The following is a 70,335-nucleotide window of genomic DNA, read 5'->3' on the forward strand; positions in this document are numbered from 1 at the left end:
TCAGACCGTGACACAGCAAAACGCACCGTGACACAGCAAAACGCAGCAACCCGGTTTGCACCCGGAAAGCTGACTCAGTAACCACGACTTGCTGTGTAATGGCGAAAAAAAAAAAAGTTGCGATAAGGGCTTAAAATGACCTGCTGAAGAAGGGAGTCAGCGCTGGATACTCTCTGGGTTAATTTGTGTTTACCAAAAGGGAGATTGCCTGGCCCAGCCCGGCCCTGGCAGAACTGGCTGTGCTTGCTGCCACCAGCATCGAACAATCCAAGTCTAGATCAAAGATACAGATGGAAAAAGGGAGGTCGGGAGTGCAACGCACTAGAAATCCCCATGGGGAGCGCAGGCGCTGCAGCTGTCCTCCGGGCTGGCGTTGCCCGTACCTTTGGGAGGGTCCCACAGACGGACACAGCTGTGCTGGGCAAACCCCGCACACGGGAACCCCAGAGACCGACATGGTGGGAGAGGGAGGTGCGGGCAGGTTTCTCGGGCATAAATGAACCAGTGTGACAAAAATAGGAAGCGCAGATTACAATACATATTTTTGCAGATGTATGGATATATACGTGCTGCAGCGCATGGGTGTCTCCAGCACATGGCTATGAGCAAGGAGAGAGCTCTGGGCCAGCTGGGAACAGAGCAGGGAGGAGGAGGGAGAACAGAGCAAGCACCCTGCAAGGCACGTGCCTGCTTTGCAACCAGAGACCCAGGGGCAGGCAGCGACCTAATGCGTGAAGCAGGTTTCCAGGTTATGGGTACAGTGGGCTGAAATTTTGGGGGGGGGTGCATAGAGCCCACCACACTCCTCAGAGTCTAGGTGCTGGTGGATACAGACCCCGTGCCCTGCTGGGGATTTGCTTTGGGAGCAAAAGGGGTTGCGGAAGGGAGCAGGGCAGAGTTAGCAAATAAAAATCCCATTTGTGCAAATGTTTCAGACCGTGCCGCTTCCTTTGTTTCAGTGCTACAACCGTGTAAAACGAAGTGTGCCCTGACTGGGAGACGGGGCAAACTGCTAAAATCTGGATTTGAAAATCACACATATGCAACAAGGAGGACTTTGTGCCACAGCTCACACCCCTTTCTCAGAGGAGGGGAGGAGATGGAGCTGGAAACCACGTTCTACAAAGAGCATAAGACCCAGACACCCCCCTGCCCCGCCAAGGATTCCAAACCACCCCTGCATGGTTCCCTGCCCCTGGGGTACGGGAGACGCGTGTCCTCCTCCTGCGCGGGGCCATGCAGCCGACGGGCCGTGGGCAGCCAGGGCTGTTTCTGGAGATTTCTCCAGTTGTCCCGAGAGTGGGACTGGGGCCAAGAGCAGCAGCTGCAATCTCAGGGCGGCGCGCAGGAAACCGCCCCTTAATAAACAGCCTCACGTGGACCCTGCTCCACCGTGACTCAGCAAAAGAGCCCCTCCGCCACAGCCCAAAACCTTTACTCAGCAATACGGGGCGGCCCGGCATGACCCTGGCTCAGCAGGACGTCCACGCGGGGGAATGGGCAAGTCAGCATTAGTGGGAGGCAGGCTGCGGGGTTTTGGGGCTCACGCAAGAGTGGGGAGTCCCGGTGGGACATGTGGCATCACTGGCAGCAGCAAAGTACTCCCCCTCCAGCTGTGCTTCCCAGTGCTCTGCAGCTGCACTGCGGGGGGCCGGGAAAGGTCAGAAAAGCTGGTGTCCCACGCTGGGAAAGCTGCCCACCTTGCTGACCCGGGGACATGGAAGATGTTGTGGCCGTCTACCCCGGGACTGGGACAGTCCCCGCTCCATACGGGGGGAATCAAGGCACGGGAACACTGCTCTCTGGGGTGCTGGATGGGTGCCTAGTTTCACCTGTTCTGGGGGAAAAACACCAAACCCAGGAGATATGGGGTGTGAGAAGGAGTTTATTTTAGAGGCTGGCATGCGGGGCGTGCTGAATTTAAGTGACTTACCCAAGGCCATATAGGGTGTCTGTGGCATAGCCTGTGTCCTCCCCCTTCCCCCTTCCTTTTTCTTCACTCATTACAAAAGATCACTCCAGGGCAGGCAGGCAAGACTGAATTTACCTGACCGAGCTGCTATTTGGAAAAGCTTTATTTTGAAAGTATGACACTACATGCTAATGAGAAGGAATGAGAGAAGAGGGGTTATCATGGGCAGATACTTCTTCAAAGCCCTTCATTTAGGGGCAGGGTGGGCTCAGTGTTAGAGAGCCCCGTGCACCGTGGTGCTTACGGACCGCAGCTGCTAGTGTAAAGGAGTGTAAAAGAGCAAGAACATCCCCCTTTTTGGGGAGGTCTTCCCTAGCATCCTGGGCACTGGGGAGCCGGGGCTGTCGGCTCTGTGTGGCCGAGACCCCCTTTCCCTGTGCAGTGCCTGGCACAGCAGGACCTTGGGATCATGGCTGTGGCTCTTAAGCTAAATAATCATTAGCAAGAGCACCTGAGCAATGTAGGATTTGAATTAAAGTGTTCAGCTTCCAGGTGCGGTCTGGCAGAGATGAGAGGGACCAAAGGTGCTTGGCACAGGGTGAGCCACCCCCTTACTGTTCTGCTGGAGCTAGTGGTTGATGGTGTGAATCACTGCACAAAACGTGTCCCTGCCTGGCGGCAGCGGGGACAGGCAGAGGGGCACTGCTGGCAGCAGATCACACACAATTGTACAAAGAAGCTCAGAGAAATTGGCATCTATCTCCCACTGAGACTGGCCTGGTATTTAAGGCCCTTTTTTTTTTGGTCAAGGAGCTAAAAATACCACTGAAATGCCTCGCAGCAATTTTTCTAAACACAGATTTTCCTGCTGCTCTGTGCTGGAGAAAGAGCCTCCCCTAAAGCTGCAGGAAAGCCGCGTCCTCGCGTCACCCTGCCGTCAAATTCACCTTGTGCCTGATCCACCCTTTTCTGCCAAGATAGGCCAGGAAAACACAGCGCCTGAAGACTGGCACATGTGGCTTTTCAGTACTGGGAGGGAATTACTGATCCCCCCTGAGAAAAGCCCTGCTGCAGAGCCCGTCTCCCCAGGGGTCTCCTCGCCAGGGCTGAGCCCCCAGCCTCACTGTTGCAGAGCAAAACACCCCTGTGCCCCCCAGCCAGGGGCTCCTGGCAAGGACCAAGTTCCAGTCCTGCAGAAACACTGCTGGAGACAGCGCTGCAGCGAACTTCTACCCACAGGGAGCGATCCTGTCCCCTCTCACCCACCTCCATCCCTGTGACCGCTGGCAACCCTGGCGGGAAGGGGAAGCGAATCTGCCCGCTTGTGCAGTCCGAACCTGCTGCGGTTCCTGTGCACCCTCACACACAGAAGATTTTGCAAGGACGTCGGCAGATAGGGAAGAGGAAGCTTTTGCTTGTGAGCCTGTGCCCCTGAGTCCCCGTTCCCCTGCTCAGGTTTCACTGGTCACTGACACAAAGCAACAGGGACACTTGTTCACCCAACACGCAGCAGAGCTGCCGAGCGCCGTGCGGGATGCTCTGGGTGCCCTAAAAGCCAGGGGAGAGCAGGCAAGTCAACAGAAGAGAAATCTCCTCAGGGCTACCAATCACCTTGGCATCACCCTGGTGTAAGAAGTCACCTCTGTCTGTGTGGTTTGTGAAATATCTTCAGGAGAAACAGAAAAAACCCCAGACTGGCTGCCAGTGCAACTCCTTGTGTTGCACTGGTGACCACCGGCCACCTCCATTTCCTTGCTCTCAAGCATTGGGGCACCTACTTTTCCTCTCATGTGTTTGCACATTTTCCTATCCTCCTTCCTTGTTTTTGTCTCTTTCCTCGCTTCTTGTGCTTCCATTTGCTTATGCCCCCCCACAGATAAAAATGAGTTACCTACAGAAATGTTTTCCTTCCTCACAACCCCCCTCTCTGCTGCCCACTGGGCTCCCATCGTACGTCCCTTCCCAGCATCTCCATCTGCCCTAAGCAGCACCACTAACAGTGATCTGAAGGGAAGGGGAAGTGGCTTTATTCTCATTTTGTGAAGGAAGGGGGAATTTTGTTATCCAAAATAAGCTTTGACGAAGTTTTGACATGGCAGAGCAACATGAAAGTCCTGTGGGATGGAGAACAGCCTCCCCAGTGTACTAGCACAGGACACTTCCGTGCTGATTTGTGAGATGTGGGAAATCAGGAGATATTTTTGTTAACTGCTCTTTAAAAAAAAAAAAAAAATCATGTGCTATTTGGAGGTTAGTAGCAGGTAAAAGAAAAGCATGAATTTTTTTTGCCTCTACGAATGCAATGCTGGTATACCAAGAACCATGCAAGCCAAACATCATGGAAGTTCTCATTAACTTTTAGCATGTATTTGATTTTTAGAGATGTGGAGCAACTCTGACCCAGTACAAGGAAGTTATGCCTTTCTTCAGCTTACATAGAAACAACTGTTCTGAGTCATACAAAATATCCGTCCAGGTCAGGATCCTGTTCCCAGCGTGGTTATTAATGGATGCTTAGACACAGTGCAAGCGCTCCTTCCCAGCCCCCACGCAGTCGCAACGCCTGAATGCATGCTCTGGAGCGGTCGCCGTGTGAGTCCGCACTGGGCTAATTGCTGCAGCATAATACTTTTAGAATAAGGAAAAACTTTGTTCTGTTTTGTTTCGTTTCCAGTGGTTGCATAGCCTGCTAAGCAGGTCACTGCGAAGCGAGAGGTTGTCCTCGGCAGTTGGTGGCGCTCAGGCTGAGCGTGTGAGGGACCACAGCCATCTGGTGGTCAGAAGCGAGTAGGCAGCGTTACTTCTTTTTAAAATAGCAACATTAGAAAACACTTTTAAAAAGGGAAAGGCATTTAAAGGAATTCTTTATAGTGGTGTCATTTTATTTTTTTGCAATCATAAAGCAGTTTTTGCCAATGGAAAACACCTGGCTTCTACTTAAAATGATCCCTTGCAGACCTGGCTGGTTTTTTTTCCAAGTTCCTCCTCAACAGAAACCTTGCAAAAATATTCAAGCTATTACTGGTGTAATCTATAACAAGTATGACAGTATTAATTTGGGCATGGAATCTTTCCATGCTCTCATCCCCGTTCTTCATATTTTCAGTTGCTTAAAAAAAAAGAGACGTCATCCCTGTAGGATAAGTCTCTGCACTGGGTGGCCCACAGTGAAGAGCACCATGACCATGGCTGGCTGCATGGCGGGGAGGGAACAGGCTCGCCCAGAGGGCCACGAGCAGCACTCTGAATTTTCACCTGTTGGTCATCGCTCCAAACTGACCCCACTTGGCAGCCACCAAAAACCCTCCCCACCTGTTCGCCCCATGACAAAAATAGTGGCGAGCCAATTCCCCTGCACTCAAGTCTTCCTCGGGGACGGTCCCCTCTTGGCCTTGCCAGCTCCCGTGCCAGCTGTTTGGGGAGGGAGACAACAAGGTGAGGGTGGAGAAGGGGTCCTTACCCCGAGGTGGGCTCAGGGCATCCCAGGGGCAGCAAGGAGGAGCTTGAACTCCCTGTGCTCAGGGTATACATTCGGGGATAGCTTTGTTTCCTCTTTCAGGCGAAGCCACAGGCAATGCACGGAGGGAGCTGGAGGCACCGAGAGCTTTAGGTGCTTGCTGAGGCATGAACCGGTGTTCAAAACATCACTGGTGTGAACAGGCTGGTGTCCTTCACAAATGCTGACTGGGCACCAGAAGCCCTCCCTTCCCGGCAGAGCCAGGCAGCCCTAGTCCAGGCACTGGCAAGAGGGTTTGGGCACTGGGCTCCTCGCTCCAGAGGCCCTTCTAGCCTCACAATTGCAAAACCTGCCAGGCTGGGCTCCATCGTGCCCCTGCTCTTACTTCCTCTCCTGCAGGTGCTCCAGGAGGGGAAGCTCAGCATTTGGCCCTTTTGCCTTTCCTCCTTGTTCTCTGCTTTTCTGCTGAGACTCGCAGGAGGAAAGCTGCAGGGGCTCTCAGGCCCTCGCGTCTCAGCTCAGAGTCCTGTCTCGCAGGAGGGACCTGCCCTTGCAGGTCTGCAGCACTGGGGGGATGCTGTGCTGGCCTGTAGCTCATGGGCCCTCATGGTCCCTTGACTTCAAGTGTCCTCCTGCAGGCCGCGCTCCCAGCACAGAGCCTTTGGTGCAAGCTGTGCATGCTCTGGCTGGGGTGGCGGGAAGGCTGCTCTCCAGGGAGCTGAGTTTGGCTCTGGGCTTGTTGCAGGGGTGACAGCAGAGGCTAGAGCCAGCACTGCGTGGGCAAATCCAGCCTCTCCACCCAGGTTTCACTTCTAGCATCTGCTGGGACAAGGATGCTTTGGCAATTAAAAAAAAAAAAAAGAAGGATATTTCAGGAAGCTGTGAGTGTGGTAAAAATGGACTTGTGACATAGGTCTGCAGCTGTGCCACTCCCCAGCACTTACCCGTGTTTGCCGCATGAAACCCTCATGCAGTTGGTAAGGCAGAAACAGGTGGCTCTCAGGCTGTGCTCTTCAGAGAGAAAGTGCTTTGCACGCTTCATTTGATCTAAGCCCTTCTTAGGTGAGGAGCGTGGGGTCCTGTGGCACAGCGAAGTCCTGCTGAAGAACTGTCTGCGGGAGAGGGAGTAGCTCAGAGATTAAGCCACGATCCTTTAGCTTCAGGCAACCTCCAGCAGAGCCACTCATGGACTCATCAGCAAGACGGGGCAGGACAGGTGGCTTTTAGGCTTATTGGGCTGGGCTTTCCCCTCCCCACCACCTCCAAAAGATAGCACACACACCCTGGTTTGAGGACTGCTGCTCAAAGAGGGTTATATTAAATATATAATACCACCTGGTTCAGAAAGGAGGAGGGTCTCCTCCAGTTCCTCGCAGAGGCATTGGGAATGCAATGGAATTGGAAATGGCTGTTTGTTTTTCCAAGGGACAAAGCGTCCAAGGACAGTACGTGCTGTCAGTCTTGGAAAGCTGAAGAAGACACAAAGCCTCCTCCCGGCCCACAAGTGCTTACAGAGGAGGAAACCCAGCACCCTGCTTTTTCCAGCCCCACTGCCACCAGCTGCAGACCAGCTTTGCTCTCAGCTCTTATCCTCAAGCCTCTGCCTGAGCTTGGTTCAGCTGAGACTGCAGTGCAGGCATGGGGAGAGGGAGGTGCTGAGGTTTGGACAACTTTGGCTAATTTAACTCCTTCCTACAAGTCTGGGACTCAGATGACACTTCCAACCTGTTCAACCTCCTTTTAAGAATCCTTTCCCCAGCGCCCACTCAGCTGGACACCAGGGGATGGCGTGGGAACAACTAAGGGCACCCTGTGGATATCAGAGAGCCCTTTTGTAGCAACTGTGTTTCTTGCATGTCTTTAAGTGATTTATGGGCTGTGAGGTGGGTATTTGGATCTGGTCACAAGGCAGAGAGGGAAAGGAGATGAGGTAGCTCATCCTCTTGCTATTTTGAGATGGGCTGTAGTCACCTCCCCAGGAGACTGTGCTAAAAAGCAGCGAGCACCTGCCTTGGCTCGCAGCACCCTCAGCCCCCACGCCGTGCCTCATCTCAGCACCACAGTGCCCTTGCCTTTTCATGGAGAGCAAATGTGGCTGCATGGTTGCACACCTCTTCTCCCCCACAGGGTCCTCCCCTCCCCACGCCAGCACTGACAGCACACGCATATCTTCAAGGGAGGCTCAAGACTTTGCTCCTTTAATGTGCAATAAAAAAGGGCAATTCTCCCAAGCTCAGCAAGAAATCCCATGAGCGGGAGCCCCAGGCTTGGCACCCTCCTCCCTGGCTGCCTTTTACAATTGGGCAGCATGTGCGGTTTGCTCAGAAGGGTTTTTCTCCCCATGTGCAAAGGAGCTCCTGGCTGCTGCAGGGCTGCTTTGCGGGCGTGAGATGACTGATGTCTCGCTTCACCTCTGCGCTCACCAGCTGAACAAGCTCTCCCAGCAACAGCACATTTCTTGCTGGTATAGCAGTGCCTACGTAAGGGCCTCCTGCTTTAGGGAACACAGCTCTTTGCTCCCAGCACACACAGCTACCCTGAGGGAGGTTATAGCGTTGGCCTGATGAGAGGCTCAGAGAGACTCCCCGCACCATGGCATGATGTGGTGGAAGGCATCAGTGGAAGTGAGCGAGGGAGGTGGGATCGCATTGGGGAAAGAAGGGAGAAAAGTATAATAATGGGAGAATTAAATTAACTGCAAAGAGATTGCTGAAGGCACATCCTACCCCATAGCAGACAGCCCCTTCAGCCTGGGGTACCGCTTGCAGCTCAAGCCCTGTGTGCAGCCAAGGGCTTTGGTAACTGGCTGTCATGCAACAGAAACATTTGGTCTGTGGGTAGGATTCTAGATAAACTGATGGGGAGGGGGAGGAAAGGAAGAGGAAGAGAAGGAGCTGCGAGTGGGAAGGTGTTGCATACCACAAGCACTTGTGCAAGAGAGACTAGAGCAACAGGGCCCCTATACCATTAGTGTTCCTCCTCTGCCACCTGTAACACTTTGCATGCTTTCCAGTCTAACAGTGGCAGGCAGAGGGCTGGAGATCCATTCTAGGGATGGGGCAAGGAAAGAGGCAGGCAGGAATGATTTCAGCAGCAGACTGCAGCCTCTCCTCTTTCTTGGGCAAGATCTCTGACTACCTCACTGAAGAGGAGGATGGGGAGCTGCTTCTACTTTGCCCACACTGTACCAAAAAAAGAAAGCCCACTGAAATCCCACGTTCTCTAGCAGCTTTGAAAACCCCCTTCACAAGTCTATTGTGTGACATCCCTAAACACAACAAAGATTATCTGAAATCTGAAAGCAGCTTAAAAATAAAAACAACTCAAAGGGAAAACAGGAAGAGAGTGGAGGAAGGGGACAGAGTCCTTCCCCTGCTGGCCCCTGGTCGGAGGCAAGCAAAACAGCACACACAGCCTCTTGCTCCACAGCACAGCAGTCCATAGCATTCACAAGGCAAACATAGCATCATCTTCCTTTGCTTGCTTCCGATGACGGCTGGCAGCCGGAGGGGAGACGGACGTCCCTGCTGAGGAGCTGGACAAAGTGGGTAGCCGGTCCGCAACTTTTGCTCGCTCTTCCAGAAACTTGTCAAACTCTGGGGCAAGAGGAGAGCAGAGCATTAGCAAGGAGGGAGGTTTGTGGAAGAGCCAAGGTGCTGCCAGGAACAGCTGGAGAAAAGGGTTGGCTGGGAAGTCTTACCTTCACTGGTGACACCTTTTGCATCCTCTGACTCTCCCTAGGGAAGGAGGAGAAGGGCTGGTTTGAAACAAGTAGTGTTTTTTTTGAAACAAAAGAGTGGTTTGAAACAAGGTAGACAAAGGCACCTCCACAGATGTGATTCTTTGTCTGCATGGAGGGAGACAGGATAGTGCTCCCCCCACTGCGGCAGTACAGACATGTTAGAGTGGCCCTGAGCCTCAGCTCATTAGCTATGCCTCCCAGAAGGCTAATTATATTGGTGTGGTATCCCAAACCCTGTGTACTTGGCTTTGCCTCCCCTGCTCCCTCCGAGCAGCCTGTGCCACACATTCAGCAGTGCCAGCGCTGTTGTACACTGCCTAAAATCCAGCCCCGCAGACAACTCTGGCAGGACTGCTGGCTCCAGGAAAGCAGCCCCTCACTTACCACATCAGTGGAGAGCCACTTTTCTATGTCTTCCATGAAATTGGCTTGGGGAACTGGCACCTGGGATAGAAGGAAAGAGAGCGATGAGGCCAAGAAAGGAGAGGATGTTCCAGGAAACCCACTCTGCAAAAAGAAAGCCCAGCCCAAAAGCTAACTCCCTCGCTCCACCGTTCAGTCAGCTCAGGCCCTTCCAAATCCAGCCAGTGCCACTGCAAAGCTCTCCCAGCTACCAATGGCACCACTCACCTGCTTCCTCTGCCCCATCCACACCCAGACATGCATAGTTTCCAGGATACATGCCTTTAAAAGCATCTGGGGTTTGGTGGTTGGCTTTGGGGTATTAGGACTCGACCAGGCTTTCCATTTTGGTGAGGACTCACTAGGTGGATGTTGGATGCTTGTGTTAGGCAGCCAGAGAACAGGAGATGTGCTTTTCTCCACACCTCCTCCCTTCTACAAACCAGTGACGGTCTGATGACAAAGTCTGTGATGCTGAAGTTATCAGATGTGCCAAGTTTGGTACCACATTAAGGGGGAAAGACACCTGCCAAGAAGTGATTCCCTGGTAGGATCATGGAGCACAGCAGGATTTGACATCACATCAAACTACAGAAACAGATCCATCAAAGAGAAAGTCCTCTACAATGAAAGTAAATTTTACTACCAGTAGGGACGAGGCTAGCTCAGAAGACTTCATGTCCCTGGCCAATTTAAGCAGCAAAGAGACACCTTCCTAGTGGACAAAGATAACCTTGAAGGAAACCAAGTCTGATCGATTCAAAACCCCAGATCCTTTTCTCCAGTAACAAGCTCCTGAATAAAGCTGAGCAAGGAGCAGCCCTTGCTAGAGGCTCCAGAAGCACAAGCATGAGAGAGTATTTGTGGGAACTTATTTATTAGTCTCCTAATACGTATAGCTCCCTTGCTCTCAGGAAAACAGCAAGACCAAGAAAAAGAGCAATGCCTTCTTACCAAGGACAGGCAGATTTCCCCAAACCAGGGAGCAAGTGCAGATAGCTACCACAGCTGGCAGATGGATGAATGGGGATGGAAGAGGATGTGTGAGATTAGGGAAGTTTCGAAGCGAACTGGCTTTGTCTACCCAAAGAGGAACTCTTTGGGGTAGAAGTGCATTCAAGCCAACTGGACAGCATGTGGGGAAACTTCCTAGAGCAGACATCAGTCTGGGCAGTGCTCATTTCAGGAAGACAGCCTAACAAGCTTCAGACCTGGAAGTGTGTCAAAGACTCAGTGTGCCTGAGGGGATGTAATTGCAGGAATTCCTGCTGCCAAAAGACCAAATTCAACAGCCTGAAGGCTCAAACACTTTAGCTAGAGGAGGAGGCCTTGAACAGGGTAAAAGCTGGAATGTGTTTTCCTCCAAATGGGGCTGCTTGTGCTGAGCAGGAGAGGCTGCAGGGGGAATGAATGGTGGCAGCCTTCCTCATGATGCCACCAGCTAGTGCCTCTGCCCCAGACACCAAACCCGAAACAGGCCATCCTCTAGCTCAAAAACTGGCACATGCTCTCTTGGCCTCAGAGCTCCTAGGATTTTTTCCTACAGACATGTTTACTTGAGGAAGGACTGACACTCTGCCTGATTCCTTCCCAACCTTGGTATCCACTACTGGCCCAGACCAGGGTTGCCGCATTTCAGTTTGCAGTCTCTGCTGATGTCTGCTGTGCATCCTCACGTGCTGTGCCAGTGCTACCTCTAGTTCAGCAGCCCCAGCCTCCTTCCTCCCTGCTGGCGCTCCACGATCTCACCATTCCTTGCTGCATCATCCACTTAGTCAGTTGGGCTCCATCACTGGAGGTACCAGACTCCCCCTGGTTGAGAGAAAGTCTGCACTGAAAGCTGCTATCGCAGAGGGTGAGGGAGAGGGGAGGCAGTGGGTTTAGGGTGGGGGAAAGAACACACTAGTACTGGTGGCCTACTTCTCTGATTGCAGAGAGAAGGCAACTGGACTTGGAAACCTGCTGAAGAGGAATAAAACATACATTTCCAGGTGGAAATTTCCCTGCAGATATAAGGACAACATCCTGTTACTGACTGAGTCAGCCCCAGACTTTCCATAGTTCTCCACCTCTGGGGTTTAAAGAATGAGGTATATAGTCCAGGTAGGAAATGCAGGTTGGTGGAGACTGGGAGTTATCATCAGTCATGTTAAATACTTGATTTTTTCCAAACAGACAACACATTTATTGCGTTGGTGAGCAAGGAGGATACTCTCATTCCTGGTGATGCACTAAAAGCTCTGTGGCCACTTACCGTTCCTGTGTTCTGCTGCCGGGCATCCAGGGCACCAGCAAGTCCTTTGGAGGCTTGGGGATCTTCGTACTTTAGCCTGAAAGCATGAAGTCAGATAACACACAGGCTGATTAGATAACACACAGGCTGATGAGATGCTTGAGAGTGAAGAGCAGGAACCCCTAAACATACATTCAGTGCTTCTGGTTGCACAACTTTTCATCTCTCGTCATTCTGCTCCCAAGAGCTTCTAGAAAGGTGTGCAAAACCCCTACTACAGGTGTAGCCCACCACAAAACACACTAATCTACTCACTGCAACATCACTGTGGGATACCACAGGACAGCCCTAACACATGACAGAAGGATGACAAGGCATCATATGAAAAAAACCATCCAGCAGACTAAAACACAGACTTACAGACATGTGCATCAACCATGACACTCATCTTCTCTGGGGTTGACTACAGAAGAGAGATAACTAACACAGACTGACCAGAATATTACAGCTGCTTTAGAAAGGATTCGAGCGACAAGCCCCTACATACTCACCTACCTTCACAGACACAAACACAGATCAAAAACATCTCTTTATCCGATACCACTCAAGAACTGATGGTGGCAGAGACTCACTGGTCTACGCTGCATAGGAGGTGAGCCTGGATGATCAGAAGAGCCTAGTGTTGCTTCAAGGTCTCCAAATGCACCATTACAGCAACCTCTTTCCACACACAGACACGTCTCACCCATAATCTCCCTCATCCCATTTCTGTGTCCCCTCTAGGCTGCTACCACACATGCTAATGCCAGACGTCACCATTTGATCCATGCAGAGTGGGGAAAACAGTCCGTCCATGCTAGGAGAATGAAGCCTCTCCCAGAAACTCTCCACAAGTCTTCTCTCCAGCTGCTCCCAGGCCCCGTTTCGCAGATCCAGCAGACCATCAAGTGGAGCTGTTTTTGTTGGGGGCCAGGGGCTTGGGCCACCGGCGCTCAAACTTCTCGAAGAAATGCTCATCAGTGAAGGGGCCACTGTGGACAATGGCATCAAGGATGAAGTACAACGCTGCTATCATGCCACTGATGAGAAAGAACGGCAGGAAAGGCCTGAGGTGTTTCAAGCACTGCTTCGCTGAGACACACATGAAGCATGGGGGGGTCAGAAACAAACCCCAGCAGCCCTGTCTGTGTCTCCTGCCAGCACGTCTCGTCCGGGAGCAGCAGGGCAATGGGTCTGTTCATAAGGAGGGAGACGCTGAGAGCAGAGGCTGGTGAGTGAAATGTGAAGCCTGAGCCAGTGAGAGTAGAGGCTACCTGGCAGGAGTGCAAGTGCAGGCAGATGGAGGGCAGTGAGGAATAAATAGAAGATGTCTCATTACTTGTGCAGAGATCACAAGCCTCAGTCTGTTAAGGATTGCGCCACAGCGGAGAGGATACAATTCCACCCTGCCCAGATCTTCCCCAGCCTCTAGCACTGAGCACATACCAGTGGCTCGGATTTCAGCCCCAGACTGGGTGCTGTCGGCACCACTGTTTTTGTCCCGGACTACCTCTGTCCTCAGGCAGCACACTGCACCGTAAAAGTGGTGGGGAAACCCATGGGCAAAACACATGAAGTTGTGTGTAGGCCATGGGTTTCCCCACCACTTTTACCAGAAGCAGTCTGAGGCAGAGGAACGAAAGAAGGCATCCTTAAGAGACCTTAACTTGCTACTGCCCAGCTGCAGAACAAGGCACTCCAGTAGATGGAGATCAGGAGCACAAGTCTTTGAGGGCTGAAGGCAGCCATGTATCTGTGGGCTCTACTGCTTGGTAACCGATGGAGAGCAGTGGATGACTGTGACAGGCAGAGCAGTGCGAGATCAGCCGTAGTCTCTCAAGCCAAAGGGATCCGGTCAGCACAGGTCTTGTCGGCTTCTCCCAGAACAAGGATTCAGAAATGCACTCTTTGCAGTAGAGAAGAGACCTCTTCAGTTCAGCCAGTACTATGGAGACCCAACTCTTAGTGCTTTACACCAGGAGGTCCCAAACACACTACAGAGTAAGAAACATCCATCCCATTTACCAACAGGGAAGCTGAGGCACAGAGCAGTGCCCTGCCTTGCAAGCCACAACTGACTGCATACTTCCTGCACTCCAATTCAATACTCTGTCCATTAGGCTGCATCAATATTCAGCAATTCCCAAATTCAACATCACCCCAGTCAGGGCACATGAGTTCAGAGACAGACAAGAAAACTCAGCCAGTCCCACTCCACACCTTCATCTCCAGACACTGAGTCTCCCCAGTACACGTGGCACCGCAGTCCCCACACACAGAGACCACTTCCTTCTCCCATGCCCAGGAGGACACTGTGAAGGGGAGATGACGGCAGCAGGAAGAAGGACCAGGAACACAGAGGTCATCCTACAAACACCGTGTGTCAGAAGAGTGCATTTCTATTGCATCCTACTGTCTCCCAGGAAATGCTGCTGGTTGGGGTCACAGCCCCAGTTGCCCTGGGCCCTCCCCCCTTGCACGAAGGCAGGATAGGACAGAGTGGGCTGCTACACTCACTCTTTGCGCTGCTCAGCCAGCGAGCTGCCGCGGGTCAGGGCAAACATGTCAAACTCTTCCTCCAGCTTGCCGGAGGTGTCGAGGGAGTGCAGGCCCGCGCTCACGCTGCTCGAGCCCAGGTCTGTGGGAGAGAGAGCAGGGTGAGCAGGCAGCACAGAGCAGTAAACAGAGGCTCATGGGCTTGGAGGTGCTAGGTGGAAGGCTAACATCAGAACAGGCTAAACTGCTCTAGGCCCACTCATCTATCCTGCCCCTCAGCTGCAGCACAGTCTACGCGTGTGTGCAGTGCTGGGGGTGAAGTAACAGAAGCAGTTTCTTCACCTGCTCAGCAGATATTTTTAGCTCAGTCTCAGGCAGCAGCAGCAGCATCAATTTACTGCACTGATGCTGAAGGCTCAGATGTTCCTGACCATTTAAGACAACTCAGAGGGAATTGCTCCATAACCTGCGGGAGAGGATAACCTGTGCTTCTGGGCAAGCACCTCTGAGACAGATGAGTGGATTTTCATGACTCAGGCGTCATCTGAAAAACCTGACTTGAAAAATATCTCCACTGGCTTGTCTGTAAAAACAGTCTTGTCAATTTTCTGCAGCTGCACCCAAGCTGTACTGAATGTGCTCACAGCCAGCGAGAGCTTCAGGCAGTGCTACGTAGGCTGTTGGTATGTCCTGAAGACCCCTCAGGACCTCTCAGGCTTTCTGGGTAGACAACCTGTCAAATCCTGGGTCCTGAGCCCAAGATGCTCATGGCTGCCTTTGCAGCACAGCTCAGCTGCTTTTCTTCTCCCAGACCTCAGTGGTCAGCCTGACACCACACAGCAAGAGAGGCAACTGCACTGCTGCTAGGCATTGGAGCAACTTTGTCCCCTGCCCTGCTGGAAGGCCCAGTCCTTAGTCACAGCCCAATGCTGAGGTCCTTCTTAAGTCATGTCCACCTCCTGCACAACATGAGGTGTGGATGCTGAGACATATGCTTGTGTGCATTGGGGCATATACAAGTTTCTTCATGAGTTTATTAGTTGACAATACATCCTATTTCTCTAGGTTACTTTATGAATGTGACTAAATAATTTTGGGAGGTGATTCAAGGGCATGAAAGGATTCCCAGAGCAGCACAGGAGAAGGGCTGAGGGGAAAACTGCATGGCAACATACTCATTCCAGCCAGCTGAGAGGAAAGGTTGTTGGTGACTTCAGGCTGTCTCACTGCAGAAGGAGTACTGGGTCCCAGGTCAATCAAGCTGTTCTCTGCCTCATTTGGTGCCTTTGGAGAAAAAAAGGAAGATGGTGGAGAGTTACTGAAGCCCGGACACCCTAACCCTTCAGTCCTAGCTCCTTAACACTGGAGAGGGAAGTCCTTCTGTACCCATCGAAAGATATCAGTTGTGAAGCCTCTCCTTGTGAGAAGGGGGACAGTGATCAGAGAACTGGCTGGGAATAGTGTCCCAGGGCAGAATACATCTTGGAAGCCAGCCTCCCAGCTCTGCTGGATGTCAGTAAGTATGGTAGGTGCTGGTTCAGAGGACAGGGCATTGCTCAGAGGACAAAGGGAGGCTCATATGGGAATTGGTCCTCTCAATGTTCAATAGCGGAAAACCATAACTGCTGCTGGTCTGCTCTTGCTCTTTGGGTGAGAGGAAGGCTCCCACTGGCAGGGAGGGAGAGGCTAGCAGTGGGAACTGGAGTGTCCTGCACACCAGCGTGGCCTGGTGCAGCTGGGCTGGGAGAGCAAAGCCTATAGCTTGTAAGTGGGGCTGGCTGAACCTCTCTCCAACTCAGCAGGACACAGCAGGGTCTGCAGGATGCAAACCAATCTGCACAGAAGGGGAGTTGCTCCAAGTTACCTTAACAGGCTGTCCTGTCCGAAGACGCTCAAACCTGCAAGAATGATGACAGGATGCATTTCAGTAGTATGTGCTTATTCACCCACAGCCCTTTTATAAGGCTTGGCACAGTCTGCCCTTTCCTACATACTAGGAAAGGAGGACCATGGCTCAGGGCCCAGTTCCCCCTCAAGACCGAAGACACCGCAACAAGGCCCACAGAGTTGATGTCTCCTGAGAGGTGGTGTGAGGAAGCTTCTTGTGATCCTCCAGAGCTATGTCTAGCCAAAATGGTTCAAACCCAGCACTCCATACAGACACAGGGACTAAACTCTCCAGACTTCATCCTAGCTTAAGAGATGGGTTTGATGAAACAGAAGAAAAAAAAAGGGGTGCTGACCCCATGTGGGCAAGTCCTTTCTGTCCCTGTCTGCCTCAGAACTAGAAAACCAGCTCTTTCCATCCAGTTTCCTCCTTATTCTTCTGGATTATGCCACAGGGACATCTTTATATTCCATCAGTAACTTACACAACAGCTTTGAAGGGACAGGAATAAACAAGCAAAAGCTGAGAACTGTCTTTTTTCTCAAAGATGGATGATACAGGCTGATACATCTTGAGCATTATACTCACGGGCAGATCAAAAGGATGGGATAGAAGGCCTTCAAGGAGCAGTAAACTCTTGTGGAAGAGCAGGGCAGAGAAGGGAGGAGAGAGGTACCTTTCATGGCGCAGAAACACATTGTTGAGGTTGTCATTGATGAGGAGTAGCTCCTCGGTGAGTTGCTCATGGAGGACACGGGGAATCAGCTCCAGCACACGCTGCTGCATAGCTCTGCATGTCCGATTCAGCTCCTGCTCACAGCAAGGGGATGTTACCACAATGGTCAGGCTAAGGCTGAGCACTCATAGATTTGGAAGTCTGACTGGGACAGACAGACCCCAGAGGCTACTGGGGTCTATCAGCAAGGGTTGATGGGCAACAGATATTGGTGTGAGAGGTAAACTGAGTCTGAGCTTTACAGACAATAATTGTATGCCTCTTGTGTAACACATCCTCCAGAAAGAAAGGCCCTCAGGGACTACAAGTCCCCGTGTGAGATGATTCCAGCCTCAATAGTGCAACTTCCCTTGGCCGTTGAAACTCCACCTTCCCTGTGTCTCCCTTACCCCATCGCTCCCTGATAAGCCCCACACTAAACTGTCCAGTGCAATTGTTCCCCACGCCTGGCATGCATAATGTCTCAGTCCATCAAGTCATTGCTAAATCGAGCTGCCTGTGCCAGCCCTCTGCCCCACCAGTGTTCCTTACTTGCAGCAGCTCCAGGTCAGAAGGCTTGGCCTGGGATGGCACCAGCTCCGTCAACATCTCCGACATGACCTTCATGTTCCCATTCACCACTTCCAGCTCACTCCGCAGCTTCCCGATCTGCAAAAGGGAGGGGAAGTGACTGCTCGGCCTGGGAAGACTGGGGAGACAGCTGAGGTAGCTCTGAATGGCAGTGCACCACATACGTGTGCGTGTTTGCAGAGCCGAAGGGAATGACCACTGAGGAGCTCATTTGTCACTGCTCGGTTCGGCTCTTGGGAGCTTCCAGCAGAAGGAAGCTCCATTACTTATCATCAAGTTCTTTTGCTGGTAACAGATGCCAGGCCCTCACCCAGGATCTTTGGCCACTAGCCTAGCTTTGATTTTTAATAGCCAGCACAGGCTGCTGTTATGATTCATATCTCTCCCCAGCTAGCAGCTCCTGTGTGGCAGCCACTCAAATCGTTTCATTTCCAAAGCAATATAAGAGGGGAAAAAAGTGAATTCCCATTCAAAAGGCAAGCCTGGGCTAACTGTACAGTTAAAGCTTTATCCCTCTGGTTTCATAAGCTGCTAATGAGCCTCCTGAGAACAGTTTCTAGCCTCTGTTCTGCAAAGGGATGCAACCTACCGACAGCTGGAGGTTTGGTGCTGTACACGGTGTCATTTGAAGTCAGGATGAGGAAGGAGAAAAAAGGATGGGGAAACAAGAGAGAAAGCCCCAGCCTTTGGAAACCACACAGCCAGACAGGGTTGATTCATATAAAGTCAGCAGTGAGGCAAGATAAACAAAGATGATAAGGAGGCATCTACTGAGCAAGCTTTTGCTGTACTGCGCTACAAAGACCTCGCTCAAAACCTCCGTGTCTCAGTTCCCCACTTTCCTATAACCAGGAGATCTTCCCTCTACCTGCAAGCAGCCCTGCCTTAGTAAAACATAACCACTCTGCGTTTGTGGTATCCCAGATCATCACTGTGACCACAATGGAGCTCTGGAGAGCTCTCAAGGGACTATGCTTTGGAGGAACAGCTCCTTGAGGACAGAAGCTGGGGAAGGACAAGGACAGTAGTCCCAGACCGGTGTTTGTGAAACAGCCCCCAAACGCAGGAAGAGTCAGCAGCACCACGGGGCTCGTGTCCAACTCACCTGCTCTGGTGTGGGTGTGATGGGCGCGTTGCTGGATGTGCCTCTCACGGTGGGCAGGGTGACTGGGTGGAGGATGGATTCTATCTGCTGAGGGGAGTTGACTGCAGGTGAGTTCTGTCCGGACTGGGAGTTGGAGCTATACACAGTCTACAGACAGAGGTGGGAAAAGTGACAGAGAGAAGGAGATGTTAGACACTCACAGCTGACAGGGCAGTGCAGTTAGGAGAGGAATGTTGATGGCAACTCTGCATCTGCTTTCAATAGCTCTTTCAGCAAAGAGGCTGTCCTGGAGCTTCTCACTCCCCAAAAGCCCTCTAAATGCAAGCCAGAGTTCCTGAAGTCCCCCCATAGCTCCAGAATGGCAGCTGCCCAACACCCTTCTCTTCAGCAATGCTCCCATACCCTCTGTGGTGTGTGGATGGGTGATAGCATGTCCAGATCAGTCATGGGGAACTCCAGGCCCTTCCGTCTCAGGTCTTCATAGACAGCAACAACACCAGTTAAGTCCGGTGAGCTGCGGAAGGCGTCCGCCCAGGACTGCAGAGGAGACAGTACAGCCCATCATCATTTACAGTAGTCTTCTGTACAAACACCTAAAGACAAAAACTCTCTGAACTGGCGCAGATGCTCATGCTTCTTGGCTCACCTGGATGAGGGTCAGCACCTTGTCATGCACTATGGCAGGTGGATTGTTCTTCGGCAGGATTGTTCTCACTAGGACACTTTCTACAAAGTCCTGGCTGGACACAAGGACATGGAAGCGATGGCCGCAGTTTTTGACACATGTCTCCAGGACCTTCAAAGGCAATGACGCATTAGCTATAGCCTTCTCTGCCTATGTGTGTTCACCTTGTTGGCTTTAGGTACCCGTGTCTTTTCAGCCAGGGTCTCAGCTTTACAGCAGGATATCACAGAGCTGAGAAAGAGCCCTGAGCACTCACCGTCAAAGCCAGCATAACTTCATGGAAGTTCTTATTCCCTACAATTCTCTTCTTAATGGCTCGGAAGGCATCTTTGGGCCTGCAGGAGAAATCAGATGAAGACAGATCATCAGAAGGTTGAGTCCCACCTACAGAGAGGCAAAACAAAACAGCCACTGGCTCTGGATGCCTCATACTCAGCAGGTGACCTTCCCCGCCATGTTTTCAGGGCGGCTTGAAGCAATGATGGGTAAAGCAGCTTCTGTCTGTGGTTCTGCAAGAGGAGCGGGGTCCTGCTAATGAGTGCTGTTACGGAAATTGGAGGCCTCTGTGCTGATGTCTGCAACAACTCAAGGTGTACAGGACACAACAGAGAGCAGAGTAAAAGCAATGCTAGAAATGCACTACTTTTGGGGGTAGAGCAAAATCCCATGGCAGAGACTGAAGAGGAGGAGATCACAAAAAAGCTTGGCATAGGTTAGAAACAGGAAGGAGAGAGCGAGCTGCAGCAATCCCTGTGTTGCTCAGAGAGAAGCTGTTTAACAACATTTCCCTGGAGGAAAGGAGGCTAAAAAGCAGCAAGGGAGATGCAGTGGCAAAATCTTGCCTATATTGCAGGTGGGCAAGAGAGCAGCAGCATAGCAGGGTCTTCTTAACCATTCTCAGAGGGGAGAAGCACTGCGGTCTCAGCCCATGTGGTCTTGTGAGAGGGCACAAATGAACCAACATGCTCTGGCAGAGCACAGGAAGAGAGGCTGGGCTGGAAGTGCAGCAGTGCTGGAGAAGAGTGGGGTGGAGACACTGAGGCAATGAGGAGGGCAGGAGCGTATTGGCCCGTGGGGCAGCATGGCTGCAATGGATGGGCATTAGCAGGGCAGTGGGAGAGCCCGCCATGCCAGGAGGGTACAGCTGTGTTATCAGGCGCCCAGAACTGAAACACAAAGTGGCCACAGCTCGGGACTGAGAACTGTGGACAGAGACAGGTGTATTTGCACCATGGGGATAGCACGGAAAAGAAGTGGTGACAGATCTGTGAGTAGAGATGTTTGACTCTGTTTTCATACAACTGCGAAGCTGAAAACTGGGCTTGCTAATCCTCTGTCAGCATCACTGTGGGGTAGGACAGCAGGAGTGAAACCTACATTTTTTATTCCATGTAGCACCTTCTTTTTTACATGCTGCTCTTGACATCTCCACTGTGAGAAGGAGCAGTGTCCCTTGAATTCACTGGCAAATCCCCAGGTCCAAAGTTAACAAGTCTGGCAGATTTCTGAACATCTCCCCGCAGGGAGAGGTAGACAAGGGCTCCCCCACCCACTTTGTACATCTCAGAGTGACCGTACATGAAAATACCTGAGAAGCAAACCCCAGCAGGACTTGCACAGTCAGAGGACTGAATAGCAGCCTGAGATTTTCCTGTCTCCTCAGTCACCAGCCTGCAGATTTTTACATTCCCAGAGGAGAGAAAGAAAGGGGTATGAAGGAGGAATAGAACAAAGTGGATGAATTGCAAATATGCCTTTGGGAGATGAGAGGCAGCCTGGCTTGAATCGAGGTTTCTCTGGGGACCCTGAAGGCCTGTTTGAATGGCTCCCAGCGCTCACGAAGATTACGGGGAAGCATCTAACAGATGATCTGACAGCTTTGCTTTGTCTCTAGGTCTCCTAGCAGAGCCTCGTCTAAGGGAGTGTTGGGAAGCCTAGCTTATTACCTCCACCAGTGCATGCTACCACTGCAGTCTAGGGATGTAGTGTTACAGGATGTGCTGGGACCAGCTGCTGGATGTGTACCCTTGCCAGCTCCCTTACCCTTCTTCAGTCTCGTTAATGATGTCGCAGATCTCCATGTTGAGAGCCCAGTCCTCGCTCCGCAGGGACCCATCAGTAGCTCTCTCTGGAAAACAGAAACCAAGACACGGCAGGGCTGAGAGTGGCCCTGGCAGTCTCATGGGCTGCTGTTCAGCTGTCAGGACACCCCAGAGCCCAGCCACCTTCTCCCTGGCTTCCACCACAACACACAAGGAGGCAAATCTGGCTGCAGAGTCCAGGCCACCAAGTGCTCCCCGCTAGGTGTCACCACCGCAAAGCACACGGCTGGCCGGCGCTGGGACGGGTGGTTGCTCAGCTTTGCCCATGTCACCCATGCTACCAACACACAAACACACACTGTGTGATCTCTGCTGTCCTGCACATGAAAGGAGAGGGCTCAGCATGACTTCAGATCCACAGCTGGAGAAAAGGGGGCTTATTTGCTTTGTTGCTGCAGGACCAGAAACCGTGAGTTTGGTCTGCTGACAGACACGGATCTAATGTCAATGGCACCACTCTTGGTTTGCACCAAATTAAGGAGACAAAAGAATTAACCCCCTTCTTTTTACATGGCCCTACAAAAACAAACAAGCAAACATAAACAGCCAAAGCAGGGCTCTCTCTTGTTTAACATTTACATCTCTCCCTTGAACTTCTGGCCTCTGGGTGTATGGACAGAAGTGGACTGCAGGCTGAAGTCAAAGCAATATTGCTTCAGCTTCGATTGTGTCCCCTTTAATTAGGAATTCCTCAGTCAGCCTTGATGTTATTCAGGGCAGAGATTTGGGAAACGAGCAGCTATTACTGAGAGTGCCAGAGGCTCCACCCTATAATCAGCCACGTCTCTGTCCTAGCCACACCAACTGACTGATGCCTTCAGGGACACCACCAGCGGCTGGGGGAAAGAGAACAGCCAGCAGGGCAGGCAGGATCCAGGCATTCTCCAGACCACAGGGAAACACAGAGACACAGCAGATGGCAAGCAGAGGACAAGAACCATCCTTTCCAGCTCTCCCATCCTATAAAAAGCCTGACTTAGCACTGGGGCAAGAGAATTAAAACTAGCCAGACTGGTTTAGCACCTACCAGGTGCTCTTCAGGAGACCTCAGTCCCAACAAGGTACTTAGAGAAATGCCTGCATTTTCAAAACTGCTCTCCCTGCAAAACCTGGAGCTGGCCCTTGCTGCTGTGGGTCCTCTACCCCTTTGGAGAGGCCCTTCCTCTGCAGAGCTGCCTTTTTCTGCTTTTGACCCAGCAGCTAATGGTCCCTCTGTGGGAATGAAACGAAATGCCCATTCACGCAGTAGTGGGATAGGGCTATAACACAGGAAAAAGAAGATTTTTTAACTCCTGCCTGGGTAAGCACATCCATCATGTTTTGGGATGTCCCGTTTTTAAGGGTCAGGCAGAGAGCTATTCACAGCACTGTGCAATACAGCCTCTTACACACGTGTCCCTCCCACAGATCACACACCACAGCGTGAAGCTACCTATCTGCATCTTCTCACAGTCCACCCACCACCTTTCCTGTTGACTGCAGAATGTATTGGTTACACTGTGATTACGCTGATTACATTGTGGCCACAGCCAGATGGAAGAGGGCAAACAAGGGAAGGAGAGCGGCACAACGTTCTTGATGCTCTTCCACCTTTCTGAAGGTCTGGCTACTACTGTAACAGTCTGAAGGCCCTTTGATTCAGGTGAACTTTTGTCACTTTGAGTATTAATTTGATATAGGAATCCTGTTCTCTTGCAGGTCTAAGCTTCCTCAGTGAGGCACAGGAGGTAGCATCGCATTGGGTGATGTGGTGGAGAATATATCCAGGGCAGCGGGCTAGAGGGGAGCATGTCTGGTGCACCAGGGCATATACCAATGAATGGGTGAAGCTGTGGTAATACATGGGGGAAAATGTTTTCCGTCAGGGCTCCTTTGGGATCAGGACTTGGTACAGTAGCAGAGCTCCAGGTGCCCTCCTGCTCTGGGACACCACACGGCCAGCCTTGCCGGCTGGCAGATTGCAGCTCAGGTTGGTCTGATGGATTTGGCAAGCATGGTCACAAAGCCACCCTTCACTTGCACTCTCCTTCGGCATCCCCTGCTCATGACACACCTTGGTTTGAACCCCAGCCTAGCCAGAAGTTTCTCTGTACTGTTTGCTGCCTCTGGCAATGAAGCACACAAATCAATCACACAGGGGTTGCTCTACTGAAAGGAAGCATCCACATCCACTCTTCTCACCCCTGAAGAAAAACGCTGGACATAGAAGGAAAAAACCCACAACTCGCGAACAGGGCTGAGCCTGTTGGGAAGCTGAGCTACAGAAGAAACCAAGGATGAAATGAAAACTGCCTTTAACCATCAAGTCCTTGCTGTTCAAGTCTCCCCAACCCTCCTCATCCTCATTTTCACTGTACACAAACATGAACTGAATCTGCAAACACCCTTCCCTCGCTTTCCTATGTTTGGTGGCACTCTGTAACCTGCTCCCCACCACCACCCCTTTTCCTCCAAGCACACCAGTCCTGCCAAGGTCAGGCAGGAGGTTTGCTTTTCAGACAGGAATGCAAACAGACCGTGCATGCTCCTTCACCTGGCTGGCCACTTACGGGAAAATGGGGCTTCCTCAGAGGTGACACACACCACCCCGCAGTTACCCCACAATGCTGTGGTCATCCTGCTACCGTCACCCCCGTTCACACGCTGGTCAACGAAGAGCTGCAGGAAAGCAGCAAAACTGCGATAAATGCAACATAGGCTCAAAAAATACAAAGCTGGAAGAGCAGTATTAGGGCATACAGAAAACAGGAACGTGACCATGAGGCATTTCCAAGGACAAAGCGCTTGAATTTACCCAGTACAGATTAAGGCCTGGCCTAGCTGGCCTTGGGAGAGCTGGAGCTAATGCCCTTTTAATCCTCCTTGCTTGCTTCCAAGCACTAAGGGACTGTCCAAGCCTAGTAAGATATGCTGGAGTTTTCTCTGAAATCCTGAACTTTACCCTTTTACTAAAGCCCACAGAAGGGAAGGAAACAAGGTCTATTCATTAGTCACATGAAGGATCAGGGTGGCTGGCCCCGTTTCACGAGCTGTAATTAGCACATGAGCTGTCTGCCCCTCACGAAATCTGAGCTCAGGATGGCTGAGGGCAGCGACAAGTCCCTAAAAACAACGAGCACAGGAGGCTAGGCATGGCCGCCCGGCCAGTGCTCTGCCTGGTGGGGCACATCAGGCAGCTTCTACTTCTGCGTGCTAACGAGCTGAGCCTGACCAGCCACGGAGAATTCCCCCCGGTGGAGGTTATCGACAAGTGTATGAATGCCATCTCCCTCCAAGCCCGAAACCAACTGGCTGTTGAACATACAGGAGGCCCTTCACGGGGCTGCTTCAAAGCCACGTTGTTTTGGCAGCCAGTCCGGCTTCCCGGGTGTGTCAGCATTGGGGTTTGCCTGATTCCAGTCTGCTGCCTCACAAATTGCTCGGATCGACCCAGAACCGCTGAGGACTGCGGTAGGGGTTGAACCAGAGCATCGACTCTTTTCCTGCCTGGCATTTGACGTGCTCCTGATGACCGCAGCTAGGTTATAAAAGTTACCTGGAATCATCAGATAAGAAAGAACTTGGAGCTCGGTACAACTGACACAATGGAGCTGTACATTGCTTCGTGCCATGAGTAAATTTCACAGCTTTGCTTCTTTTCAAGTTTATTGTCTCTGCCCTCATGGCTGGGGAGAGCCCGCTGCGGGGCTGGTGATCCCACCCAGCTGTCCCTGCAGCAGCACAATGGCAGTACGGTCAATAGTGCGGGGAAGTACGGGAGCCAGGGACAGAAGATACTGTGCAGGTTCCTGTCCACTTTGCTCCCCATCACAGATCTGAAGCACCCATAAACAGCCAGGCGCCGTTCAGAAACCCTTCACCCGTGACACAGCTCGTCAGAGACTGTGTGCCCCTCCTCCAAGTCAGGCCCTTAACCAGCGTTCCCTACAGTGCTCAGTCTCGCTGGCTTTAAATTCCTCAGCAAAGCCATCAAGCACCTTCTCACCCATTTCAACATGTGTTTGAGGGCACTAGCATTTTGTTGCACAAGACAGCGTAGGTTCAGCAGAAAGCAACACAACAGTCCTCTCTCTGAACTTTGCTTCAATTCATAAACCCCCTGGCCCAAATCAGCATCCTGTACAAAGTCTCCTTGCTAAGCCTCATGCTTTCGCTTCCTTTGAGGAAACTTCAGCACCAGCTTAGTCAGGACTCCACCATTCAGCTGTATTGCTCCTCTGAAGATGGGGGGACAACGTGCTTTCTAGAGAGAACAGAGATATGGCTCCAAACCTAATTCAAGGATGGTGATGGACACAGACTTGTGCTGACAGTGCTGTGGGTATTTGGGTCTCTGAACTTCTCCTGCTCCTTTCCTGTGAATCAGCTCAAACTCTTAGGGATCAAACAACTCTTCAACTGCTGCCTTTGCCCCTTCTCCTCCGGACAGAGCAGGCATAGAAGACAAGGCAATGCCTTTTTGAGAAGCACCGTCTTGCAGGGACCCATCTGGCTTTGACAGGAGAGTGTTACTGACAACACCTGATAACTGCTGCCCACCAGCTCCCAAGGTCCCAGCTCACAGAGGGTGCAGGGACACCTGCAAGGTGGAATCCAAATGGCTGTGGGGATTTTTCTGACATATTGTGTTGTATCTGCCCCTCTTCCTCACCCATGAGCCTCTCTTACCTGCACCCTCTTTACAGTCTCAACTTTTCGTGGTTCTCATGCTTAAACCAATCCCCAGCCATAAAAAATCCTCTTAATCTCTGTGCTACACCGTTACTTCTCTCCCTTGCCTGCCCTCACTCACTGAAATAACCCGTCTCTGTCCCTTTCAGTATTGCTAGAATTACTAGTTATTCCAGACTTCCAGGGTCAGGAGAGCATTGGTGGTTTCCTCTCCATTCTCTCACTCAGAGCACCTCCTTGAACTTAGATTTTCCATTTTGAAGTTTCTCTTAGCTCCTAGATGGAAGCGCAGTGGATTACCCTTTTGAGGGAGGAATCCAAACTACGATGCTTCAGCACTCTTTGGAAATTTTCCCACTGGTCAGAAGTACTGTGTTTAAAAAAAACCCCACACAACAAAAACAAATACCAAAAAAACCAAACAAACAAGTCTATATTCATCTTACTTGGGAAGAGACACCATGGTCCAAAAACAGGACAGAGGCAACTTTTGTGACTAAATTTCAGGACTGGGAGTAAGAAGCTAGAAAACCTACTCCTCTGCAACTGACTCATTCTGTGACAGATCACTGGGATTATCTGAGCATCTGTTTCCTTGTCAGCAAAATAAATGGGACTTACTAGATTAACATTAATGAAGGAATTTGAGAACATAGCTGCAGTGTGCCACAGATTTTTTTTTTTTATTCCATAGCCTTCATCTAAAGCTATTTTAGATTTTATAAGCTATATCAGGCATACATGACGTTGCCCAAGTAATTTACAAGGATACAGTATTAGCTTTCTGCACACAGCCCAAAGCAGCAGCACTATGCAGGTTTGGTGATCAGGCTCATGCGTTCAACATGCAGCTGCCACGGACCTACCAAACAAGTTTGGGTAAGTCATGTTCGCGTCTCAAATTAAACAGGGAAGATAGCATTTATCCATGTCCCCAGGATGTTGATAGACAATGTTCAAAAGGAGAAAACATTCATATTTTCAGCCACCAGGTCTTTCAAGTCCTCCACACTGAGTTCCTTTCTCATATGCTGCAATTCCTCCACCCCTTTGGACTCCCATAACCCAAATCAACCCCAGTCATTAAGATCTCTCTACTGTCACACCTCTGTTACAGAACTCTCTGGACTCTAAACTCCTGTTTGACAACACTCTTGAAACACTTTTTTGCTTTTCTTTGCTGTTGGTTTGTTGCTTGAAAATCCCTTCCTTAACCAAAGCAAAGACCAGAGGGAACCCACTTACAATCTGGGTACTATACTGATCAGAAGATCTGGAGGGCAAGAAGTGATCCGTGACATCTAAAGATAACTTCAGATTGCCTTTACCCAAACACAAAAACGTATCTGATGCACTCACTGACGGAATCAAAAAGCATTAATTCTGGAAAGGGCAGGAGATGGCTTCTCCTGTGTGTGAGAAACACGTGACATTCATCTGGGGAGACGTCAAAGATCATCTGGAGGTTTTTGTTACAGAAAACCTTTCCTGGTGATCCTTCCCCCACCTTGCTGTAGTGCGTCTCACCCATCTTGCCCAACACTAGAGAGTGGCACATCGCAGTGCCTCCTACCCACATCATTTGGACACTGCTTTGGGCAGCCTCTAAAATAAGCAGCGCCCATAAAAGCATTACCTAAAACTGCTGAATCAGGGACCAGATGTTCACAGCGAAGAACAAAGGTCTGCACAAGCAACAAAAAGCAAGACTGAGCAAGTGCATGAACTTATGAAAGGCCGTTGCACATGCTGTAGAGTTTAAACAGGCGACATCAACCTTCAAGCACAACCTGAAGGCACTTAGATAATACAAAATGGGGTGAAAAAAAATCTTTATTCTAAGTATTTTAAGAACCGCATCTCTGTTTTGAGACCAGTGTAGCTTTGACGGTCTTGGTCTTTCTAACTGTAGCATCTCTTTGCTCCACTTTCTCAGACTACATCCTTCTCCTGTGTTTGTCTAGTTGACCTAAGCACAGGGACTAAGAGAGACTGCGTGTCCGCGGGCCTGCAAGGTCAGAGAGTGGATGCTACGCTCCTGCCGTTGATTTCACTGCCGGAGCTGGTAGTCAGCCCTGTGAGAAGGCCCGTGGCGCAGGGGAGGTGCTCTCCACAGAGCCAGGACATGGCCCTGCCAGGCCCTGCTTGTCCCAGACCTCTGTGCTGGGAAGTTCAGGGTGGGCAGCCACCCCCGGGGTGCCCAGCGTGCTCGCCATTCAGGTGGGGAACGCTGATCCGACTAGGTGAGCCGCGACGCCCCAGGGCCAGGCCAGCCCGAAGGCCCTGTCCCCTGGCAGCCCCCAGCTCAGCGATGTCTGCCCCCGGCCGCCCTGTCACCTCAGGGAGAGCGCGGCCCCTTCCTGCCCCGAATGCGACAGGCCGCTGCAGCTGGAGCCCAGCCAATCAGCAACTCCCGCTGTGCCCCCCCGGTAGGACCCCGCCCCTCCCGCGAAGCCCTCAGAGAGGTGCGGGCGGGAATGGCCCCGAGCCAATCACGGACCTCGGCTCTACCGGGGGGCGTGGTTCGGACCACCGGTCTGCGGCCCCTTTAAGTGAGGAAACTTCGCCTCGCCCCCTCAAGACCCCCTCGCGCCCGGATTGGCCGGTGTGGCCGCCGACGGAGCCGCCTCGGGCTGCGCGTCCACTATTGGTCGGCAGGGCCCGTCAGTCAGAGCGGAGCTCTCCCCGGATTGGTCGACGCCTTCCCCGTCCCGCCGCGAAGGCGGGGGCCGCCGCTTCCCGGAGGAAGGGGTCCGGCGGGCGGGCGAGCCCCCCCGGGGGCGCGGGGGAGGGCGGGCGGGCGAGCGGGTGGGGAGGGGTGCGGGGGCGCGCGCGGCCGCGGGGCTCACCGATGCGCTGCCCCACGGGGGAGCTGAAGGGGTTCCCCAGGAGAAAGTCCATCGCCGCCGCGCCGCGATCAGCTGATGCCGCCGCCGCCGCCGCTCACGTGACCCGCGCGCCAGGCCGGGGCGGGCCCCCGCCCGGGCCCCGCTGTGACGCCAGCGGCCGCCGCCCGCGAGGGGCGCCCGGCCCCGCGGCGGGGCCGAGGCACGGGGCGACGCGGGGCCCGGCCGGCCCCCGTCGACCAGCGCTCGGACCCGGGAAACGGGGACGCGTTCGTAACGAGCTGAAACGGCGGCCTAACGCCGCCACGCCTGACGTCCCGCGCAACGCTCGCCCCGAGCCCCGGGTGCTGTTCTCGCCTCGACGCCGCGGGCCTGAACTGAAGCGAGGCAGCAGGCAGGGGAAATGCCGCGACGGTACCCGCGGTGCCGGGTGGTACGTCTGCCTTCAGAAAGGCCCCCAAGCGGCCAGCAGCCTTCGAGCGGCGTTTTCGGGTGAGCTGGGCTATCGGAAACGGTACAGGCTGCCTGCAAACGGCGGGAGTTCGGTTCCGAGAGCTCGGAATTGGACGTGTTTTGCTGAGAAACGCTAGGTACTAGTAGTAACGGCAGCCGCAGGAGAGACAGCGCGTGCCAGAAATGAATGACAGTACTCCAAATGTTAAAAAAAATTATATTGTAAGTACAGTACAAAAAAGTTGCCTTGTACAATTGTAATGTAATCGGGATCAAACAGCAAGGAAATAACAAAAATATAAAAACTGCTAAGTCTTGCCAAAGTTTTCCCTCTGGTACCAAATACCGCAAGATACAGATTATACAAAGTGTACAAATTTTAAATAAAAATAACCATACACCAGGGTTGTGTGTGTTTCTCCAACTCCTCAAGAGTTTTCCATTGTACAGACGACAAAGCTAAAGCTGATCCCCTTCTGCTCCTCACAGAGCGGATCTACCCCTTCACCACGATGCTCTCGGTTGTAAAGGGCTGGAAAGAGCCAGTGATTTTGTGCCGCTCCCAACAGCAGATGCTTCAGTACGGGCCAGGATCCAAAGCAGGATCCGACCGCCTCCCTCCTGGGCCCTTCCCAGTTCCAGGCTCGCTGGGATTAGTCACGTATCGTTAAAACATGTATGCTCTGGTCTGAGGCTCGGGTTGAGAACTTGCACTGTGGTCCAAGAACCTTCTGCCTCCTCCACTGACTGACTGAGAAAAGCTCCGTAAGAGACAGACTACCTTGTACAGACACAGCTGGGGAATACATACTAAAGAGGAATGGGGAGAAAAACCCTCCCGCACACCTGAGGATTTAATTTAAATACGATTTGGGGCTCAGCCACAATGAAGGACAGCTCACTTTCAACTACCCTGAAAAACAGAAGCTACGCTTCAGACTGGAAGTAGAAAAGTGCTCTTCTGTCATTTTAAAACTGTTATAAGGCTGGAAAGGCTAGAGTCGAATTGTATTTCAGATGTTCCACCTGCCTTCGCAAGATAGCCTGTTTCTACAGACACTTAATCTTCCTGGTGTTTCCCCATACAATGCCAACGCTTACTACTACACACATAGCCAATTCCTGCAGGAAGTGGGGTGAGGCAAACTTGGTTCATATTTTCCACACACTGTTGGTGGAGGGAGGGGTTTTTGCTTTTAAATTATGTATATACATACACACACAGAGAAATATACAGGATAAATTAAAATCTGTTACAGATATTGGTAAAAGTTAAATACATACGACATGAACACCACATACATATACATACAGACACACAAAAGCCTATATGAGAATCAAGTGCTCTCCTGCGGCTCCTCTTCTAAAGGAGCAGAAAAACAAACACCAAGTATGTGGCTGGAAGGAAGGGGAATCGGTCCAATCAACCCACATGTGCCTTACTCAGCCGTAACTGCTTCAAACTGGTCATTAGCCGCAGCCTCACAGCAGCACCGTGGCTCTTTCAATACTGCTGGTGAAAGGGATGGGGGATCAGCGATCTCAGAAACCAAAGCTAGCTGTTCACAAAACAGGTGCAAGATGGGCAGAATCAATCCCAAGTTTTTCCCATCTGCTTCCACCCTCCTCTCCATCAAAGCAGGCTGACCACGCCCTGGAAAAATCAGCAGGAGGTTCATTCTCTCAAGCCAATGCAGTTGGTTGATATATCATGCTAATGACGATTTGGGCGCAAGTCCACAAGAAAAGGTTAAATTCGTTGTCATCTTCCACTTTACTTCAAATGCCAGCTACCAGACCAGCCAGCTGATGCCGACAACTTTCAGTTATTACTGACTGAAGAGGAAGGGTTGTAAGAAGTGACCAAGAGGCAAAGACCTCTGTATCTTTGATCAGCTATCCAGCTTTCCGCTCAAGCAGTAGATTTTAAACTGAAAAGCAGTTAGAAATAGGGCTGGTGAAGAGTTCAGTTCTATTCCTTGGTCTGAAATATATTATCATCTCTGCCGGCCCACAGAATATCAGAATACTTTAGGTTGGAAGAGGTATCAGGAGGTCATCTGGTCCATCCCCCTGCTTAAAGAAAGTCCAAGTAGAGCAGGCTGCTCATTCAGTTTTTGAATATCATCAAGGATGGAGAGTCAACAACCTCTCTGGGCCACCTGTTTCAATGACCCCTCTCGTGGTGACATTTTTTTCTTTATATCGAGAAGTCCATTCTCTGGCTGCTTCCCCCAGTAAAGGATCTGAATTTAAGGCGAGTATCTCAAAAGCTTCCTGAATCTTCATACAAAATACTTTCAGATTGGAGGACATTTCACCCACCAGCACAAAAGGGTTTTCTCAGCTTAACTTCACAACTTTTCATAAAATAGAAGTCAAATAGTTACAATCCTATGTATATACTATACAGATATAAAACTTTAAAACCCTACACACGGAGCCCTTCGGGAGTGCTGGCGTAGTGCCTATGTACACAAGTCAGTTACGCAGAGGTTGAGTACATCCCAGGATCCTTTCCCATCAAAGTCCAGGCATGATGTAGGCGATGTTGTCTAGTGTGTTTGACTGGGAAAAGAAATTCAGTATTTTTTAGTGTCGGGTAATGACTCAAAATCCTTAAAAAATGACACAGATGAGGGTACTAAGCACGTTCACTTGTCTTACAAGTTACCATATGATGAGACAACCAAATCTGCCTAGTCATCACCACCACTGCTAGGCTTATTTTCATATTTTTGGAAATGTAAGTTAACTAAGCATAAAGGTAGCCTCAGTGTTTGCAAGCACCTGGAAACAATGAAAATGCTTGAGGCTTTCCTCAAGCGACCTCCTCCTTACGAACCCCATACTCTATCTCTGAATTTGAAACAAGCCAGATTGACCATATCACATCAATCACTGGAAAGACTGGTGATGAAGGACTTGTGCAAAGTGATCAAAGTTGTAGCATATAAAAAAAAATTACTTGACTTTACATTCACAAGTCCTTTATGAAATTCTGTAGTGTAAAAGTAAAGAGAAAAACCCTCAAACAGACCCACTAATAGAGTGTCAGATGGGAAAAAGAAGTGCCCTCCAGTTTTCCTTGCAAATTGTAATAGAATTCTGAGAGTAAGAGTCCTTCTTGTGCACATCAGAAAACAAGACCCAGCAGTGTATTATCTGTATGTTATTCAGATGCAGTATTTCAGTAAGCTCAAGCCTGTGGCTGGATGGCTGAAGAAGGCCTTAGGAATACCATGTTTTAATTGCTAGGAGCTGGAGCTGCACCAGTTGTGATTCTAGAATTTAACAATGCCACCTACTGACTGAAAAGATAAATTGCGTTCTACATGCAACACAACCACTGACAATTTTATCCATGTCTTAAAACACTGCTGTCGTTATGTATCTGATGGTAAAAATCAGAATAATTTATTTATTATCAAGTCCGAATGCCAGTTTTCAGAAGTGAAGGGTAAGTGCCTTAATCCACCTAAAGCTCCATTGCTCCTTGTAACAATAAGTTGATCAAGTTGCCAATATACACAACATTAGTCATGTGGTGTCATCGCTCTAAATGCACTTGGCAAGCAAGAAGGAAAAAAAGCATAGGATGTTTTTCCATGGCTTAGGATGGGAACACCCCACTGACTCAGCTTTTGTGCAGACAGCCAGTTTGTGGGAGCTCACAGCCTAAGCTGTCAACTTTGTTGTTGTTGTTCATAGCCCTTTCTCAAAATGAATCAATGTTCGGGCTGCCCTATTATAACATGCCAATTCATAACCCATTTTTGTTGTTCTCTCTGCCAGATTTATTTTTAATCTCTTTAACTTTTTCAGACTATGTATTTATTTTTCATTTCTGCTCCTCTCCTTCTCTGCTTTATTCATGTCTCCTGTTGGAGGCATGACTCCTGATTCCTTTTATGCTGCTGCCATCTTAATCTATGTCCACATCACACTACATATATGCCACAAGCTGTTGCTAAAACAGGGCTCAATATTAAGTGTAGTTTTAAGTGGAAAAGAACCTGTAGTCATGCAGTTCCTTAAAACACAGACTATTTTTCTTTCCTTGGAGAAGGTTACAGCCACATGTAAAAGGCCCTACTCAATCACTTTAGGAATCCTGAGATCACAAGTTATTTTTTATGCCACTAAAGGAAAAACAGATTGTGTGATACAGAGCAGCTAGAATGTGGTTTTTATTTTTATGGAAAATTAGAACTTTCAAAAATACTGGTATGCGTATAGGCGATTTTATTTGATTCAGACAGATCGATTCAGTCACTGAAACAGGATCTACACACACTGCAATCAATGCTACAATTATTAGTTCAGTTGCCACTGGGAGAAAAAATGTTGCACAATACTGTACAACAGTAACATCTTAAAGAATTTCAAGAAATATTCCTCTATAAAAGTGTATGACCAAGACAATTTTCTTATTGCCCTGGAATTATAATCACATCATAAGACTGATTCATCAAAAAACTCTAGCTGGACTCTACTGAAATTAACAGTGCTAGAATGGAAATATCCACAAGGAACTCACCAAAACGTGCTTAGGGCAGCCATTCAACTCAGGTAGTTGCGTGGTCAGACATGCTAACGGGCCCAAAGCACAGATGATTGAATCCAGAAGTACTGACAAACTTCCTGAAACAGCCACCATTCCCTGGAAGTAAGGAAAGAAAAAAACGGATAGGGATGAGTAGTGGAAATTATGGTTCTTTCACAACTGTATTGATCCTCATGCAGATACAGTATCTTCACTCTAGAGCTCCTCCAGTCCACTTTCATTATTTACACAGAGACAAAACTATGCCACGCGCTTCACAGAGAGACTGCTGGCTCAGAAAATTTAAGAATTCAGTAGGCAACATACTGGTGTAGGAAAAAAGTAGGGAACAGCAGAAAAGGTCAGACAGTTGTCAGTTGCATAAAACACTTAATTCCACAATTTTTTGTAATGTAATTTCTTTGCCATTTCGTACCATCTATTTTGTTAACTACATGAGTCCTAAAGACAATAGGTTTTTTATTATTGAAGTCTAAAGAAATGCTAAGTCTAACAAATGCTTTAGTCATTGATATACTTTCAGGAAGGGGAATTTGTTTGTGTGCCTTTCTATAAAGGGGGAGATTTTACTCCGGTTGTTCCTCTGAAGAATGACCTCAATCGGTCACACCAGAAACAAAACGCAAGAACATTTATTTTACTGCTTATAAAACAAGCAAGCATAGTGGGATGAGATGATCACGTTAGCCATAAAATTCAATGAGATTATTTGAGCCAAATACGTGTTCCCCTTACAGGCTGGGCTGAGTTCTGAAAGTGCCTGTGTGTGTGCATGCATAGAATCACTACCATCTTAACAGAAGGAAACCATTAAAATGGTTTAAATAGTAGATGTGGCGCTTAGGGACATGGTTTAGTGGTGGACTTGGCAGTGTTAGGTTAACGGTTGGACTTGATGACCTTAAAGGTCCTTTCCAACCTAAATGATTCTATGATTCTATGATTCTAAAATACGACATCTTCTACATTACCAGGTAAGTTGAAACAATAGTAGCTCCTATCCAAAGCACTGGCAGTACGATACTGCCAGAAAACAACAGGACATGCAAAAAACATCTTGGTAAAGGCCTTCTCTGATGGTTTTCTGAGCAGGCTTGAGACAGTAACAGAAACTGGACCGGAGATTGGCAAAGATAGCAAGGAAGTACCAGATCCAAGGTGAACATGTAGTAAGAAAATACTGAAGAGTTTGTTGAACTAAGAATTGCCTTCAAGGACCTAGAGCTGCAAAGGACCTGTCTTTCTTTGATGCCTACTGTTTACTGAGAAACAAGGCTTTTTATTTCACTGAAAACAAACAGCAATGCATCAAAGAAACACGACGCACCATCTCTAATTCCTCTTCCTAACAGAAAAGCATTGGCTAAGCTTTTAAGTAAAATAAGGTAACAATCCCCCCCAATCCTGTGTGTAGATTACATGACATCACCGTGACATCGCTGGTTACGCTCACCTCTGTTTCCTGCAGTCTGTGTCCAATGAGGCTCAGAGATTCACCCAGCAGCTGTAAGTGTGCAGCTACATCAATAGGATCTGTCTCAGGGACTTTGGCTGGTGAGGAAGACACCACCACGGTGGTGGTGGTAGATTTCTTATGAGGGGAAATCACTCCTGTTGGAGAAGCTGGAAACACACAAATTAAAATTCCATATTCTCTTATTTCATTCTTTTACTTACAAGCCTATTTACTTAGTAAAGTTCAAATCTCAAAGGCATGAGATGCTTAAATAGTTCTGTGGACCCGGTCCTGTGGTCTTTGGAGTCAAAACTTTCCTTCTATGTGTACAAAGCATCTGCCTCAGCTGAATGCAATTTGGGAGATTTGGTTTGGGAGATTTGATAAACAGAGATGCCAAGCCAAGAACAACCCTTTTTCCTCTAGCAGCAAACTAATCCCACTGGAACTTCCCTGCTGCCTCTTTGTATTTTACATTTCAACCCCTAAGCTGCTAAAGAAGTCCCATTCTACAAATTAGACAAGGAAATCTTTTAAAAAAATGCTGACGTCATTCTCACTCTCACAGAATGTTTGTTTTTGAGTAATATGATGAGTTAAATGTCAAGACTTGTGAGAAAGCAGGTAGGCGTGTGAAGCAGGAAAGGACCCTTGTTCCTTATTCCACAGGCAACACTATCTTCCCTGTCCAAGAAAGAAGACCAGAGCAAATAAAGTGCAACAATTACCTTTTATTTTTGGTGCACCATCTGAAGATGATGCCTTTCTCTTCACAGTGGTGGCCTCCGCTTTATTCTGCTTGTGTTGGAGATACTGAGCTTTCTGTTTCCAGATCTGCAGTTACCATGGTATGAAAAGAGAGATTCATAACATTAGGTAATTCTGTTACCTGATGCCAGGACCTGGAGGCAGAATGATGTTATGTAGCTAACTGGTGAAGCAATACCGTAAGAAGAAAATGGATGCTTTTATGATCACAAGGGCAAGGTTTCCATACTTTCCATCTTTACATACTTTGGGGACATAGGTAGCATTTTTCAAGGTATGGTGGCAATGCTGCCAGCATCTTCTGACCTAAGCACCTAGTTTACAGAAATCATTTTACAACAACATCTCACACACACTCACCAGTTTATCCTTCTCAGGTAGCTGCTTCCACACTTCTGCCAGTTTCTTACTTAATTCTCCAAAATCTGGCAGAAGGAAAGAAGAAAAATGTTTAAAACAAATGTTTAAAACAAATGAAATCATAAAATCATGGAGAGAACATAGGAAATTTACTGGCCCCTGCATACACATCTAGGAAGCAACCCATTCCACAACTGGAACTCTCCACACTGCCCTGAAAATGATTGCCAGTGTGCATTCCCCTTACTGTTTAAAATTAAAAAAGAAGCTGATACCATGAATATAGTGTCACACGTCTATATAGAGGAAAGCGACACAATGAATATAACTCTTTAAGTAAAGAAAGAGCGAGCTAGCAATTTCTTTATCCAGATTCACAGCTTGGATAAAATGCAATGAAATCAAATAATGAGATCCACTCCTGTCCCCTTTGCCATCTCTTATCCAAAGAAAATTGGCAGATTCTTTGCATTCTGTCAAAATTAAGAGGTTGGTACGAAACAGAGGTGGTATGTTCTGCTAATTAATCTGACCAGCATATAATCAAGAGAAGGCAAGGCTAGATTATTCTCTCACCTATTCCAGGGTGCTCAGACACAATAGTTGTACGATATTCCTTACAGAACACTTGATAGGCAGACATGTTTTTCTTCTTTGGCTAGTCAGAAGAAGAAAAGGAAACAAAGATTTTTAATTATAATGAGACCTACTCAAATTTAATAAGAATTTGGCATTTATTCAAGACTTAAAGAAAGATGTGGTGCTTAGACGAGGAACCTAAAAAAGCAGTGTTTTACATGTTCTAGGCTGAATTTAGTGTTTATGAAAGCACAGGAACCAGCCAGAACCAGTCTTAGTGCAAGGCTTATCTTGCAATGACTCTGTCAATGCATTTCATTCATAAGTTACAAAAACCTGCTATTCTAAATCCAGGATCAACATACAACTCTGTTAATATATCTTGGTTTTAAAACTTAAAATAATAAAAGAAATGTATCTGTCATACTATTCACAATACCTATCATAGATCTGTCAAAACAATTCAGTCCTCATCATGTTTTGTTCCATGCCTTGCATCCTTACAAAACACTTCAAATTGGCAGGAAAATAGACAGTGTAAGTACATTGACAGCAGAGGCAGAAGTTGTTGCTGAGCTATGATCAGAGAAAACTTACCAAACAGAACAGAATAATGGCTGAACAAATTTAGGCTATGTCTGCCCATTTCCTGACACAAAGCAACTCTTGTCTATCTGAACATACAGAAATGGCTTTTCCCCATTTATATACTTACACAGCTACAGTTATATCACCTGCAAACTCACTCATATGCTAGCTACCATTTCTCCTACTCATATTTTTATACACTAACCATGGAAAACTGATATATTTATGAGTATAAGACAAAACTGGGAATGTGGTAGTCTATAAGAATTAGAATTTCATTTGAATAGAGGAGTAAATGGCTAAATATCTTCACTTTTCAGGTTAGAGCTCGATTCCTTTTTACAGGAACTGTGATGATGGACTAGATCACTAGTCCAAAAGTCTGCCTGGCAATAGCTAGAACCGGTTACCTTAGAAAATGATGCAGTTGTGCTTGGTACATAACCTGTACCAAGCAAATTAAGTATAACCTTTTCAAAGAACCTCTATCAGCTAGAAACTGCCTGTGCCACAAAACCAGAATGATATATATTCCTTTTGCTACAAACAGAAATCAGTGACTGACACATTTTTCCAAACATGCTTCAGCGAAACCATCGATCCTGGTATTAGTTATCCTTCTGTTTCAATTTAACATGCCTTTGTAATGGAGTGCCTAATTCACCATTGCCCATCACCCAATTTCTATTTTCACTCCAATTTTTCCTTACTTTTTCTCTTTCTCTTTCCTTTTCTTTTTCTCTTTCCTTTTCTTTTTCTCTTTCTTTTTCCTTTTCTCTTTCTTTCTCCTTTTCTCTTTCCTTTTCTCTTTCCTTTTCCTTTTCTCTCTCCTTTTCCTTTTCTCTTTCCTTTTCTCTTTCCTTTTCCTTTTCTCTCTCCTTTTCCTTTTCTCTCTCCTTTTCCTTTTCCCATTTCTCAGCTTTGTCCTTCTCCTTGTCTTCCTTTTTCCTCCTCTTCTCACCTTGACCATCTGAGTGAAAAACAGCAGGAGGAGGTGGAGGAAGAACATAGGGGGTACTAGGAGGAGGTGGTGGTGACACTGTTACTTCTGCTACTGCCACAGGAGCATGCCCCGAACTCTTTTTAGACTTAGAGTGCTTCTTCTCTCTGTGTTTCTCCTTGTCTTTTTTTTTCTTACTTTTTTTTGACTTCTTCTTCTTCTTGATTTCCCGGTAGGAGTCATCTATCACTAACTCTCCAGCCTCCAACTCCCCACCAGAAGAGGAACCAGATTCTGGTGGTGCCTCCATACCCGAAATCTCATACTCGCTGCCATGGCCCTCTGAAAAAAGGGAGGTGTCAGCACCAAAACTCTCAGAAGGTGGATGTGGGTCCGGAGGTGGTTTGTGCTTCTTCCGGGATGACTTCAGGAAGCTCTGCAGTTCATGACCCAGCAGGAATGAGCCTTGCTCATCTCGAGCTGATTTCTTTGAAGATTTCTTTGCAGCTGCTGGTGCTGAAGAGTAGGAGAAAGAATCATCATCTGCTGCACTACTTTTCTCTTTCGGTGAAAGGATGAGCTTCATCTTCAAGCCATCAGGTTCACGAAGAGTAAGTGTCTCTGTGTTCACGTAGAGAGGTTTCATTTTTTTAGATTTGTGGAAGCTGCCATCGTCTACTGAGTGCTCCCCACTGCTTCCACTCAGCTTCTTCTTGTGGTGCTCCTTTTTGCTTTCGGAATGGCCAGAGGAAGAATAAGATGATTTTTCAGAGGTCTTCTTTGAAGACTTTGAGCTTGTGGCCAAAGGTGAGGTGATAGCCTTGAGTAAATCCATGGTTGTATCAGCTGAGGATGGGCTAGAAACTGCTTTTTTCTTCTTCTTTGATGGTAGATCCAAAGGCGAAACACCTGAAAAAGATCAAGAGAAACGTACATCAAGATGATTCCCCTAAAGACAACATTACTCTAGCCCAAAGAACTGAAGGGGGAATCCTGTAAGACTTATGATTACAGCTAACAGATTTGCATCCTGGCTTAAATAGATCTCTGAAGCTTGTAGCCAGCTCAGCGTGGCCTTACTGATACAACTGAGGAGCTGTAATGCCTGAGCTGGTCAAATAATTTAAGGCAGGAAGAGAGAGTAGGAAAGTTCTTGAAGTTTTGTCAAACTCTGTATTCTATTGCGAAATAACATATTTTGATGAAAATGTATCTTATTGAGCCAGAAATTACAACTCAAGTGCAAGGTTTTCATGCCATTTTTAGCCAAGGTGAGACCAATGAATTGAAAATACAAGCTTTTTCATTCTGAAAATAGATTTTGACAAAATTTCAGCTTGGCTTTCTCTTTTCATTGGGCCAAAAATAAATCTTAAACCTGCTAAGCTTTTATGAATAGAATTGTCATTTTCTGGCCAGTTAGTCTCACCTCTGTGCCTGGGAAGATCATGGAACAGATCCTCCTGGAAGCTATGCTAAGGCACATGGAGGACAAGGAGGTGATTCGAGACAGCCAGCACGGCTTCACCAAGGGCAAGTCCTGCCTGACTAACCTAGTGGCCTTCTATGATGGAGTGACCACATCAGTGGACATGGGAAGGGCTACAGATGTCGTCTATCTGGACCTCTGTAAGGCCTTTGACACGGTCCCCCACAACATCCTTCTCTCTAAACTGGAGAGGTATGGATTTGATGGGTGGACTGTCCGGTGGGTGAGGAATTGGTTAGATGGTCGCATCCAGAGGGTAGTGGTCAACGGCTCAATGTCCAGATGGAGATTGGTGACGAGTGGTGTCCTGCAGGAGTCCGTATTGGGACCGGTACTGTTTAATAACTTCATCAATGACACAGACAGTGGGATCGAGGGCACCCTCAGCAAGTTTGCAGATGACACCAAGCTGAGTGGTGTGGTCGACACACCAGAGGGATGGGATGCCATCCAGAGGGACCTGGACCAGCTCGAGAAGTGGGCCGGTGTGAACCTCCTGAGGTTTAACAAGGCCAAGTGCAGGGTCCTGTGCCTGGGTCAGGGCAACCCCTCGTATGAGTACAGGCTGGGGGATGAAGGGATTGAGAGCAGCCCTGCCAAGAAGGACTTGGGGGTACTGGTGGGTGAAAAGCTGGACATGAGCCAGCAATGTGCGCTCGCAGCCCAGACGGCCAATCGTATCCTGGGCTGCATCAAAAGAAGCGTGGCCAGCAGGTCGAGGGAGGTGATTCTGCCCCTCTGCTCTGCTCTGCTGAGACCCCACCTGGAAGACTGCGTCCAGCTCTGGAGCCCTCAGCATAAGAAAGACACGGGCCTGTTGGAGCGGGTCCAGAGGAGGGCCACGAAAATGATCAGGGGGCTGGAACACCTCTCCTATGAAGAAAGGCTGAGAGAGTTGGGGTTGTTCAGCCTAGAGAAGAGAAGGCTTTGGGGAGACCTGATTGCAGCCTTTCAGTACTTAAAGGGGGCTTGTAAAAAAGATGGCGGCAAACTTTTTAGCAGGGCCTGTTGCGACAGGACAAGGGGGAATGGCTTTAAACTAAAGGGGGGTAGATATAGACTAGATATAAGGAAGAAATTTTTTACGCTGAGGGTGGTGAAGCACTGGAGCAGGTTGCCCAGAGAGGTGGTGGATGCCCCATCCCTGGAAACATTCCAGGTCAGGTTGGATGGGGCTCTGAGCAACCTGATCTAGTTGAAGATGTCCCTGCCCACGGCAGGGGGGCTGGACTAGATGACCTTTAGTGGTCCCTTCCAACCCAAACTATTCTATGATTCTATGATTATTAATTGTGAGAATAATGTTTCTGTATTTAAACTGAACCCAGAAGCATTTATTTTTCACCCTGATGCATTGTTTTTATAAATTCAGAGACGGTAAAATTATCTGCAAGTAAAATTACAGTTTGTAATGCAATAGGGAAAAAAGAAATGCAAATGCCAAAAGAGAAGGCATGGGTTTGAAAACTACAACTTGTCAATGAAAAGAGGGGTGGAAGATTTCTACCCCCAACAATGGCAACTTTTTAAGCTGGACTTGAAAATAACATTCCCTAATCTTTTACTGTCTGGTGCTGATCAGCGTCAGGTTTCTGATTACTCCTTCTAAGACAGCTTGATGTACCTTCCCCCCATAAAGTGCTAACCACAAAGCTTGATGACACTGGTTTAACAGCATCCTTTCCTCAAAGTCATGATCTGTTAGCCCCTTCCCCTGCCTGATTACTATCTTACCTCTGTAGCAGAACTCATCCGAGGAGTGCTTTCTCTTCTTTTTCTGAGGTTCTGTCCCTGGAAAAAGCTCACTGTCCTAGAATAAGAAGAAAAAAGTTGCTGACAAACAAGAAGGAAATAATAAGAGATTCACATGGACTATTGACATAGATAATAATTTGCAGGAGATATCAAGAGTTTTTTGTACTACTGTAACATCAAGGAACCCTAGGTATGAACAGGACCATTATTCTAGGTGCTAAAACAAGCCAAGGAAACATACTCTGTCCCCAAGAGCCCACAGTGTAGGTTTAAGGTAAGAGACAAAAAGCATGTTACGGATAGGTGGGAGAATACAAAAAATGGTATTAGTCAGGATTGGTTTCAGCACATCAGCCACCTAACCGGCATCAAGCTTTCTGTAGGTATTGCAGCACAACAGGGCTATAAGGAAACTGAAAGACAGATCTCTATAGGGAGCTCCCCCCACATGAGAGGAGCAATAGACAAGAAAACTTGAAAAAGCACATTTTGAAGTGTTAAGAAATGGGCAATGAAAGCCAGCACTTGGCGTTGATGAGTTGATAAAAGACAGACATCTACTTCTTAACAAAGCTAAGAAATAACTAAGCATGCATAGGCTGTCAAGCCTTGAAAATGAAGGTAAGCAGTTCATGTTTAATATGCTGAAAAAGATAAAAGGTACAGAGAGGTGACAATTAAAATGACAGGCCAAAAAATTGACCTTAATATGTCATGTCACCCAATTATTATTTGTCTCTTGACCAATTTACGGTCTGAAAATGAAGCTCCTCTACAGAATTCCATCTGCATGGCAGAAGAACATTTTCATTTTAAACTAGAACTTCTCTTCCAGATTTAAAAAAAATAAAAATAATCACAAGATAGTCACCTTTGAGCTAACAGCAGAAATTTTAGCTCAAAGAGGAAAGTTTTGAAGAAACTTAAGTTGTCACTACGTGATTTCAGAGTTAAGGCCCCAAAGAGGTGAATAGGGCAAGTTCATACCTCTCAAGAGCTATTGTTTCAGGCTGTCTGCAGAATCAGGAAGACAACAGCACATCAGTTAACATTATATTCATTCTTTGCTGGCTATTTATACAACCATAAATTCTAAAAATCTTTTTTTTGTGTGTAAAAAGTTATTCATGCTATCTTATGACTTGCAAGGTTCTACATCAAGACTAGGACAGCATCCTACTACCCTATTTTCTGAGGCCAGAAAAATCAGAATCAGTTGTAATTGGGATTGACCCCCTCCTTTTCCCCAGGAAAGTTACTGAACAATACGGGACATCACTAGCTGCTCTTGCCGTCTTCTACATGCATTTCTATATAAAAAAGAACAAGTAACCCATCCATCCCATTCTATCACTAGCTTTGCACTTATCCTTACACCTTCAACCTTTTCCCTGAGGGCTTCCTGACCTGAGTTGCTATCTCGTCTTCCTCTTGCAGCAGATCCTTGTAAGAGCGCTTTTTCTCTCGCTGTATCCTGCCAGTTGCCAGCCCCACGTCATCTACACTTCGGTTGCTCTCTAGGAACTCTAAGATTTACGTGAAATGGGAAAAAAGGAAGAAATTAAATACCCCATTAAGCAATGATAGACATGTGGACTACGCACAAAATAAGATAACAGCAGACGTTGGCACAGAGTGATGCACAAAACCCAACAAGCACAGGGGCCTAAAAGATAACAATCTGTACTCTCTGACCACAGGGATGGGGCTCAGTGCTCTAATGCTACAACACAGTCAATCAAGATTTCATTTCTAACCCTTGTATATTTCTTCCTAAAGACAACCAGACCTAGCAACGTTACCATGACTAAACATATCCCTATCCCTGGTCTCCCATTCCATTGACCTGGCAGGGAGAAGAAAGGCTGCAGTGGCAGAGTTTCCAATCAAGGTGTTTGCATTAGGAAATACCACCCATTTCTCTCAAGTTCTAATCCCAGTACTTTACATCTGGAAGTCAAGGGCTTGGGATCCTCCAGCAACTCGGCCAGGTTAAATTTAAGGGCTCCACAGAATACTAGCTTCCTTTCCCACTCTGACTGCATGGCCTGGCAAGGGCTGCAGAGGGTACCCTTTTTTTTTTTGGCAACTCCCTCTGAGATTATGAAGCAGTCATACCTTCTTTCTTCTTGGAGTCATCATAAGCCATCGTGGTCCTGCAGGAGCCTGAGAATGTGTTGCCACGTCTGGGCTCCTTCCCCCGTTCCCATCTACAGGAAAAGGTCTGAGAAACAGAGAATGAAAATAACCCTGCCATAAAGAAGAATCACGATGTAAAGTGGGAAACTTCCTCTGAACCAAGTGAAGATTCTCTGGAAGACAGTGGGAAAGGAAAGGAGTCTACCTTCTGGTTGGTTCATGCTCACTCTTCAGGCTTGACAGATCTATTTATTTTTTAAATTAAATTGGAGATGGTTGTTCTATTATTTTAAAGATATAAAAGACCACTTCTTCCTTATAAAATCTCCAAATCACTGAAGTAATTTATTTACAAAAATAGAAAGCAGGTGAGAAGGCAGCTGAGTTTGATTTTCGTAACACACAAAACTGCACCCAAACTTGTGTCAAAGCCATTTTTTGTCAGGAGCCACTGAAGCAAAGAATGGGATGTTTAAAGAGAGATTCCAAACCCTTGAATCGCAGATGAAGTGAAGGAAAAGAAGGAAGCAGGCAGGAATCATTGTACTACAAAAGAATTATTTCAAATCTTTTTAACTAAAGAATCACACATTTTGTAGTGAAGGTGTGCACCCTTCTGAAGTGTTTCCCAACACTACCACTGCAGCCATTCTGAACGCCAACCTGGGAGAGGGAATGGAAGAAAGCACTCCTTTTTGCTAGGGCTTCTGCAGCACCCCAACCCCTGTCAGCCCCCAGGATTCAGGCCTCCTCTAACCGAGTCATTCTGTTCCACAGTTGCTGGCATATAGCAGGACAGTGCCCTTATGGAATAGCTGCACTCTGGTTCTCTCAGAGTAAACAGCTTTTGCTCTTCAGTCAGCAACCAGCTTAACATGAAAAGATCGACCTTCTGCTCGTAAGCGATTAAACCAATTGAACCTAACCGATTTTGTGTGTTTGTGTGTATGTGCACCCGTGTAAGGATTCAACCACAAAGATCACGCAGCTTGTTCACTCTAACTGTCACAGTAATCTTGCCACACTGAAGTTACATTTGTATACCTTGAGAGCAGGGGACCTGTGCTTGTACATCCCTGCACATACCTCAATTTTATAAATAATTGGCTGAGAATGTACAACATATTCATCCTATAGTGGTTACTTAAGTGAAACAACAAAGTCCCAACTAAATCAAGCTTGCAGGTACACAGGAGATGTTTCTGTTTAAATTCATAGGAGTACATGTTATTTCTTCAGGTTTTGGGAAACCATCTGCCACAAAATGTTTTAAGTCAGTATTCTGACCACTATAATTGTTGGTAGCAAGCACAGCAATTTGTAGGCAGAATTTATGTATACACTCAAGAGCACTGCACACGTACACACACTAGAGCACTGCACTTTGCAGTAAAAAGAGCATCTTGCCACTTGTGGGCTCACAATCTTGAACAGGATCTTGTCAACATTTCATGATGTTCAGTTGCCATATGGACTTCAGTGGGAACACACATGATACAAAAGCATTGTGCTCAAGAGGACAAGGGCCTAATCTAGATACTCTTCAGCAAAACAAAGCTGAAGACAGTCATTCAGGAATGGATGACTTGGAGAAACTAAGATTTGTTTATCGCTACATGCACACCTTTTACTCTTTTTAAATCTTACCTGCTTGGCAGGTATAAAGGTTGATAGATGATGCCCAAAGGGGCTTACAACCTAGACCTCTAACCCTGCAAATACAAAACATGTCTTTAACTTGTCTCGTCCTGTAAGTTAATTAGGTTCCCCTTCTTCAAATTCTTCCGTTCCAGCAGTAATCGCACAGGTTCACCGGAGAAACTCTCTCTTCACGTCTCCCGTTCCTTAACGCACACGCTTGCGGGATCAAGGCCACGCGTTGCTCTTCTGCAGCCCCCCGGACTCCACAGGGACCTCCGCACTTCGGCCCCCCAAGGGAGGCTGCACACCCCGCTGGCGACAGACCGCGGCTGGTGAAAGCGGAGGGGAGGCGGCGGCTCGGGCCGGGCTCCCTCGCCCCATTCCCGCCGGCGCTCCCAGCGAGGGCGCGGGGGCAGGCGGGCCCCGCCGGGAATTCCCAGCGCGGCGGAGGGGGCTAAACGTCGGCACCGGCCCCTCCGCAGACACGGGGCCCGGCCCGGCCCGGCCCGGCCCGGGGCACCCCGCGGCCCAGCCCGGCGCATGCGCGCCAACGCTCTCAGGACCCGGGCCCCGCCGCCGCCCGCGCCCCTCCCGCCACCTCCGTTTGAAGCGGGCTCGGCCGCCCCGTTCCCGCCCGCGCGCCCTCTCACCCGAGCGGGCTCCGGCCTCACTCCAGACCGCGGCTCCACCCCTGCAGCAAGCCCGAGCGTGCCCCGGCGGCGGGGCCGCCCAGCGGCGACGGGGGTTGCCGACCCGCCGGTTCCGAGCCGCAGGGTGGGGAGGCGCCGCGACCACCTCACTCTGCGCCGCCGCTGCCCGCCGCGCCGCCGCTGCCCGCGGCCGCCATCTTGGAGAGGGAGACAAGGGACACCCGCCCGGCTCCGGGGCCAGGGGCAGCCAGCCGAGCGCCGAGCACCTCCAACGTGGCACCCGCGGGGCGGGGGAGAAGGCGGGGTGCGGGATTGCCGAGCGCATCGATGGCCGTGGTGGGGAGCGCCGTTCGCCGGGTCTGAGCGGGACCGGGGGTGCCGCCACCCCGCACCGGGCGGCACGGCCTTGGGGCGGCAGTCGCCACGCATTTAGCCTTCCCTGCCACGGCCCGCCGCTCCCACCGCGGGCGGGGTTTGGTATACCGTGTGCCGAGGCCTGCCCAGCGGCTTGGCTCCGGGGCCTGGCCTGGGGCCTCTTCCCCCTCGCCCGCCCAGGGCCCCGCTGGTGCAAGTGCACGGGCCCAGGGCTGGGGCCATAGCGCGGGGCCATAGCGCACTGGGGGCCACCCACCGTGCCCCCAGACACCCCAGCATGGTTCTCCGGGTGCCATGTGCTCCCTCGGAGGTCGCTCATGGGAGCCATGAGCAGGCCACGTGCAGGGTGTCTGGGCTGGGCCCTGGCTCTCACCCCGACCACCTCGTGTGGAGCGTGTGCCCACCTTCCCCCGTCTTCGGCACAAGCTCCTCTTTGTACGTGCATGTGCTGTGCTGTCGCGGCACAGCTTCCCCTCTCTCATCATCCCTTTCGAGAGAAATCTCCGAGCTGGCTGGGCTTGCAGTGTGGGTTAGTTGTTGGCTGCTTGTGCTGCCGCGGTGGGTCAATGGGAAAGGGTGAATTCCTTTTTATTAAGCAGTTACAGAGACGGCACTTTCATGAGATTAGTCATGCATGCACATGAACCGGCACATCTCCTGTAAGCCTATCTGATTGCCTGACGAACTGAGTGGATGTGCTGCACAGGTGGAGGGTCAGGACTGGCCGGAGCTGAGATAAGCATGTCTGAAGAGCACACTTGGGGCTACTGCCTGAGAAGGCGTCATGCAACCCTCACGCCCTGACAATCAACTGTCCAAAGGTGGCAGGCAAGAGAAAGGCAAATTACCCTCAGCATCTTCTAAAGGGCTCATTCATTACAGCAAAGGATTCAAGATAGAGGTAAAAAAACTCAAGAAACAGCCTGGTCAGAAAAGACAAGTCTTTTTCCCACTAGGTTAGCCTTTCTTCACTCTGACCGCTCAGGAGGTCCCTGTTCAACAAACCTCATTTAACTCTTTCTTACCTTAAATCCCATCATCTCCACTGATGCAGGAGTCGTCTTTTCATTTAGATGCTGGCAGACACTCACATGACTCTTTGTCAGAGGCTGCTCACAGTCACGTGCTGTCTGCAGACTACAATTCCCAGCCATGCCTGAGGTTAAACCTGACCCATCACAGACCTACTGGTTCCCCAGTGCCTACAGATCTGCCTTCTGGTTCTGATGATGCTTTTGTGGCCTAACAAGTACATAATGATGACAATAATTATTTGCGGTACAGCAGGGCCTAGTGGAATTAGAAGAGGATAGAGGCCTATGCCTGTTATGCTGTGTGAAAGTATAGTTTGATCCAAAGTGAGGGGTGTAGCCTCTATGTACAGATCAATGTCTGCAATTGCAGCAGCTGTAACACATAAGACTAAAACCCACCTGCCCTTAGGCTGAGCACAAGGCATATGTGCAGATGTTCTCACGCACGTGCACGTATGTGCCCGCTGCTGGTGGAACTCTAAAATCACTCCTTGCCCTCCAACCCATAACCCAGGGAGGAGTTACCCAGGTGGGCAAGTGCCTCTGCAAATTTATGACCAGGACCTTGCCAGAGTTGAACTCACTGAGACCTGCTCTTTACCTCCAATTATTGATGATGTTTCTAGGGGTCCCAGTGATGGATCCATACCCCATTCGGCAATGCACAGTACAACAAAAACATGGCTCCTATCACCAGGATTTTACAGTCTTCAGCTTTCTTGCTCGTATTATGGACTGTACGGAAACATCAGTTAACTCCTGGGAGCACTTGGCCTATGGGTCAGGTGGAGGCAGAATGGGAACAAGTCAGAATAAGCCATTAGCATGGTTGGGAGAAGCTAGGTGCAGCCAAAAGGAACAGGGATACAGATTGCTTTGAAAATTGAAAGCCTAAATTAGCCTGGTATTTGATGATGGCAGGCGTTTCATAATGATAGCTAGTAAATGTGTAGGGATGGTGTGTTTAATATTCTGCACCCTAGAATGAGAAAGGATTCTGGCTCCCCTGCAGTTTAATGTTTTTAGTGCTGGATGGTTCATAGGTATTAGATTGTGTCAGTGACTGTGTGTGGAGGAGAGAGAATGAATTTGCAGGTGAATTTGCAAAAGTGAGCATATAGCAGGATACTTGCACATAAAGCCACTGAAGCACCAATCATTCAGACTTCCCCTGGTGAGATCTATCTATGCTCCTTTCCTCCCACAGAACAATCATCATAATAATAGTAATTGTAATAGTAACAACAACAACATGTAGTCCCTCCTACTGCACTTTTCATCAGTGCAGAAATGCTCAGAAAAACTAATTTCAATCATTCCCATTCTTCAGAGCTAATAAAGGGAACCAGCCAGCACAAACCATTGATATTTATTGAGTGCTTTCAAACAGCTTAGCCTTTCCCTTTTCTAGAAAATCCAGGGATCCCTTTAGAGTGTACACCCAGATTATACAGGTCAGGTGGGGAAAATGTCAGGATGCTGATAGCAAACTTGAGAGTCACAACCCCTTCAAATCCTTAACACCTGACAGAATTGTTTCTTTGTAGTCTTGAATGCAAGAGGTTGTAGTGAGGGAGTTGGAAAATCAAACAGTTCCCATAGTTTTTAAGACCTGAAGTGCAGCTTCAGTCAGTCAGTCTCAGACTATTGTGAGAATATTGCTTGCTCCTTTTTTTCAGAGCATCTTGCATTCTTTTGCCTACATGCCAGGGAGAGAAACTGCAAAAGGGTATATGGAACGTTCCATCAGGTGTCTTCTTGGCAGTGAGATACATGTTGTATGAAATGCTCTTGCCAATGCAGAACGTTTTGGTACGTGTGTATGCTTTCTTATGCTTAATGCAGGATTAATTGTGTGCTAAGGGTTACTGCCCATGACGCCACCCAATATGCTCTTGCCTTCCCCAGATTATATCCACCATCTATCCTTGTCCGCCTATTTTCCCCTGCCTGCACTAAGGTGCAAGTTTCTAGTTCAGTAGCCCTCTTTTTGTTTCATTGTTTTTCAGTACTTGGTTCAGTGGGCCCTCAAGTGCAATGAGTATAAGGGGAATGAATAGTAACGTGAGCACAAGCCCACAGCCAGGTTGTGTATAGAATTCAATACAGCACTCAGAGCTGTGTGAACCATTATCAATTCTGCCTGTCATAGTTTGCAACTCACAAATCTCTTTTCACTCCTGTCCCATTTTCCTGTAATTTTTTCGTAGATTATCATAGAATCATAGAATAGTTCGGGTTGGAAGGGACCTTTCTAAGATGATTTGGCATTAACTGGAATGGGACCTGGTTTAAAACCTCTGATCCCCACCTACCCATGAAAAGCCTGCATTGTTTTGCACAGGCAGTGCTACTCTTCTCTGTGCACACTACAACGCTTGTATGTTACTAGCGTGTTACTAGCTACCAAACTGCCCTTAAAAAGGAAGTGTGGCTTGTTACATTTGGATAGGTTCTATGAAAAATAAATACATTTTAAAGGGCTTATGGATATGAATATGGAGGAAGTGGCTACAGTGTTACAGTGGACTTCAGGTGAAATGGACCTTGCGTGCCAATTACCTCAGCCATGTAATTTCCTTAGTCTTATTTATAAACAAGGCTAGTGAGTCCTGTTTGAATACAAGGACTTGCTTCCTTAGAGAAGCAAAACTTCAAAAGATTTCTTATGTGCATTGTTTCGGTGTTGGGGATTTACTTAAATTACTTCCCATTTGTCTTCGGTTTTTTGCAGGATGCATTCATTTTCTTGCCTCTTCATCTGGGAATATAGTCATTAACGAAGCCACAAGGGTGCATGCATTCATTTGTAACGTCAACAGAACAGGCTGAATGTTCCCCAGAGCTACAGCATCTGTCATGGTGGGGACACACCTTCTCCCCCTGCTCCTAGCGCTGCACCCTCTGTATTTGCATGCTGAGAGAGGTAAGACGAGGTGGGAGGACGGTGTCCTCGTACATCTGGTGGGGGTTTCCACGTGTTACATGGAAATACCATGTGTTACAGCAGGATTAGTGGGGTCCGGAGAGGAAGAGCATGCTCCTGGGGGTAGTTAGGCAAAGGGAAAGGAACGGTACCGGGGCGGTATGCATAGAGGAAAGGCTAAATGCAGAGAATCAGTCAGCCTCAGATTTGCCTTTTTTCACTGATTTTGATTTCCTCCTCCTCACCACCTGCCAGGGAGGTAGAAGTGGTTTAATCTGAGTTTCACGGAGCCATACAAAGCCGATGCCACTGCTTTCAGTGCTCAGCTCTCCCTCCATGCCTCTTCCCTGGGGATCTTGCTGGTCTCTGCTGACCATAATTCCTCACAACCCTGGTCCCAGAAAACATCAGGCATTCATCCCTATCTGTATTCTTGTTTTACATTTTCCTTTTTTTCCTTGGATCTGGTGATTTATTTCATTTCTTCCTCTCACACCTTGACTCTCTGCATTACAGCCCTCTTCTGTACAGGCCAGACTGACCTGCTCCTCTCTTTGTCTTTGTCTTTAGACAGAGTGGCATGATCCTTCACCTGTACGAAAAAGCCTGTAACTCTGGGCTGCTTCATTCCTGCAGTTTTCTGTTTATGACAGAAGCACAGCTTCAGCATCTGTCCTGCACTGGGTAGCAGAAATTATTATATTGCTAAAATTTCTCTTCAAATAATGAATCAAATAATGGTCACGGCTGTTTCTGTGGACCAAGTCTGCATATTGCTTCTGCTTCTGGCTACCGATGTAGCTGGAGATCAGAACTTTTGGGAAGAGCAGAAGACTTCACTGTTCCCTGAATAGCTGCAAAGTGGCAGTGGAGTTCGCAGAGGCTGGCAACAGGACAGTGCTGCCTGCAAAACTCTTGGGATGCCAGCTGGGCTAATGCCAACCTCATGACTGTGGTGTGCCGTGACCTATGGAGCTGCTGCAAAAACATGGGCAAGAGGTGACACATGGAAAGGGCTCCAGGCTCCTGAAGTTTGGAGGCATGGCAAAGGCAGTAAGAAGACACACTGGTGTTGGGACTAGGCGAGGAATAACAAAAGGTGCCTTGTACACCTGCATGCATTGCAGAGTGGTATGTGTTGGGGGAAACTGGAGGTGGTGCAGGACATTTTACATGTTGCAGCCGTTTACACAGCAGATAATTTGCAATGCTGTCAGGGTCACGGGACTAGATGAGATGATCTCATCCCCCCACAACGCTCACTGGAAGGCTGTTCAGAATCTCCTTCATCTGATGGTTAGAAACCGTCTCCTGATTACCAGCCTAAATGTATTCATGGTGAGCTTGCATCCATTTGTTCCTGTGCCAACATTTTCTTTTAGCTAATATAATTATCGTCTCTTGTTGCTGTTTTTGCTCTGATGTATTTATAGAGAGCCGTCATACCTCCTCTCAGTTCTCATTTTGCTAGGCTAAACAGGGCATGCTCTCCTACTTCCCTCCTAGTTGTTGGCCTCCTCCTTCCTCTCCCCATGCCGGCAGCCTTGCTCTGCGCTTGCTGACGTTGAATTCTTCCCTGAAGCTGGGTGACTGGTAATGGACACAGTTTGCTCAGAGGTATCACCAAGGTCTTATACAGTGACTCTAATACTACCCACTTTCTAGAGGAAATACTTTTTTTTTTTGTGAGGATAGAAGAGTTGAGTACTTTCTTAAAACCTTTGGATACAACTTTCTGATAAGATGCTAAAAAAACAGCAAGAGTCAGTCTGCATTATAATTTCACCTGTAGTCACAGGGGGATATGGCAAACAAAGAACGTATACAGCTTATTCCTGGCCTTTTGGGGACCAGGACAGAGCCTGCTCAGCTCCAGGTTTACTCTGTGACTGCAGCACATGTAATGTGGAGGAGGGACTGTTGTCTCAGGTAGGCAGAACCCTCTGATATTACCTCGCAGGGTGGGCCACCACCATCACGCTGGAGGCTTTGGGATGCTGATCTTATGAGGCCTGGAACTGACCTTCCTTTTGCTTCATTTCTCCAACTTGCCCTAGCTACTGCAGGGCTGTACCATCTTTCTTCCCTTCTTTCTCTCTTTTCCTCTCTATACCACTTTTTCTCCTGATAGTCAAGGTGCCAGTGGATGCTGAACATGTAGTTATGACCCTTTTGCTGCTTAAACGCAGATACTCCTTTTACCACTCTCCATGAACAGGTCAGCTGCCTGCTTGACCAACACCTGTCTGAGATGATACTGGATTTATGTTTAGGTGGGTACCAGTTTTAACTGTCTTAAATAAAAATTAACTGTTTGCTATATTGTGCCAGACAGCTCACAAGACTTGTAGCATTTGAAAATGGAATACAAGATGAAATTACAGAAGTAGGAACATGGGAGATGGTTATAACATTTATTAGAGAGAGGATATTTATCCTGGTCTTTTGGCTTATGTGTGCAGGGGCACACATCATGGTGGAAAGACCTTGGAGTGCTGAGACTTTCTGGGAATCGTCACTCAAAGGAAAGACAAACTGTACTACGTGGAGCCATCAACCCACTTTTCCTCAGCTATCTAAAAGCAACTGGTCCTTGGCCTTGGGGTAAATATAGCCAGTCAGGGATACAGTGACGTTTTGTGTGGTTGCACTAGTGTTTGTTAACAATCTTGCTTAAAGAAGCCTCACCTCTCACTGTGTTACAAGCTGAAATAAATATTAACTGAAGCTCACTTTTCTGGGTTACAGGAGAACCTAAAAATAAGGGCCTGTGGCATTGCGACATGGTACAAGAGAACTATCTAACTGGGAAGTCTGCAGTCTAGGCCGTGACTGTGCTAAGGCTGGGAAAGATGTAGGAGTGGAAGGCCTCTATGAAATGAATTTTAACTATACTTTGCACCAAGCAGACAAAGGAGTCATAAAGCTGAGCTTAAATTTTTTGTGTGAAGACAGTATTGGTCTGAAGTGTAAGTAAAAACATGAGGTAAACTTGCAATGAGAACAATGAGGAAATTGAGGGTTTTCAACATTGGCTGGGGGTGCTGAAGCTGTGACAGTCTGAGAAGCCATTTTGACCAGCCTCCCAGTGATCCCTAAATCCTCGCCATGTGCCCGGACTGTGTACTGATCAGTTGTACACTGTACAAGGGAGGATAAATTGTTCTCCCAAGAAGTGCTGGTCCCAAATAAGGCACACAGGTCTGTGTGCCCCACATTTATTTTGGTGAGAAATCTGGGGAATAATTTGATGTTTTGTAATGAAGGTTTCAGACTGGGGGATGTCCCAAACAAGAAAAAAAGCTGTTGTTCATTTCTATGAAGGATACAACACTTAGTGTACTTACGTAGAGAGAAGTAGAGAGATTGTATCAGTGTACATCCCAGTCATAACTCATTTCTCCTTTTAACAGTACCAGCCTGGTAAGGCTATTGAGTATTGGTGCTGCACTGGGAGCACAGAAAGAATGGGATGTTTTATGGTCCTAAATTCAATTCATGGTTAGATGTCTCAGGTAATGGGAGCTTTTACCACACCACTTGAAAGACCATTGTATTGTCTGCTAGATTTCATAAGCAAGGAGTTTTCTTTTTTATTTAGTTCAGCTGCTTGCTTTTTCTGAAGAAATAAATGACCAAATAAAACGCAAATCTGAAAACCTCCCCCACTGAGTCTATTTCAGTTGTTGCTGTTTTCTTCACATTTTCCTCCTTGAAATGCATTAGTTTCCAGCTGAAGGAACCTGAAGAAAAGATGATTATTACCAAGAAATTTGGAAATTAGCACAGCTCAAAACACCCCCACAGCAATGTTCTAGTAAAATGAGTGAGGCTGGGCTAAAGCCTCTATATATTTATTTGGATCATTCTATATTTGGATTTAGCAATCCTATTACCGAGCTAAAATTTTGGACTCTTTAGATACATTTCTCCTGGAAATAGCACTGGTAAATTATAAGGTCTGATAGGTGGGAGGATGAGGACAGCGTCTAAGATCAAACAAGGAGAAAAGCAACAGACATTCTTCCTTTTCTATTAAGTGCGTTTGCATATTTTCAGCACATTCAGCAAATGAATAGTTTCTGTGGATGGACAAAAATAGTGGTTAAAGAGAAGCAAAATGCACCAAGTATGGGATGTGGGATATTGCAGTGCTATTATACAAATCGATGCTATTCCTTCAGCAGGAGTTTTCAGTTCAATTTAGATCACCTCCAAAGGAGGAGGAGAGGGCAGCTGAGTCGGACCACCAGGATAAGTCTATGCATGGAAAAACTCCCATATAAAGAAAGATTGAAACATTAGTGAAGAGATGAAGAAAAGGGGTGGGAAATGTGCACCATATAAGGTACAGTGCAGGAGAAGACGTGACCACTAATCGCTGTTTTTTGTGAAACAAGAAGAAAGGAGAGTTTAGTGGAGAGGAAAAAGACTGGTAAAAGGAAGCTTTCTTCCATATGACAAAAGGAGGCAGTGGAAATCCCTGCTTTCGTGTTTCTTGGAGTCCAGGAGCACAGCTCTAAAAAAGGGTGGAAATTTCTGTGTTAACTCCAGTGTAATTACTGTAGTTGCAAATGCATTTTTATTTAAACACTGTCATTCTGGAAAGCAGAGCCCTGTCATGTTCCAGAACAGAAGTCAGATTTGGATTCTGAGAACTTGTCAAGAAGCGCTCCTGGGAGACAAATGATCACATAAATGTCAACTGCAGCATTTCTTAAATGTTCCTGCTCCAGTCATTGCCAGCAATAACGTCTCAGTGATATCTGTTGGGCTGAACGTGGATCTACACAACGTTATGTTCATTATGTTCTGAAGACATCCAGCACTGAATTTTTCACCGTATTCCTCTCTTTACCACAGTTAAGTTCACGGTTTATGTACGTATTATCCTGCGCTGCTAAGCTAGTGCTACCTGCCAAGATTTACAGCATCTTTCCTTAAGCTCAAATGGCTACAAAAATCACCAGATGGCAGCAGAGTCATTTCTGGTCTCCTCTTGCCCTGAACTCCTGGTCACAGCTGCATGCTCTTGGGTGCTTCTTGTAGCCACAGTTCCCAGTTTTGCAGTGTATGCAGAGGCAGCTATACCTCCTGAGAAAGTACTTGCCTCTTCCTCAGCAAGAGATTTATGTTATGTTCTCCATTTGGTGCCTCCATGAAGGCTGGGTTTTAAGGGATGATTCTCTATTTTTTCTCCAGATTCCTTGTTTTTCTCCAGAATTGCCCCCACTTGTAGCTTGTAGACACTGGTATACACACATGCTAATGGCTGCGTTCTTATGGTATGTTATATGCTGCCAAGGTAATGCAAGGTAACTAACTTAGCTTTGGCTACAAGCAGAAACTGTCTCTGGAACCAGCAGAGGTTGACTCCATGGCTCAGGGATGAAACTGGCTAATAGGAATCTTGTTAATGGCGCTGTTTGCTCTTGTGGTCGGTTTTGCTCAATAAAATGCTAAAAGCAAAATGCTAAGAGGAGAGAAATACCCCAAAGGATTACAAAATTCAGAATTATTTTGGTCTGGAACAGTCCTCAAGTTTCCCAGTTCTGGAATTACACATAAAAAAGAATAATTCCCAGGTAGTTGCCCAGCTACAACCATTAGACACTGAGGCTCTATAGCAGCCTGACGGATGGGTGCGTAGGCAGGAAAGCAGCCTGGCCGGCGGTGTCAGTGCTGTTTTGCCTGCTTTCCCAAGAAACTGCACTGAACTTGAGCAGTCTCCAGGAACCATTCAGATGTCAGTGCCAAAACCAGGAGAAAATTTCCTCTGGTAGTCAGGATCTGGTCTCTGAGGGTCCAATAGCTCCTTCCCTGCCTGCTTCAATGACAAGCCAAGCTCTAGGGCAGGGGGAGGAGGGAAAGGTTATTGTGATTCTTCTGATTGCTTTTTTTAACAGAAAAAAAGAACCACCCACCCCAAAAGAACCCACACATTTATTCCTCCTAAAAGATTGAGTTTTAGGTCTGGGAATGGATCAAGGCAACTTTGTTCACACCTACTGGAAAGGACATGGCTCTTGTCATTGATTTCAAAACCACCTTTTCCAAACTCTCTCAAAATCAAAAAATGCTGCTGTGCCCAGCAAAAGGCAGTTGGAGGCTTCTAAACTCAGGGTTGTCAAACACGTTCCTGGATAAAGACTCTTCCAAGGTCACCTCCTATGTAACCTGTGAAATTACTGAGTATTTTTTTTAATTGATACCGGGGGTTGGTGCATCTGGAAACTTTCACAGGATTAAGGGCTTAATTCTTATTCCACAAGTGTCCCTATTACCATTTGGTGGTGGAAGGAATCCCCTAAATTGGTGCTATTCCACCCATTTTTAAAGCCCTCTTTACATGGCCAGAATTGTGGAAAGGTAGTAAGTGGAAAAGAAAAGGAGACCGTTTTATGTATTTGCACACCCAGACACTCAGACATTTAGGGCTCCAAACTTCCCCTTCCTCATTCTCCCTCCTACTTAACTTTCTCTATGCTGTCCTCCAGCAGGGGTTGGAAGTTTGAAATGGACTTAAAGCAAAAAATACATGCTGTCCTTTATTATGAGCATATTTCAAGGGGAAAATGGATAATACTTTTATTGGACTGAATGCATTCAATTGCAGCAACTTTTATCATTTCGAAACAAAGTTTTGGTATTCAAACAAAAGGGTAAGTGTTACCCACTATGCCAACTCTAAGCATTTTCCTATGGCTCATTTTTAAAATAGCCTTTAGGATTTACTTGACTAAATCAAACCTCAGGAAGGAGAAGCTTGCGGGGGGAAAAATCACTGCATTAGAGGTGATAAAATGAGAAATGAGAGAGACGAACATCAGTGCAAACTCATCAGCATCAGAATAAACTCAGAAATAGACATTCTACATTTCCATAATGCTGTCAGCTGCCACTACAGAGACAGGGATCTATTACCTCTGTTTATACTGCTGCTAACTTAATTTATAGCAATTTATTCTATAAAAGTAGACAGTAACTTGACTGGCTGAGAAAAAAAATTCCCTTTGTGCTGAAAATAAAAATGATAATGCACATAATAGATTTCTGAAAGTAATTTGAATAGCCAGTTAAAACGCAAGGTGAGTTAGACATATTTTTAGTACATCTCAGCATGAATTACCTACTTTCTTATGCACATTTGTAGATGGATCGATAAAGGGCAGACATGGGACATTTACTTAGTATGATTGGATGGGCCCAGGTTAGCTCACCACTCGCAGGCTTCTTTATTTTGCTGGGGTTGCATGGGAGGAGAAAGCAAGAGCAGGAGTGGGCATACTGCCCTTAAGGCTGAAATCAGGTGCCTTTTCATGATCAGCGTTGTGAGAAAAGAATCTGATACAGCTTTGTCCCAGAAAAAATGAGCAGCTTGTGTCATTTCTGTCCAGATGCGGGGGAAAGTGAGAAATGCCAGGCTTTCCACAGCTTTCCATGTAAGGAGGTGTCCGGATGGCATTCTGCAGGCAGACATCAGTGTGTTATGCTTTTGCTCTGATCCAGCTGACACAAGCCCCAAACTGGAGGCTTGTGCTAATGCCAATCCCTCAGCATGGTGTCTTAGCTCAGACTCTGCCCTGTGCTCACCTCTACTGCTCCGTGTTCAGTCTGGAGCTGACTGTTACCTGTCAGATTGGCTCCAGAACAAGTTAGCATCAGTTTGCAAGATACCACGAAGACATACCTAGAGATGTTGGGATCTCAGCCCTTTGTGTGAGATTGCATCCCAGCTTGTTAAAGCTCATGGTCTGTCTCAGTCAGACCTGTTTTGCTCTCAGGCAGCGGTCCTCAGTCTCTTCATTCCCTGAGCACGAGTCTGGACCTTCTCCGTAGCAAACAAGCCTCTTGGTGAGAAGCTTCTTCTTCTTAAGTACCTTTCAGGCCCCCTCAGAAGTAGTTCATGAGCCTCTAGGGGTCCATAAACCAGAGGCAGAAAAGCATGGCTCTGGAAAGTCTAAGGGATATAATCATCAGCCTACAGGTAAACATGTGCTTAAATGCTTTGCTGATCAGAGACAGACTGCTGAATCGGGGCGTTGGGAGCTGCCTTGTGACGACAGTTATTCCCTTTATGACAGGAAGCTGATCTTCAAATTGAGGCAGAACGTTTTTCTGTTGCAACATAATCTGTTTTTGCAGGGGAAAGGAAAGGCAGGAAAGGACTGGCAATAGTTTGTGGCAATCTCCGCTCAGGATAAAAATAGCTGGGAGCAGAGCAAAATTAGGAGTACTGTCACTGCTGTGCAGATTCCACCAGGTTTGAATAAAACAGGGAATGAGGTAGCTGAGAACTGAGCTGCATGGACCAAGCCACAGAAGGAGAAGTGTAACGCAGAAACAGCAAGGTCTGGCATATCTGATAGTGACTCTGGGTGGAGAGAAGCATGAGAAGCTTCCATGATACCTGTCTGCCAGCTTTCTGGCTCCAGAGAGTGCTGGTCCAGAAGAATCTCACATCTCATGACAATGCCATGAGCAACAAGAAACCCCTATTGCATTTTGCACCACATTGATCCCACTGGCTCAGTGGCATCCCCAGTGTTTCCAGCGTTAACAGGTGAGGTTGCCTCATGCGGACTGTTGCTTCAGAACTATGAGGACTCCCATGATAGCCCATGTTTCTCACCCCAGCTTTGCCCATGCCTCCCACCACTTGGAGGCCTCCAATACGCTTTCCCCTGAGCAGCTGCAGGTTGGCACCACATCCTCACCTCCATGGCTGTGTAAATTGCCGAGGTCTACGCTGCTGTGCAGGAGCAGCTTGGGGGAGGACTGGCAGCACCCTCGGCCCCACAAACCGCCTACTGTATGGTAACTCACCTGGCATACACAGAGCATCCACGAGTCCCATCTGAAGGCTCACAATGTGGATGGTGGGAAAGGCCAGTCCTGAGGGTAAACTCGCAGGCTGTTATCTCTGAGATGCATCACCAGTTTTGCCTGTGTCAGTGCCCTGGGATCAAACCAGTGGTTGAACTACTTTGTTGATGCCTGTGCTGCTTCAGATGTGAGCTTAGTAAAAATTGTTGTTGATAAAACAAAGCTGGACCATGTTCAAAAGCCAAACTAATTCTCTCTGCTTCAGGCCTGGACCCCTTAATTTGCTGCTACTGGAGGCTTATCCAGCCGCTAGCCACAACCTCTTCCTGCTGTGGGACTACGCTGTATTATGTTCCTGCTCTACCCAAAGGGAAAATAGGAGACAAGGGAAGCGTTGACTTTAGAAGGACTTTTGATTTAATATTTCAAAGCTTTACAAAAGACACAGGCAGGGGTCTGTGTAGACTCCTCATTCTAACTGAGAGCTCATATTAAGAAAAACAAGCTGTTGATTCATTGGCACAGGTCTTTGGTTGTGCAAACCAGCAGGGCATTGAATTATGATAGGTGAGAGTCTAGGACTGAGTCTGGTAGCCCACATCATGAGTAAGCATACAAAAGGCTTTATAAAAGTGCAAAAGGATAGTGTTTCTGGTCCTTATTGGTTTTTAGCTGCTTACCACCCATTTCAGTGGGTGTGAGAGGATTAATAACTTTGAGGATCTGCCATCTTGCACATCAGTTAAAATGTCTTAACAGGATAAGAGAGCACAGACAAATTTTTTGAGGTTCTGTGTACCTCGGCTCCTGTGACACTTTCGAAATTCACACAGTCAAGCAGACAACACTGGCATGTGTAACAGTGTTGTGAGAAGGAAGGGAAATCTCATTGTGCATGGTAAGAGATGACAGCTCTAAGCCACACTGCCTTATGAAACAGGACACCAGGCTGGCTGTGGGAAACAAAAGGCAAGACTAGACAGGGGGTGAGGAGTGACACTGGAGTAGTGCGTGTTGAAATGCGAAGGAACAACATGCATGGCAAGTCAAAGACTTCTCAGTGTGCAATATGTACCAAAAAGAAAAAAAATCATTGTCTATGATTTCAAGCCTAATTGCTGCTCCTTGAGGGCCTCAGTATAACAGTTTATTATCAATGTGAAAGCAAGAGCTTGCTAGGAAACGTGGTTAAATAAAATTTTGAACTCTAAAAGCTTTGATCATAGGGCTAATTTGTGTCCACTTCAACCCAGCTTACCTAATGTATAGAACAATAGCTCATGACAGCATTTTTGATAGTAGCCACATAAAAAACTGGATTTTACTTTGTTTGACCACCCATCAGAGAGCTAGAAATTGAGTCAATTAGCAGTGCAATGTAATGCATACAAACGTGACACATACCGCACCAGTCAGCCACGCTGCACGTTACAGACAATGTCGCACACTGCATTCAAATAGCTGCATTGTCAGGTCTGTGGAACTCCATGAGGTTTGCCTTCAAGTGCTGTTCTGCTCTGAAAAGCAGGCTCTGAAAAGCTCACTGTGTGGCTCCATGTTTATTGCATTGCTCTAGTCCTTATCAGATCACGCTGCTTAAAAGAAGATGCTTTCTTCCTTCTATTTGCCAGCTTAGGGTGGAATCAGAAAAGAAAGATGGATTGTTCTTCCATGTCAACTCAAAGAGGATAAGTGATACATGAATGATTTAATCCCATTATGTTTTCCACTGTGCTTGGGCATCCCTCATTGTCTCACCCAGTAACACTGCTGCTGGAGCATTCACCACAGTATTTGCTTTTTATAGAAGCCAGCTTTGCCTTCCTGCCCGGTGTCGTTTAGGTAAGACAACTAGTCCTGGAATGGCTGCAGTGCTGTAAGCTGTGTTTCAAGGTAAGGCAGCTTGCAGATCAGTTGGTCAGCTAAGAAGCTGTGATATGGCCTCCTTTTGACATCTGTTCTTAAAGGTCTGTCCAGCCTCAGACTCCCGGGGCTGGGTGAAAAACACCATCAGACACCAAAGGGTGCGCATCTGCTCGTGCTTGCATGAATCAAAATCCCTTGCTAACAGATGAGAGTGGAGCCAAATTAAGTGAGACATGGGGTATTGAACACATCTGTCAGAAACGTCTGTGAGAAAAGATGAGTACAGTTTCACTGCGGTGCGATGCGATGCTTGTTCCCTTTCAGTAGCTGCCGACTAGGTCTTCTGGGTCTCATCTAGTTTTCCTAAGTAGCTGCCTCCTACCCTTCCTCTTCTCCTTTCTTTCTCCTTCTTTTATGCAGTTTTTCCTCTTGGTTCAGCAGGGTGGCACGGATGGACACGTGCTAAGACTTTGGCCCTGTGCTCAAAAGAGGGATTTCCAGGAGGCAGGGGACAGAAGGGACCAGGCAGGAGGAAAGGAGGTGTGAGCAGCAACGCAGCATGGTGTCCTTGGGGTTTGTGCTTTGTGGGGTAATAAGTTCCACCTCAAGGTCTTATGGTTGGGGTGTCCTCAGGTTTCTCTTCCTTATGGATCCTCTCATCTCTGTAAGAGCTGAGTTCACTCTTGAAAGCTGTTTTTCAGCTGTGCTATTCAAGAGTCTCTCTCCACCACTCAGACAGTTTTTGTTCACTGACTTGTTGGGACATAACAGACCCTCTTTGTCCAACCTGGCTGGTATCACAATCAGCCTGTTCAGAAGTCACTCATGTGAAGGCAGGGGGACTGGAACTTGGTGGTTTATTAGCCTTTTTTATTAGCCTTGTTTTCATGGGAAAGCAAGGTAACAAGTGCAGATCCAATGAGTTTTCCACCAACTAAGGAGATGGCTTATAATACTGATGCACCTGGTTTCTTCTGACATGCCTGTGGGTCTCTTGATCTACTCTGCAGACAGTCTGCTAGGAAATGCTGGTAGTGAGCAATCTTTGCCTTTCCCAAGTGGTCTTCCCAACATGCTTGTTTGTTTTCTTCCTAATCCACCTTGCAGCAAGGCTGTGATCTCATGTGGGGTCTTACCTACACTATCTTAACAGAAACAATTACACTTCCTGCTTTAATTAACAGTGAGCTCAGCCCTCCCTACCAAAACTGGAGGATGAATTTCCCTTAGCTGTAGCTGCGCAGCTCTCACTGACTTAAAGATCAGGCAGGTGCATGATAGGAAGCACCCAGCCTCCTTCAGGGTTCCCACGTATCGCCATGGGCAGAGAATCCTCCTCGCTTTCTTTGGAGAATGAAGAGGAATTAACTCAGAAATAAACACTGCCTTCAGATACAAGCTGCTTATCTGAGTGCTGAGCAGGGGCTTTGTACAGGAACCCCTTAGGAGGCACTCCATCGCATGCTTCCCCTCCAAAGCAAGCAGTCAAGTGGTGAACCCTGGAGCAAGAGAGAGTGATACAGCTTAAACTAACCTACTTAGCCACCCCAGCAGCCTTAAGCAGGTTCCCCTGGCTGTTGGCACTCCTCTGACACAGGCAGTCCCTGCCTTTGCTGTGTTGCCTCACATCTATAACCTTGATGGTCAGGTGGGGCTCAAGGACTGCTGCCTTGGCCAGCAACCCTAGCTGTGTGTTTTGGTGGTGATGCTCCCCTGCCCCCGTGCTGGCTGTGCAGTCCATAAATGGCCCTTGGTGATCTCCATCGCTGTCCTTGGGCCTTGACAACGTCTTGTCCTTGTTAGTGGCAGTGGATTAGCAGATTAGTAGTAACCTACTAAGAGGGAAGACACCTGTGAGGTAGTAGTCACAAAGGAAATAATTATCCTCTCCCTTAAGGGCAGTTTAGAGGAAGGTGGGAGCAAAGGATAGATTCCTCCTTTTATATAATTACAAGAGAAACAGGGAAAACAGAGCCTCTGCCCTGCCTAAGCAGCCAGAGGGGCAAGGGCATGTGGTGGGGGCAGAAGTGGCAATTCTCTCCTTCCCCATCCCCGTTCCCCATTAAGGACAGAAAAGAGGGAGGGGAGTCCCAGAGAGGATGCTGCTGATGGCCCAAGAGGTGGTAAAAACCTGCTGGGAGTCTGTAAGACTCACAGGAGGAAAGAAGTGAATAGTCAATGATGAGTGGAACTAATGAGGCCTGGTTTCCATACATTTTTGTCTCATGGTCGATTGTCAGTCCAATTGAAACTTTTCTTGTGGTTGGGGCATTTATAAGGCTTCTCATCCATGGGTGCTGTCTTGAATCTAATAAGTTGTGAGTTCAGCCTGCAGACTTTCCATCATTTGGGACACAGGGACTCTGTCCTCTACCCAGATGTCCTCCATTTTTATGAAAACCTTTCATTTGTGCCTGTTACGCCAGTGAAATTCAGCTAAAATTGTACAGTGAGCTCAAGGGAGTGAGGGAAGGAAAGGCAGACAACTGAACGGACAGACACATGTGCATTAACACCTCTGCACAAAGAGCATAGTTGTGTGAATCCCATTTCCTTAGAAAATCTGTATCAAAATGTCTGATTTTTCAGCAAGTGGAAGATGGACTGAAACATGCTGAGAGCCTTGGGGAAGTGAAGGACCATGCAAATGGGATGCTCAGTTTTTATTGTCCAACTTCCATCATTGTTCTAGAGAAGGAGAAATGCCACACATGATGCCTGAAATCTCCTGCCAGCATCTACCTCCAGCTTCTCCCCTGCAATTATTTTTTAAATGGAAGAAAATTGTTTTCTGCTCTCGATCTCTCACTGTTGCTTTCTTCTTCATTTTCTCCTTTTTTTTCATAAACATCATGAAATCATCACTTGAAAAGAGGGAGAGAGGGAGAGATTAATTAAGAAGCTTGTATTCCAGTTTGAGGCTTTCACTGATAATCAGAAACTGCTTGAGTTGTGCTTTCAGGGGTTTGTGATATGAACAGAATCTCTGGATAGGGAGACAGGCCTGTAATTAATTTCTCTCTCCAGGACGATTACAGATATAAATAGTAAAACAAAGACAGGCAAATATCAGCAGAGGTGCCCACATTGCGTGTACTCCATCGTAATGCTGCTCAATAGCAGATTATTTTCTACTCGAGGTCAGTGGTTCACAGAATGAAAAGGTTATGGCACTGGATTTCCAGGAGGTCATTGTTCCTGGCCTTTGCCAGCACAACACCGGTTTCAGCCACTTTTCCGAGTGTCAGCATAGCAAAGAAACTTTCTCTTCTCATTCCATCCCTGCACTATCAGAGACCTGTCCTGTGGAGGGCTGGCAGCAGAAACTAGTTAAGCTGGGTTAGTTTGAGTGTTAGTGCAGTAGTACTGTGGGAAGCAGGAAGCCTTAGCAAGGAGATGAAAGGGAAGGATTTGCAGAAGCCTCTAGCTGCTTTTCAGCATCTCAGGTTTCATGGAAAAAAAATAAGTGCCTTGCTGCCAGGGCTCTGCAGCAAATTTCAAAAGAAAGAGCAAGTCTAGTGTTGTAGCACTGAGCAAGTTTACAGACAGCCTGCAAAAGCAGCTGTGGTATACGAATGATGCCGATTTGTTTCAGTAGGTACCATCGCCACAGCCAGTGCTGACACTTTCAGTGTCTTCAACATGAAATGTTTTGTTGCTGAACGAAGCCTGGGGAGAAGATGGAGAAGGCCTGGCTTACAAAGGTTCATGTGTTCTTCTCAGACAGACCAGTGGCCTGGGCAACACTTTGGGCTACATGCTGTAAGACAGCAGGGGGTGGGGCTGGGCAGAGAACGTGTCCTTGCTTTCATGTCCTGTGAGGATGGGGAGATGTAATGTTCTGGAGATGTGGCTCTTCCATATGCCCCTCAGTCCAAAGCTAAGAGAAAGCCAGTGAAATAACAGCCAGCTCTTTCCTAGAGCTCTTCATTAGCAGCCATCAATGTTTTTTCAAAGCAGGTCAACAGCATCATTGACTATTTTATAGAGAGGGACAATGAGGCATGAGAATACACAGAGCAATGCACTCACAATCTCTGCTAGCAACAGATACTGTGTTTTCTATGACCCATACGGTGCCCGACCCAAAAACTACAGCTTCCTTCAAGGGCAAATAAGGTCAAAAGAGCTAGTCTATGAGCAGCTTCCAAAGCAAGTTGATGCCATAGCAATGAAAACTGCTCCCGTTGTTTTCTCCAGGCTTGTCAACAGCAATATCAGGTTCCAGCTCTGCATGTATGTTAGAAGTAGGAATGAGGGGATAACTCACTTCGAAAGTTTTTTCTGGGGTTTATGTAGAGATCCTATCAACTTGTTCTCGCACTGACAATCTGCCTAAAATAAAGGACTTTGCTTTGAAAACTGGGACTCCAGTATCTACTTTTAAATAAGCAGAAAGGAAGCAATAGTCAGGGACTTGCTGAATAATGCAGCAGGCTCCCTTCCAGAGGAGGACAGGAAGGATCGAGCCGATGGTGGGTCAGAAATTGTTGTTTGTCAGGTGAAGAAAAATATAGGATATATTGAAAGGTCCAGAGAAGGTCAATGAAGATAGAAGTGTCATTGAATTTATAGATGATGAGAGATCGCACCGACTCTTTAGCCAGAAATGATGACTAGTTAGTGGGAGACTTGTCTGAGACATTCACAATGATTAAAGATGGAAAGTGAAATTGATTGCTCCTTCCTTTCTTTCCTTCCTTTTTTTTTAAAAACTCTGTCCCACAACATGGGAACAAGGGGTCACTCACTGAAATTAAAGGGCAACAGCTTTAAAGCTGATACAAAAAATCTTTTTTCTTTTAAAAATGCTGCATGTAGTTTATCCATGGAATTTATTGTCCCTTTCCCCGAGGTCATGGAGGCAAAGGCTGTGGCTGGATTTTAAAGAGGCCAGACTAATTTCACAACCAACATTTGTGGCAACCTGAGGCAAGGCAAAAAGGGCAGGTATTGAATCACATGCTTTGGGGCAAAACCTCAAAAATCCTGCTCCTGAGGCAGGATGGACATCTCCTTGTCAGAGCACAGCAGGCAGCTGGAGTGAGTTTAAACATGCCCACCCCTGTGCACCACTCTTTTGTGAGGGGTTTCTGCCTCGCTGTGGAGGCATTTGAAGGGAACATGAGCCTCCACTCAGCTTCTCTCATTCCTGGGATGGGATCTTAACAAAAACTCACTTTCATGGCTGCCCTAAGCCATGAATTGGTGCACCCTGTGCCTCAGGGTTGTCAGATCCAGCAGAGGGGTGAGAGCATTGGCCAGGGACAGCCCTTCTTTAACCTGATACAAATCCACTAGGCAGAGCTTATTTGTCAGAGTCCACAGTTATTTTGGGCACTATTATTTATCCAGTGACTCTTCTCTTGCCTTTCCTCTGATGCAGCAGGGACAGGTTGTTGCAACAACCCTAGGGACACCAGTGCTCAGTTCCACCACTGCCAACTTCACGCTGCAGTACGCTGCCAGAGCAGAGGATGGCTGCAGAGGCAGTGGAGCGGCGTTTCTGCAGCCAAGGAGTCAGTCAGGGTGGAAGGATGGGTGTGGGATGGGAAATACTGCAAGGCATGGATGGGAGGGATGTTAATGACGTACATGCTGGTTTGTGAAGCACTTGTGAGAATCAAACATTATTGTCAGACTGACAAGATGAGCCCTCTGTCAAAGAAATAAATACTTGCCAAGCCCAGCACATGGCTCTTGATTGCTCTCCAGAGTAACTGGGATCTGGGTTCAGAGCTGAAGCATGGATTCAGCTCTCACATTTATCTTGGCCTTGTCTTTTCTTAAGCAAGGTAGCAACCATCATGTTTTGTTCTTTGGAAAGAGATGGTTTCATTATTCAATGGCCATGAAACTCCATCTGCTTGGGAAAATAGTGAACAAAGGACAGGTAAAGCTGCAAATCTGCTGTGACGCGAGTCCCAAGGCGATTCTGCCAAGGATGAAGAACTCGCCATTTCGACAGCTGGGCCCTAAAGATAAAATTACAGCCTTCTAATGTGCCATAGATACCTCACACAGAGTAAAACGTGGGCTGGGCTTTCACTTTTGGGGGCTGGGATTCAGTTTGGTTTGCAATTCTGTCTTCAAAGGAAGATGGTGATGGAGCATGTATGGTTGTTTGAAAGAGAGCTTGTCCTCTGGCAAACACGGATTAGAGAAGTTTATTAGTACTGGAGTCTTCACTGGAAACATCAGTGGTCACATCCCTGTGTCCTGGAAAGCCATCAGCCATTTCCACTGTTAAGGGAAACACAGGGCTCTTAATGGTCTTTCCCAGTATTTTCTGAAGTAGGGATTATGTGTCAGTGCCCCTAACATTTCTTTTCATGCCAATGGTCTTCTGGCTAGTCTTTTTTTTCCAACAGCAGCCATGACTAATAGCTGAGGTACTTTATTGCTCTGCTCTGCCACCAGACATAAGTTTTCCCACCTCACCAGTCAGAAATCATGGGATAATGTCATCCTATTGACAATGCTGTCAGCTCACTAAAATGTTGCATGATGTCCTCCCAGTGACCACTTTAGCTGGGCAAAGCTGTTATCTGTCTGGTTTCCTGCAGAGTTTTGCGGTAAAATCCCCATTCAACTGCACACTCTTCACATACTGATCTTATCAGGATAGCTTCCTGATAAGTGCCATTTAAATGTGTAAACCCTTATTCTTTTCCCTGTCACCTCATCCTTCACCTGTATTGTGCATGGCCAGTGGAGAGGATGCTTTAACTAGCGGTGGACTGTTCCACAAACTGACATAGCAGGGCAGACTTCTTGTGACTTTTTCCCAAATCCCCAGATGGTGCCCTCCACTGAGGTTGCTGTTGATCAAGTGGAGCTCTTTTCCATCTGGGCGACAAACATACACATACACATAGAGGAAGGATTATTAATAATGCAACAGTGACTGTGATGAACCATGATAGGTGGTGACAGAAAGTGGGAGATGAATACATTCAAATCAGCATGCTTGGCAGGTATATGAAATATTATTGTGTTAGAGATGGGACCTTTAGCATTATAATGCCAATACCCCAGGCGAGAGATCCAGCACTGATGCTGTCAGTCAAATTTGATTTTTCTCTAGGTTCCTCTCACCCATCACTGTGGTGTAGGAGCACCTTTTATCAAGCAGTATCACTGGTGTCTGTTACAGGTGGTTCTTTCCTCTTTCCTCCTTTTCTGGCTCCAGGAGAAAGAGAGCAAAATTAAAACAGGCAAATAGAGAGGAGGAGAGTGGATGCATCTGTGCTGTGTTACGAAGGGGACTGCACGACACTGCAGGCCATTTAATAGCTCTAGCCAGACCCCCAGTGCTAAAGCAATTAGTAGATGTGAAAGGCAGGGAGAAAGAGATATTCGACTGCAAAGAGGATCACGCTCATGTATGCAAGCACGATTACTTTTTGAGACCATGAGGAAAAAATGGGAGGCAAAGTTTTCCAAACAGCCAATCAGGCTTATGCCTTTCTTGATCCTTTAGTCAGGAAGGGATGAAAATATTTCTAAATTTGAACCCTGCCTTCACAGTCTCTTCACAGTGCTCATGGAAAAGCAAAATATCCTGTGATCTTTTACGCTTGTCTTCTCCCCTGATCCTTCTTCCTGGGAACGGTTCCCCTTTTTCAGCCTGAAGAAATCAAGGCTGAAAAGAGCGGTGTGGTTGACAGGTCCCTTGGCAGTCTGTGAATGTTGAACTCTTGAATGAAGGTCACACCAAATGATTTGTGGGTGATCCACGTGCAGTTAAACACGTTTGCACAAAATGCTCATCAAATAATTCTGAATAATGAGTGCAGGTGCTAAAATCTTGATGTGTTTGCAGGCATTTCATTATCAGAAGTAAGAGCTTAAAATTTGCCAGCTTAAGTTGTTCCTGACAGAATAATCAGTATGCTCTGCTATGCCCTGTGGTTGCACCCTCCGTTCTGTGCCTGAACTACAGATACAGGAGATGCTCAGTGCAGTTAGCCCTCCCCGTCTGGATGTTTTAACAAGCCAGTATTCTCATTCTGCCAAGCAAGAAATCTCAAAAGCAGACTCACTGCAAGATAGGTTGGGTTTGGGGAATTAAGAATGAAACCCAAAACACTCTCGTGGCTCAGATTCAGAGGAGACTGGAGGTGACCAAGTGGCAATCACACTCATCGGTAAGTTTTTATGAAATGAGACTGTTGTGTCTGTAGTCATGCTGGTCAGCCCTTGGGTCCTCGTTTCCTGATTCTACGCACAGCATTCATGGTACACCCAGCTGTGTTCTGAGAAGAGAGGACTTGGCCCAGGATGGCTTTGTGTGAACCAGTGAGCTGTGCTGGTTCAAATCCCCAAAGCCTGCATCCAAACGTGTGTAAAGGAGAGGAACCAGTGACCTGGGTGAGGTTGGCACTGCTGCTCGTCACAGGCTGGGCTACATGAAGACAGCCACAGCAAAAACCCCTGCAATCCATGAGCCTCTGTGTTTAGGATCTGTGCTTTGTGGACTTTCTAGTCACAGAAAGAAACACTAGCATCTCATATATGAGCAGTTTGGACACTGTGGCCAAGAGCTAGGCAGGACTGGTGACTGGGCAGTTCCCTTGCCTCCAAGGGACCTTCTTCTTTAGGAATACTTCTGACCACTTAATACTACCTATGGTATAGATGTGTCCAGTTTTCCTGACCCTACAAAATCATGTCAACATCTTTCTCTAGCCAAGAGTCAGCAGACAACTTCCTAGAGCCAAGCCTGAGAGAAATGCTAGGAAAGGTTTACAGGCAGGGATTGACAAAGCCTGGCCAGGAGTCCTATTTCTCCATGGTGAGAGGGGACCGGTCTAACTCAGACATGAGGATGGGGCTATGGTGGTTTAATCCACTTCCCATCACATCTGGGGATATGGATTACCTGCAGCTCCTGTACTGGCATGTCTCTATTGTGGGATAGATCTTACATTTGAGCTGCACTTGAATTGCTTGCGAGTCTTGGCTCAAGAACTGCAGGCTGGTTGCTCCTGATTAAAGGCCAGAAGTGGTAAAATACAGACATGGGGATGAACGTCT

General features: G+C 47.7%; 2 protein-coding genes across 10 annotated transcripts; both read right to left on the reverse strand.

The window, feature by feature from the left end:
• Positions 1-7,539: 7,539 nt before the first annotated feature.
• TOM1 (target of myb1 membrane trafficking protein) lies at positions 7,540-28,991 on the reverse strand. Of its 4 annotated transcripts, XM_076338755.1 has the most exons (17): positions 28,888-28,955; positions 23,917-24,025; positions 21,309-21,393; positions 19,522-19,600; positions 19,227-19,376; positions 18,983-19,117; positions 18,581-18,727; positions 17,437-17,553; positions 16,846-16,979; positions 16,146-16,179; positions 15,457-15,565; positions 14,303-14,423; positions 11,768-11,843; positions 11,263-11,325; positions 9,496-9,555; positions 9,070-9,106; positions 7,540-8,965 (listed from the first exon to the last, which is right to left on the reverse strand). In XM_076338755.1, exons 2-17 carry the CDS (start codon positions 23,981-23,983, stop codon positions 8,817-8,819), a joined length of 1,563 nt encoding a protein of 520 aa, XP_076194870.1. In that variant the 5' UTR covers positions 23,984-24,025; positions 28,888-28,955; the 3' UTR covers positions 7,540-8,816. The 4 variants fall into 4 exon arrangements, with proteins under 4 accessions (XP_076194870.1, XP_076194879.1, XP_076194888.1 ...); XM_076338764.1 differs by lacking the exon at positions 23,917-24,025 and having other exon boundaries at positions 28,888-28,991; XM_076338773.1 differs by lacking the exon at positions 11,263-11,325.
• A 549-nt stretch (positions 28,992-29,540) lies between these two features.
• Positions 29,541-47,686, reverse strand: HMGXB4 (HMG-box containing 4). 6 transcript variants are annotated; one of them, XM_076338798.1, is made up of 11 exons: positions 47,670-47,686; positions 43,958-44,063; positions 43,247-43,365; positions 41,819-41,894; positions 38,366-39,504; positions 37,065-37,146; positions 36,489-36,553; positions 36,089-36,194; positions 35,358-35,527; positions 33,878-34,000; positions 29,541-31,905 (listed from the first exon to the last, which is right to left on the reverse strand). In XM_076338798.1, the coding sequence occupies exons 1-11, from the start codon at positions 47,682-47,684 to the stop codon at positions 31,861-31,863; spliced, it is 2,046 nt and encodes a 681-aa protein (XP_076194913.1). In that variant the 5' UTR covers positions 47,685-47,686; the 3' UTR covers positions 29,541-31,860. The 6 variants fall into 6 exon arrangements, with proteins under 6 accessions (XP_076194913.1, XP_076194940.1, XP_076194922.1 ...); XM_076338825.1 differs by lacking the exon at positions 47,670-47,686 and adding an exon at positions 46,270-46,402; XM_076338807.1 differs by lacking the exon at positions 47,670-47,686 and adding an exon at positions 45,626-45,978.
• Between the last annotated feature and the right edge of the window lie 22,649 nt (positions 47,687-70,335).

The sequence above is a fragment of the Aptenodytes patagonicus genome, chromosome 1 (assembly GCF_965638725.1).
Source record: "Aptenodytes patagonicus chromosome 1, bAptPat1.pri.cur, whole genome shotgun sequence".
NCBI classification, from domain to species: Eukaryota; Metazoa; Chordata; class Aves; order Sphenisciformes; family Spheniscidae; genus Aptenodytes; species Aptenodytes patagonicus.

What these genes read in the sequence shown, in the direction of transcription:
- HMGXB4 (XM_076338798.1), bottom strand. An exon ending in TACCTGAGAAGGATAAACTG is followed by an intron (nt 36,195 to 36,488) that starts GTGAGTGTGTGT and finishes TGGTAACTGCAG; the next exon opens with ATCTGGAAACAGAAAGCTCA. An exon ending in TGGTGCACCAAAAATAAAAG is followed by an intron (nt 35,528 to 36,088) that starts GTAATTGTTGCA and finishes GTGTGTTTCCAG; the next exon opens with CTTCTCCAACAGGAGTGATT.
- TOM1 (XM_076338755.1), bottom strand. Translation starts at nt 23,983, where the DNA reads ATGACCACAGCATTGTGGGGTAACTGCGGGGTGGTGTGTGTCACCTCT. An exon ending in TGAGGAAGCCCCATTTTCCC is followed by an intron (nt 21,394 to 23,916) that starts GTAAGTGGCCAG and finishes TCTGTTTTCCAG; the next exon opens with AGAGAGCTACTGATGGGTCC. An exon ending in CTGACCTGGAGCTGCTGCAA is followed by an intron (nt 16,980 to 17,436) that starts GTAAGGAACACT and finishes TGCTGTGAGCAG; the next exon opens with GAGCTGAATCGGACATGCAG.